This window comes from Canis lupus, chromosome 30, assembly GCF_048164855.1.
Source record: "Canis lupus baileyi chromosome 30, mCanLup2.hap1, whole genome shotgun sequence".
NCBI lineage: Eukaryota > Metazoa > Chordata > Mammalia > Carnivora > Canidae > Canis > Canis lupus.
This window is the reverse complement of record NC_132867.1, coordinates 15,807,573-15,871,542: the sequence shown is the minus strand read 5'-3', so window position 1 is coordinate 15,871,542 and position 63,970 is coordinate 15,807,573. Positions and strand designations below refer to the sequence as shown.

The window sequence follows — 63,970 nt, the reverse complement described above, 5'->3', positions numbered from 1 at the left end:
AGTTCTGTCGTTTTAGGATAATACATACACATTAACAGTAAAATAAACATCACTAAATACAAAATTCTAGTTTTTAATCCAAGTCAATTGACTGGAACTTTAACAACCAGTTATGGGAAAGATTTCATCTAACATGAAACTGTAACATAGCAGAAAACATCTTATCACTAAACAGTGTTTATTCATTTTTAAGATTTTTATCCCATTCTTCTCATTTAATCCTATCAAAAGTACCTCATCAATAGGTAGAGGAACTTCACATACCTAAGACTTCATTTATTAAGGAATAATTCATAAATTCAATGGCATGAAACAAACCCCCTGAGCCCTTTTGCTATTTTCCTGAAACTAATTTGACTGAACCTAAGTCAGCTCTCAATGGCAATCGCAATTTTTTTAGACAAAATGTGGAGAGAAGTAGAAGAACTCAAATTCATAATTTCAGGCGGAAAATACCCACCAAAAAGTAGGTGGTAGTTGTTCAGATTTGACCTAGAAACTTTGCAGAGCAACTTTGAAGATTTCTTAGCATCCAATCATCGGTCATTCTGGATCTTCAAGGTAATAATGTTAAAGTGTGTGTGTGGGGGGGGGTGTGTGGGTGTGTCCAAGTTTAATGTTGACAAATCAACTTGAGTGAGCTGTCTACAAAGTGTAAGTACCGGTGAGACATGGGTGCTTGTTGAAAAGACAATGCATATATCTAGACAGCCTTCTAGTTGTCCATTGTATTGTGTAAACTTTGGCTTTAAGAGGAAGGACAGTGATGTAATAGCACTTTTCTTATGCATATAGGATGTATTTATTGGCAACTCTCAGGCTATAATGAATTTAATAAAAACTGTAGGAGAAGCAAAGACATTTGCAAGCTCTTGAGTTAAATCTCTGAGAAGAAGGACTCATTATTAGATCTGTAGGAAGAAAAAGTTTTTTCTTGACTGTCTCAAGAGTCCCTGACTGGGTCTGAAAATTAAGCTGACAGAGACAGCTTAACAAGAAAAGCATGCGGATTTTATTAAATGTGTATATGTATATGGGAATCTTCATAGAAGAATGAAAAGCTGAAGGAGCGACTGGAGCAGAAAACTTTTATATATTTTAGATAAAGAAACACTAAATTTGTGAACAGAGAGGGGCTTGTGCTAGGAGTAGTAAATGGCAAAGAAGTAACTAGGAAGAAAAAGGTTAGATTAACAAGTTTGTACAGATTTCTTGGCCCCAATTCCCTTTTTCTGGTGATAAAAATGTCTTCCCTCTCCTGGTACAGGGACATTACCTTTCACATGGGAGTTTTATGACCTATTTTAGGCAAGAAGGGTGACAGGGGCATGTCAGAGTGATCTTCTTCCTTCTGCCATTTTCTCAAACTCCTTCAGCTTAAGATATTTGATAGAGCAATGTGCCATATTTGGGCATAGTGTGTCCTGAACCCTATCAGATCTTTCTCAGAATATGTGTAAATTATAAATTAAATACTTCTGGCTTTTCCCTAGTGTTCTCAATACAGAGTTTCTTTCTGAAACCCTTGGTTTTTATTTTTGTTTATTATGTATGTGAAATATTTTTATGTTTCCAAACATCCAACACATATTTAAAGACTACCTACTGAGTGCCAAGTCCTACATATGTGATGGTGACTAAGATGAACATGATCTCTCTTTTCAAGAAATCTGTATTCTATTTGAATGCTTGTGGAATTGATGGAAATGCCTACACAGGATGTAGTGAGCTAGACTATCAGAATTTTAGATCTGGAAGAAATCCTTACAACTTATACATGATGCAGGCGAGTCACAAAATGGTTAAAACACTTGGCATCCATCACACAGTAGCAGAACCAAGAAGATTCAGGTTTTTCAAACTTCTGTGCTCCACATGCCACCATAGACTTATAGTTGGTTGGGAACAGCAGATCATAGGGGAAGATAGGAGACATCTTTTAAATTAATTAGTTAATTTTCCAGCAGGAGAAGTACAATTTTAAGGATTAAGTCCAAGACATATATAAACATTTAAATGGATCTTGGAACTGACCCACCTTATGTTGAAGACCTGTTTTAATGGTGCAATCTAGCATAAATAATGTGGATCCCATCTGGACATATTTCTGTATTGTAAAGCTTGTGGTCTGTCCTTACTCTAAGACACAAGGTAAAAATCCACATTATGGCTGCTTTTGTGGTGCTGAACTGGCTCCCATTGTGGGAAAATACAAGTCTTCATTCTCGTCTACTGCTTAAGGACTAAATCATGGAATATGTGTTCCTCAGTCTTACTGAGAGGCTACTTAGCACAGGGAGAGATAGTAGAATATAGTGGCAAGATTACAGACTGGTTTTCTGAGTTTAAAGTTTGGCTTTCCATTTACTAGTTATATGGACTTGAATAAGTGTCTTAACCTCTCTGAGCCTTTGTTTTTTGTTTTGTTTTAAAATACTTATTTATTTATTTGAGAGAGAGAGAGAGAAAGCAGGGGAGGGGCAGAGAGAGAATCTCAAGCAGACTCCCTGCTGAGCACCAAGCAAGACTCAGGGCTCAATCTCATGATCCTGAGATCAACACCTGAGCTGAAACCAAAGGTCAGACCCTCGACAGACTGTGCCACCCAGATGCCTCTGAGCCTTAGTTTTATCGCATAAAAAATAGGGATCATAATACAGCTGTTCTAAAGACTGAGTTAATAAGATGAAATCACTTAGAATAGTATCTGGGACATAGGAAGATCTAAATAATTGCTATTTTTGGTGTAACCACCAGCATTTGTACAATATGGATTGGGGCTACCAAAGATACCAGGGAGGCAACGTCATATTGTGTGTGTCCGTGTGTGTACGTGTGTATGTGTGTGTGCACATGGCAGATCCAGTGCTTGAGACAAAGCAAACCCCTCCAAAATAAAGACTCCCAAAAATATCTGTTTTTTTCTCAATTTAAATTGCTCACTGTGCCATCAGAGAAATATTAAAAAGCAATGTTTACTGTATGCTCTTGGCCTACTTTTGCAAGTTAGTGGGCCTTACATAATTCTTCAGCTTTATTAAAAATCCAAAACCAAATCCAAACCAACACATCCCCAAGAGCCCAAAGTTACAAAGTGTTTCAAGCATTGTATGTGGTGCTATTAAATCTAGAATTTCTGTTCTTCTTCCCTGCACAGCAAGAGATCTCAAAGTTGGGTACTGTGTAAAATCTCATGCTGGCTCCTCCGGTCTCTGGCATTCTCACATGGGAAGTGAACACCCAGGTCCCACGTCACCCCATTCAATTAGTCATTACCACCTACTTATGCGCTCTTGCTCTCTGATGAAATTGTTTGTGGTTGCTGTAGTGGAGTTTGGGTTTATGAAGAAGGCCTTGGTGAAGTGTCAACTGGGTTTCTAGTCCTACCTCTTCTTTTCCAGGACTGGATTCAATATCTGAAGAAGCTTCTCTGATAAAGTGTTCTATGTGCTGTTTGACTAAGCTGAGTATGGACTCATTCTTGCAAACTCTGTATTGTCTGTTTTATTTAAGTAATTTCAGGTCCTTGTGGGACAATAGCTAGAACTAAATGCTAAGTGAATTTCATCAACATGTGTCTAGTAAATGAAACACAACTGAATCCTTAGATTTACTAGATTAGATCCACTGGGGAGCTTTTGTATTTTGCTCTTTGTGGATTTCATTAAAAATGATCCAAATTACAGAGAAACTGGGACATATAATTTTGCCACTCACAGGGTATGCATGAAGGGTATTAGCTCATTAACAGCTAAGTTTACTAAACTATCAAATAATGGTCTCATGATAACTTCAAAAGTATACATTTGTGAAATAGGAACCATCTCGGGGATCCTGGGATTGAGCCCGGAGTTGGGCTCCATGCTCACTGCAGAATCTGCTTGAGGATTTCTCTCCCTCTGCCCCTCCCCTTACTTGCTCTCTCTCTCAAATAAATATATAAATCTTAAAAAATAAAAAATAAAAAAAAAGCATTACCTTGAAGTGTGTCACTGAGCCAAAAAAGCCCCCAGGTATGATGTACTTAAATGAATAGTATCTCTGGGTACCGTTGGTTTTTCTTTCCACATTTGCCCCCACCTTCCTTGGGACCCATCGCTGGACCAAGCATGGACAGACACACTAGTTTTGTAAATAGCTGCATTTTATTATGTGAGGCTACTGAAACTCAGAGATTTTCTGTTTCTGAATTTCTTTTTCTTGTATCTAAATGAACTTGAGGGAAGACTAATTCCTATATGCCAGAATCACACGCTTCATCTATGAAAAGCATGAGATATTTTTCCAGATGGGAGTTTCTACCAGCGTGTGTTAACCAGACCTTTGCAAAATCAAGAAGACGTGCTAGAGCCCAAGCCTCCACTAATGGCTGGAATAGGAGGTTTTCTTAGACATTTCTCAAGTGCATCCAGTAGAGCCACTCATGACATGAGTCAGTTTGAAGAAAGTTGAAAACACATGGCAGGCTGTACTGGTTAGATTTGATAATCCCCGTTAGTTTCAGAGAATTGTTACTTGTCAGGGAATTCTTGGCATCATGACATGATGTAGCATATACTGTAAAATAATATACTAATAGGCAAATAGCTAGAAAACATTTCAGCAAAGGTAACACATTCTTGGCAGAAATGACTACATTTGGCATTACCCTCAAAGGTACAAGAGGAAGATTGAAAGCATATTTTCAAATTAATATTTTTTCTTTTTTTTTTTTTAAAGACTTTTATTTATTTATTCATGAGACACAGAGAGAGAGAGAGAGAGAGAGAGAGGCAGAGACACAGGCAGAGGGAGAAGCAGGCGCCATGCAGGGAGCCTGATGCAGGACTTGATTCTGGGACTCTAGGATCACGCCCTGGGCTGAAGGCAGGTGCTAAACCTCTGAGCCACCCAGGGATCCCCAAATTAGTATTTTTTCTAAGATCGACTTATTCTTACACTATGAGTTAGAAGCTATAAATCCTATTCATCCAATACTCTCTTACAATTTTAGTACATTTTTAAAGGTTACTTTTTCTATTTGCTATTTAGAATTAAAACTACCGTATCTGCTCCCTCAAAAGGATGAGAATCTTACTTAATTTTCATTTTCTTCTTCACTAACTCTAGCATCTCTCATATTCAATTGAACTGAAATGTTTACTCTAAGTGTTTATATTATGCTTTGGGTTTTGTATTGCACATCAACAGTTATTTAGGTATTACTAGGGATGTACTACTACTCTTTATATGAGTATACATATGTGGGACTACAGCCTGCCCTTTTGGGGGATTTGTTGCTTATTTGTTGCTCTGTGTCCTCAACTAATTTTTTCAGAGATTGCTTAGCTTGGTAAACACTCTGAGGTTTTGATTTTCGGAATATTTATTTATATTATTTTTTACTTTAATTCTAGCTTGGCTGAGTATAGGATTATAGTTTTGAAATAATTCTCTTTAACTTGGAAGATAGTAATATCTGTCTTCTAGTATTGAATTATGCTCATGAGAAGTTATGCTTATGTCGGGCCAATTTTTCAGTTTTGTTTTGTTTTCTTAGATTGCCTATGATTCTCTTTTTTTTTCTTTAGAAAGCCTTAGGATTTTATTAAATCTCACAATTCTGAAATTTCACAATGATACATGTGGCTTTGGCTTTTTTTAAAAATCTAACTTAGCACTTTTGTTTGAAGGTCCATCCTTTCTTCAGACCTGAGGATTTTTTGCTTTGTATTGATTTGGTCATATTCTCTACATTTTCTCTCTCTTTTTTTTTTTCTTATTCTGCAATTTCTATAATGTAGATTTGGGGATTTCTAGATGTACTCTTCATATTACAGAACTCTACACTTACATTTTCCCTCTTTTTATCCACATATTCTGCTCCATGCAAGAATGTCTCAGCTCAGTTCTTCATCCCAGTCTTTCACTATGGAGTACATATCACCACTACTGATGCTTTGATGCTTACGTCTTGAGATTTTCATTTCATTTCATTTCATTTCATTTCATTTCATTTCATTTCATTTCATTTCATTTTCGTTTTCATTCTAAGAGCTCTAGGAAATATATTTCATAGATGCAATGTTCTTTCAAACATTTCTAAGTATTTTAATATTTATTCTAAGTCTTTCTGTTAGCTTAATAACTATTTCCTGGGGGTGTATTCTTTTTGTTGTTGTTGCTTAGCTTCTATATTATTGATTTTCTTAAAATGTTTAGTGTTTCTTGGCTGCCTATAGCTTTGAATCTGAGACTCAGCCCTCATGTGCCCTTAGTATTTCTATAACCTTTCTCAGTGTATGGGGAGGAAGCATTTAGAATGGAAGCTTGTCTTTCAAATGTGAGTTTCCATCACTCCTGGAAGTCAGTAACTACCTGAGCACTGTAAAACTCCTCCAACCCCAATACCCTTCTGTAACCAGTTGTTAAAGCCAATATAGCACAAAAGAAGGAGAAAGGAAGACACTGACTAGCCTGCTGCTCCAAATTAAGTCTCTCGGATTAAGTCTCCTTTTAAATGCTCAGTGTTTTCCCTTAATTCTTATAAAGGCATAGAGACTTTGAAACCTCTTACCTCCATAGCAGTCTTCTCCTACATACGTTAGAAGCCTGTGGTTTCCTCCAGTTCTGTTTTGCTGGAGTTCTGCTTATGTATGCTTTCTAAATCTCAGAAATTCCGAAAGAATCTATGGTTCTTTGATTCTATTTTTAATACTTTAAAAAATATTTTCTATACTTTTACATTGTTATTTTGTGTATTTTGGAGTGAAGGGGGGTGGATAATAAAGGTGTGCTAAGTCTATTCTATATAAAAAAATCATTCTTACGAGAAGAACTTACAGAAGTAAAATTATTTTCCTCAAGTTCAAAGGAACTAGTTCAATTGAAGAGTTTATTTGCTCTTCAGTACAGGGCTTTACAAATATGGGCTTGGTAAATTATATACCACACGCAATCTTGGATCAAAAATATTTTCTTAGGTCTTATTGTGAGGCAATAAGGTGAAGAGAAGGTTCTTTCAATTATTTTTTTGACCTCATACCCTGCTATTTGGGGATATTTTTTCCTAGCAATGTTCTCATTACAATAAAGTTTCACCACAATAAATGTGAAATCTCCTTACAGTTTATTGTAATTGGTGGAGATATTAATTTTTAATGGAGTTCTCATGAGGACAAGGAGACATCCTTTGGGATCATGTGGTGGTTTTATCCTTAGAGAAGATGAAGTCATTTTGAATATAGAGCATCCTTTAACTTGCTTAATGGGATCATTGACCAATAACTTTCTATCAGTGACCTGACTTGACTTCAGAGCTGAGTTGTCTAAAATATATGCAAGACTGTGACATTTAATTACAACACAGTTTTCAGAAATAGTATCATTACATGTTAGACACTAGATCATGTACTTTTGGCAGTGGATATGGGCTAATTTCAACAACGCAAACTTCTTATTTTAAATTGCAGTTACAGATAGCACAGAAACTCGCTATGCTACCCTAATGTGTCTATAATCCTAGGACGATGCATGAGAAGGGATTGCAGATGGTTGATAAAATAATGCCGGATATTAACTCTAGGGTAGTCGCCCTTCCTTCTCTTTTTATTTACTTCTTTCTTGCAGCAGATCGTGAATATCCATATTGTCTTTCAGTATGTTTCTGCATTAGTATATCATATTTCCTAAAGTCTGGGAGATCACTAGAAAATTACTACAAATAAAAAAGGTTTCAGGAGTCCAGATAGGCTTTAGTTTGATTAGGTGCTCCCACCATCTCTTCTAGTAACCAAACTGACTTAATTCTTCCTTATTTGTGAGGAAATGGGGCTATAGTAGAAGAATGCGCATACTTGCTGATTTAGCAATTGATTTGAGACTACTGGATTCAAAATGTTAATGATAGAGATCAATCTAAAAAGAATATTTTTGTTTTCCTATAGCAAAATTAACTTTGACTTTCACATTCAGTTCAACTAGAACACGTTGGCCTTTTTTTATATGCATGTTAGCTCTTTAATTTAGTTAAGTCACTCCTTAATATACAGGGTAATAATGATTCTTATTCTATTTAAGCAATGAGATGGAAAAGTTCAGGAGGTTCACCCAAGTCATACAATCAGTCATGGGTAGGTCCAAGGTTAAAATTCAGGAATTCTGGCAGAAATGCAAAGAGAATTTTCTAATGACTCAAAAATCTAGTTAACAAGGCTATAAATCAAAGAAGAAATGGCCGATGGTTCAGAAAGCTGGAAGCTGGATGAAAATTACAAATATTCTCCAGAGTATCATCGGGGCTGAGATCCCCAAGCACAACTAAAGGGAAATTCCTGATCCCATTCACAAGTAATCTGAAGCCAGTGGTAAACTGAGTCCAAACATAACTAGATTATAGATTAGATTGACCCAGCACACTGAACTTACACTTTCACAGAAGGAAGGGTATGATTTTTCTGTGGGAAAATAATGTTTTACTTTAGTCTTTACTGTTCTTTTATGCACTGTGTTCAGAATACAATTAAAAAAAAAAAAAAGATGAGATGAGCAGTGAAAGGAGGCACAATCCATGTTAAAGAGAGGACACAGACAATAGTACTAAAATGTTTTGGGTATTGAAATTACCAGACAGGAACTTTAGGGAAACCATGATCAGTATGGGTAAAGGACGGATGAATGGGAGAACAGATAGGAATTTTATTTGATATGTGAACATTTTTACAAAGGCAAATGGAAATGCTAGAAGTGAAATATACAGAAAATTAAGAATTCATTCAGTGGGTTTATTGACAACTGGACTGGGCACCAAAAAGAACTGGTGAATTTAGAAATGAATTAGTAGAAATTGTCCAAAATGAAGTGGATAGAAAAGAAACCCAACAATAGAAGTAATGAGATAGAGTACCTGAGATCTGTAGTTTAATGATTTAACATAGGTGCAACTGGTGTTCCAGGAGAGGAGAAAAAGAATGAGGCAAGAAGAAATATTTGAGGGAATAATGGGAATTTTCCAAAGTTAGTGAAGGACATGAAAGAAGTACAAAAAATCATAAGTGAAGTGTGTACAAAGAAATCTCCAACTAAGTCCTGTTTTTAAATATTTTTAAAATAGAAAAATAAAAAAGACAACAACAAACGGGAATAATGATAAGAATAATGGCTGCCTTCTTATTACAAACAGTGCAAAGCTAGAAGAGAAATTAATCACATTTAATGCTAAAATATAAAAGCTATTCACCTGTAATTCATACCTTGTAAAGATAGCCTTCAAAAATGAAGATGAAATTAAGACAGTTTCAGAGAGAAAAAAGGTTGAATTCATCTGCACCAGATCTGTGCCACGACACATGTTTAAAGACGTTTGTGGAATGAAGAGAAATTATGCCATGTGAAAACTAGCATATGCAGGAAAGAAGTAAGAGCCCCAGAAAGAGAAATACGTGGATAAATATTGGAATGGCTGTCACTATTTCTATTCCACATTTTATCCAAAGTCCTACTTACTTCAATAAAGCCAGTAAAGAAAGAGAGACATAAAAATTAAAAAGGAACAGGTGAAACTGTCATATTTCACAGATGACATAATTGTATGTGTATAAACTCCATAGAACCCACACATACATAATAACTACTGAAACTAATAATTGAATTTAGCAAAGTCTCAGACATAGTTTCAATATTCAAAAATCAATTGTATTATATTATTATATTGTATCATTAAAAGTTATAAAATGAAATTTTAAAATACTATTTAAATACCTCAAAAGCCTTAAATACATAGAAATAAATCTAACAAGAGATGAGAAAATTTCAAAACATTACTAAAAAAAATTTTAATGAACCTAAATAAATATCATATTCATTAATTGGAAGGCTCAGTAGTGTTAAGCTGTCCATCTTCCCCCAAATAGTTTATGGATATGATACATTTTCAATAAAAATATCAACAGGACTTTTTGAAGATATTACAAGTTATTCTAAAAAGGCAAAGGACCTGAAGTAGCAAAACACTATTGATAAAGAAGAGCAAAGATAATGCGTTTATACAACTTTTTTCAGGACTTAGTACAATGTCACAGTAATTGAGTCAGTGTGGTATTGGAATAATAACAGAAAAATGGATTGATAAAACAGAATTTAAAAATCCCCAAATAGGCACATATACAAATATGTGATATGTACACATTATGGGACATGAATACACACATATATGATATATATGCACATAAATACTTGGTATCTGACCAAAGTGGCAAATCAAATCAATGATGAGGAAGAGAAAATTCTTAAGCATGATACAGAAACAACTGGATATCCATTTTTAAAAATTTTATTGACTCGGCCTCATTCAATACACAAAAATGTTATGTGGAGGTGTATCATAAATGAGGGGTGGCATATTATGCCACCCCAAAATATGTCATGTTGGCATAGAATTATTTTGAGTTAAAGACACTTGAAAAACAGCAGGTGCAAGAAGAACACTCTAACCTCACTTTTTCTTTCTAAAAGTAAGAGGTGAAATTTCTATGTGAAAGATGCTCTTCTACACCAGGAAGAAAGAAATATTCTTATAACCAGAGACAAGGGCTTGAGGCCAAGAGAAATATGTACAAACAGACCTTGTTAAAATAACTCTTATCTTCCTTTATTCTCCATATACATTTACTTTTCTACAATTGTCTCTCTTTGTTCAACCCTGTATATAAACACTTAGGCCTAACCACTTCTCTAGGTCTTCATTTTCCTATGGGGCTGCTTTTCTCCTGTAAATGTATCTTAAGCCAATTTAATTCTCAGAATTAGCCAGAGATCCTAAGAGGGTAGAGGTAAAGTTTTGCTTCTCCTACAAGAACTTAAACATAAAAACTATAGTAAAAAATCTTCTAGGGCAGCCTCGGTGGCTCAGCGGTTTAGTGTCGCCGTCAGTCCAGGGCATGATCCTGGAGACCCACGTCAAGTTCCCTGCATGGAGCCTGCTTCTCCCTCCGCCTGTGTCTCTGCCTCTCTCTCTCTGTGTCTCTTGTGAATAAATACAAATGTTTAAAAGATCTTCTAGAAGAAAACAAGTAATAATATCTTTGCCTTCCTGGGACGTGCAGAGATTTAATAGAGTTTAAAAGATACCACCTATAAGAGAATATTTGGGTTTCATCAAAATCAAAAATTTCTGCTTATAAAACAAAAGTAAGCAAGCAACAGACTGGGAAAAATGTTCTTATCATTTCTATTTTGTGAAATAGAATTTAATATCCAGAATATGTAAAAAGCTTTTACAAGTCAACAATAAAAAGTGAAACAGCCTAATAAAAAATGGAAAGAGAACTGAACATATACTTCATGAAAGAAATTGTAAGAATGAGCCATCTCATGTAGGAATGAGGCCAATGAGCACACGAAAAGATACGCAACATCAAGTGATCAGGAAGGTGCAACTTAAACATAATGAGACAGCATTTCATACTCATGGGAATGGCTAAAACACTGACATCACCAAATATTAGCAAGAATGTAGAGCAACTTGAATAGTCACACAATGTTGTTAGTAGCATAAAGTGTTACAACTGCTTTGGAGAATAGCTTGCCATTCTCAGTAAGGTGTATTACTTCAAGGACAGGCAAAAATGACCTATGACGATAGAAACCAGTCAACTGGGAGGTGTGCCTGGAAAGGGGCAGGAGGAAAATTTCTGGAGTAACTGAAATGTTTTGTATCTTGTTTTTGGTGGTGTCACCTTGGCATATACACCAATTATCAAAACTCACAGAAATGAACTTAAAGTACACTCATTTTTAGTTTCAAAATTATGTAATTATGTAATTCATAAAAGTGTAAAAGACAAAAGGGAAAAAAGCAACAGCAATTTCAGGCATCGTGACTTCCTAGTAACTGTCATTTTTTTAGACACTTGGTTTTCAAATAAATGTTTTAAAGCAAGACTATGATGACCAGGGCAGGATTTGCTAAGAGTATTTGCTAAGGTGGAAGGAAAAGGTTAGGTCGGCACCACCTGTTTCTGGCACTCTTCTGACGAGACAGCAGATTGCCTACTGGCTTATTCCAGCTTTTCTGAACACTGGGAGAGTCACAATAATACCAGGAAGCCTTATGCTTGCAAGATGGACACCATATGTTTTCACTATCCTCTCAGAGCCTCTCTCCTCTATCTCTTTCCTCTGCCCTTTTAGCATCAAGATCTGATGACCTCAAGAAATTTAAGAAGACACCATGAATGAAATGTAAATATTCTTTTAATCAAACACAAAGGGAAGGCTTATATGTGTTTATTCTCTTCAGTTATCCAATAGCTGTTACTTATCAAATTATCACCCAAACTTTCAAGCTGTGTCTTAAAATGAATATACATGCTTCAACCGGATAGTTGCGAAAACTTATTAAGAAACCCTGCACAGGTTATTTAAAGATACCACTTACCCAGGATAGGAATTTAACTGAAATATATTAAATGGCAGAGAAATAGCAACATGTGGCAGAATTTTCAGAAAAAGAAATTAGTACCTGAAGATAGGTAAAGATACTACATTTTTAAGGTGGGATTGTGATGGGGTATTGAGCTGGGTCTCTGTTTTTTTTTATTTATTTTTTATTTTTTTTTAAATGACCAGATTAGGATTTAGTCACAAAAAGAGTTTATTCATAACTGCGAGTTGAAAGACTGTAGCTGTTAAATATAAAGTAAACATTTCTGCCTCTCCTTTGTTCCACTTGTGTGAGTGCAGACACATTTATCCGTAAAACTTTGTGCTTCTGGCCACAGGCATCTGTTTACAGTTTCTTGTCCTGGAGATATTTGAAGTGCCTGGGGGAGGAGGGGGAAAAAGTTGTGTGTTATGGGTGCTATTGGTAAGAATGGACAGAAGGAGTGCAAAATTTGCAGACTGGTTCTGCGAGCTTAGGCATATTTTAGGATTTAATTCTACATGGAAGCCCAGAGAAACATAATCCTGTTGGCTCTATTATGATCCTAAATTTTTCACACTGCCCCTTATTTGTGGAGCTAATGTCTTCCCAGACACTGAAAATAACGACTTGCCTCTTGAGCCACATATTGTAGTAATAAAACAATGCAATTTACTTCGGAGGAAAAGATTTTGTACGTGGTCTTAATGCTATGTTTAATGCCTACAGTTTGAGAATCTCTATGGAAGAGTGAGAACAGTCTGCACAGGTTTGTCAATCTACTGTCATCTTTAGTGAGGGAAACCTGCCTCCCCCAAGGCCTTAGGAAGTAGCTTCTCTCTTCTATTTGATCCACAGAAATCACTTCCTTTCTCATTATTGTATCACTTTATCTGATCTCTTCTATCTCCCTCCTCCTCCCTCCCTCCCTCTCCAACCCCTGCATGTTTCTCAGCTTACTCTTACTTCCAACCTTTTGATGTGTAGGATTATAACTTTTATAATGATCAGTTCTGGATCAAAGTGTTACAAAATATGCTGCACCCAAAGATAATTGGTAGGAAGGAGTAATGCCACAGGAAAATGAATATTGTTCCGAAAAGAAATATAGGCCATTGAGAAAGATTTCCAGGTCTCCGTTGCAAATAAGATGTGATCGTGATTCGGATGGAAGAGAGCAAACAACCTATGTGGTGATCAAAACAGCTCAGGTTTTTCCTTGCTTCTCCAGCTCCGTGTGTGCGACCTGCCTCTCCCAGCTGAGGCTGTGGGGACAGCTGGAATGTGAAAGCAACACGTGTCACATAGCTTGCATTCACACGCACTGCGTTCCCATATTTCTGACCTCTGGTAAAGCCGTCTTCGGTGCCGCCTTCTCAGGAGCTTGGAGTTTGTCAGGGGTCACGATTCCGATGACTCTGGTCTTGGGCCAGTTTCCCCCTCCCCAGGCACTGCAAACTTTCACACAGTTCACTGTGGCCTTTATTATATATGGGAAGTGCTTCTTATTAAAACATCAAGAGTAGAATAACTGGTTTTGCACTTGCAAAGCCGGAGAGAGTTTATTTATACTTTGTCACTCAGTAGGATTATCATCATTATTATTCAGCTGTTTGTGTACATCAAGTGTGCATGTGTGTGCATTTTACTGATTGATGGATTGATATTTTCTTAGCTTTTATTACTCCATTTTATTAGTAAGACGACCTCATACATTTCTATCGTTCAAAGTTACTTTGATCTCTATATTTTTGATTTATGAAAAAACTCTCCAAGTTGTCTTCAATGTCTTTCATCAATGTTTTACAGTTTTCAGACTACAGGTCTTTCATCTCTTTGGTTAAGGTTATTCCTCGGTATTTTATTCTCTCCAGTCCAATTGTAAGTGGGATTGTTTTCTTAATTTCTCTTTCCACTAAGTCGTTGCTGAGAGTTTTTATCACAAGTGGATGTTGTACTTCCTCAAATGCTTTTTCTGCATTAATTGAGATAGTCATATGGAATCTATCCTTTCTTTTGGTTATTGTTTTTTTTTAGTTTTTATTTAAATTCCAGTTAGTTGACATACAGCGTAATCGTTTCAGGTGTAGCATACCTGCGTCTTAAAACTCATTGATGCTTTCTGCTCACTTATCTGGTTGCCAAGGAAATTGGAAGGCCACTCCGGGCTCCTTCATTCACTTGCTATCACAGTCTGCACATTATTCAAGTGCTTACTTTGCTCCTGAGTTAGTTTTATGTTCCATAAAGCCTGATCCTTCCTTGGACTGAAATTTGAAGTTCGTCCTTTTTTTGTCACTTGCCTACTAAACTCCTGGGGCTGGGTAAGAATAGACCTGAAGCTTCTGCTAGCATAACATACAGAATCAGGCTTGTTCTCAGAGTATTTGAAACCTTACCAGGTGCTCACTTGTTTAACTCAGCCCTGTGTTTCCTGCAAATGCTATCTGACTGGGGATGTTTTAACTGCCTCCAAGGGCGCCTCTTGAGTCTAATAAGCCTTGCTTGCTTTGGCCTGGACTATAATAATCCAAAGGTATTTCGGGTACTACTCCGATGGTAATTCTGACCCACTTACTCCATAGCAACTTCTGTTGCCGTGACATGCTGCAAATATTTGAGAAACATTTTATAATGCCAGTATATGCTATCTTTGGCCATATACAATTTTTTATTGTCTATAAGCTTTTCTTCTTACATGAGAACATTTGGGGTGAATGCAGGAACATAGGCTTAAATGCAGGTTCACAGGCTAAAAAGACCTTATGAACTTGGGAACATAGTTGATGAAAATTTATATTACATGGGTCAGGATGTATTTTCTTTTTTTTTTAAATATTTTATTTATATATTCATGACACACACACACACACACACACACACACACACAGAGAGAGGCAGAGACAAAGGAAGAAGAAGAAGCAGGCTCCACATAGGGAGCCCAATGTGGGACTTGATCCCAGGTCTCCAGGATCACGACCTGAGCCAAAGGCAGGTCGCTGAGCCACCCAGGCATCCCCAGGATGTATTTTCTTGACCCTAAGTTATGTGAGGCAAAACACTAAACTAACATGAATTTAAAAGGACACAATGTAAGTAAGACTTCTGTAACTTCCTATCAGAACCGTCTTCTAAATATCACAATGGTTGCTCTGAAGCAGTGGTTCTAAACTTAGAATGAAAAGGGGTGCCTGTGTCACTGAGTCGATTAAGTGCCTTTGGTTCAGGTCATGATCCCAGGATCCTGGGATTGAGCCCCACATCGGGCTCCCCTCTGTGGGGAACCTGCTTCTCCCTCTGACCCCTGCTCATGCTCTTTCACTAGCTTTCTCTCTCTCAAATAAATAAATACAAATATTTAAAATAAATAAATAAACTTAGGAGGAGTGGCAGGGAAAGAGGATTTTGTCCCCCAGGGACACTCAACTACATCTTGAATCATTTCTGGCTATCATTTTGGGGAAAGGGGATGTTAATGGTATCTAGTGGACAAAGGCTGGGGATATTGCTAAACATCTTACAATGTGCAGCACAGAATCCACTTCACCCTCGGTAAAGCATTATTCAGCCCCAAATGCTGATAGTGCTGAAGTAAAGCAACCATGCTCTCGAGACCACATCTCAGAGGCATGATATCCTTTTATGTCTTTTGGCCAAAATAACTAGATTAAATTTCATTCAATTATGAAAGAAAGGGAACTTAGCCTGCAAGTCCACCACCTTATGGTAGCCATGTCTATTTTGGGACAAGCCTTTGACCCCTTACTCTGCTGCATATTTTCACAATATTGCAGTTGTAGAATTCCTTCCACTTTTGACTTTGGTATGATTGGACTTTTGAAACATATATTCTATATTTTAGAAAACAAATTAAATAGGTAGGAAAGACATAAGATTCAAGTGTGGGCGTGGTGAAGTCGAAAGACAGTGGAGTGTACCTTCTAGGGCCTCTCTAGGCTTCAGGGATTTGTGACTCACATTCTATAACCTAATATCATATTGAATAATTATTTTAGAAGCTACAAAACACCCAACTCAGCAGTATTTGCCAATGAGCACAGTGGTAGGGAGAAACACTTTGCATAAATAAGTTTGGTTGAGTTGATAGAATTTAAAGGCTAGTAGGATGATTCTATATTGAATTCAAGTTCTGGAATTTATAGCACAACGTCATTTTACTGTATTTGGTACCAAAAATTGCCCATATCGCTCCCAGGAAAAAAATGTACAAATAATAGTTCTAACTGAGGAGCATAAGAAAAGTTATTTAAAAAATTTGCAAGACGAGAAAAATCTTTAATAAAATATGATACTATAAATTGTATTAAAATTCCTGTCAAAGCATCTTGCAGAGTAGACCTTTACATAGATAATGGAAAGAATTAGCTAAAAGTAATCTCATAAAGAAGTGTATTTTTGATTTAGTTGCAAGCATTTTGCTTAGTTATCAATGGTGGATTTAAACTATATCTGGAACATTTTTTTTTTCCTGCTAAATGTAAATGAACTCTGCATTCTTTGCTTTCACTACGTGATGAAACAAACATACACACGTGTAACCTATTCTCTTTGTCAGAAGCAGAATTTAGGATGTTACTAATTATGAAAGCAAAAGGAACAAAGTTATCTCAAAACAGATTTGAAAGTGTGAGATGTAACAAAATTAATAGCTCACAGAAGGAAAATACCCCTAGAAGGATACATCCAGAGTTTTTGCAAAGTTCACCTTACCTTTTTATGATATTGCCCAATTTAATTATCTTTCTTGTTCTTAAGATTTACTCCTGACTGACTTTTGGTTATTTATAAATCAATTTACACCCAAAAGATGAAAATACGTTACCATCAAGACTTCCAAAAAAATATGGCACAGAAAACGAAGGCCATCTTCAAAAAAAAAAAAAAAAAAAAAAAAAAAAACTGTAAAAAAAATTTAGAGTCCTAGCAGCTATATTAGAATAACTATGCACCTCCCAAATGGATACTTTTAAAAGCAACAACACACACTTGGATGTGTGAATTCTGATTTTTTTTTTTTTTTTTTAAGTTGTGCTAGTTTGTGCCTTACAATTTTGCTAGTGATACATTTCTGTCTTGGGAATGTTTATAGAGCAAAGGCTGCCTGTTACCCCACCAGTGAGCATGCTTGCACGCACACACACACACACACGTGTGGAATTTAGAAAGGATACTTTCTCTGTTGTAACTAGGCCAACATAATATTGTGATGCCTTGGAAACATCTTTAAGTATTGACTCCGAAGAGGGGATGGCACTGATTCAGACTCTATGAAAGTGACGGAACCTGATGATCCAGTTTGTTTAAGATATCAATCATTCTTTATTCAATTGAGCAGAACTTTGCATCTGAAAATAGTATGTAAGTCTCACAACTCTAGAATGATGAAAAACAGAATGGACTCGGAAGATTTTGTATTTAGAGTACAGATTTGTCTCTATTTTGGCAGTAGTGATCTAAATATTTTCTAATAACCTAGTTTAAAAACAACTTTCCTCCTTGCCTTGGTAATTGAGAATTTATAGAGCATACATATTATGGCCTAAATCAAGTTTTTCTTTCTAACAAGCAAGTCATTGTTTTTCAATACATAATCTTCCTTTTGGGCCCTTGTGACCTTTCTTCATTCGAGCATCTATATCCCTTTCTTTTCTTTTTTAGTTCCCACCTTGTAAGTCGTCTGTTGGGTCACTCCTCCTCCGTCCGGGTCAGTCCCAGGTCATCTCGATATTTGGTAGCATACCTGAATCAATTCCAGCCCTTCTGTTGGAAACAAATTTTTTCCACTTCCAAGCTGCTTGTACTGTATAAACCATGCGTGATACCGGCTGACATAAAATTATACTGGTAAAATAGATTCTATCTTGATGCAGTTATAAACCACTTCAGGCCATCTCTTCCATGTATAACACCTATTAATTCTGTCACTGGAGCTCCCAACTTGTGTTTACTCTACCGTTTCTCTCTTTTCTTTCTATCCATGCCTATTCCATCTGTTTGACACGATGCAAAAATCTTTCTGTTTGCCATTATTTCCTGTGAACAATAGCACATGTCATTTCACCTTGCCAGCACAAAGTTTTGCTGCTACTTCAGCGCATTTCCATTCAAATTTTTTGGCAAGCTACGAAGAACCATGATGTTCATCCTACTGAAAATACAAAAGACTAAGGTATAAAGGTGACTCTGCATCTCATCTTTATTAACTATTGGAGTCTGGTGTTTGAAAGGAGCAAATGTAGATGTAGATGGAGGTCTTTTCTTAGCTTAAACTGAGAACAGCTTTTTGGATTCAGCAATCCAGGCATATATTTGTATGTCTGATTTGCATTTGGAGAAGGGAGGATAGAGAGAGGAGGAAGTTTTGTGTCTGAAGCCCTGGGAAGGCTTTGGAAGATGAGAACAAAGGAAATATATAGGATAATGTGGCATCTTATTCCTGGATGGGGTGGTCATGAGTAGTTTGAGTCCTGAATTCAGGAATTAAAAATATTTTCCCCATTTCTGCCTCGCAGGGTAGACTGAAGAAAAGCCAGGGCCCCGATGGCACTACAGTGTAGCACAGCACTGAGGACACCAGACAGGCAAATACACTGATGCCCCATAGACTGTGGCAAAAAGCCAGGAGAGTCTGAACCAGCACAACCTGCTAGTTTTCAACACTCAAAACACAAAATGGCCAGAATTTCTTGGTAGGTACTCTTTGGAGCCTAAGATTCCTAATAAGCAGGGAGCAGAGAGAAGCCCATAACATGGTGTCTTCATTTTAGTTGCAGACTGAGGCCTGAAGATGTTTGAGTTTTCATAAATAAAGAGGAAGAGAATGTTGGGTAGTATTACATGGGGAGAAAAGAAACAAAGTAGAAATCTGTCAATAAGCAAATATTTAAGAGAACTTACTTTTTAAAAATCTCCTTTCTTCATTTCCTGTGATGTCTGATTTGAAATCAGAATCATTAGATACAACTGCTAGTTTCAATTTGGAATTAGATTTGAATTTTGAGATCCAGTACTTTCCTATAGTCCCAAAAGTTTTCACTTTTTCCTCTGTGACTTTTATAAATTTACTTCATTTTGGGGGGATACCTGGTCGCTCAGTGGTTGAGCATCTATCTTTGGCTCAGGTCATGATCCTAGGGTCCTGGGATTGAGTCCCACATCAGGCTCCCTGCATGGAGCCTGCTTCTTCCTCTGCCTGTGTCTCTGCCTCTCTCTCTGTGTCTCCCATGAATAAATAAATAAATAAATCTTAAAAATATTACTTCATTTTTCTGGGTCAAATATGATATGCTGTATGGAAATTAAAGACACGATTTGGGCTATTTCTATGCATATAATTGTTGACCAAGGCATTGATACTCCTTTTGACTATAGCATGGACACTTCAATCTACCTTACCTTTGGAGAGTTTTCGGTCTTATGGCTTGAGTTCCAGCAGGAAACCTTATGTTAACCTACTTATCAAGCAATTTTGCTAAATCTTAATGGAAGTATTCCAAGAACAAGACTATCAAACTTCTATCTTCTATAAGTGATGAGGTCACCCAAAGATCACTTACAATCTTCCTTCCTCTAGCATGTGCCTCTCTTAAGTGTAACTGGTTTTAAGCCACATGCTCTTAGAGGTTTTTGGCTTTTATCCGAACACCTGAGATAGAAGTCAGAACTCTAGGATCTATCTCCTTGAGCATGTATTCCGGTACCTTTTTTAAGTGAGGCCCTCCAGGTGTGAAGAACAGTAAGCCATAGGTGGCAGAGTTATGGTGGCTTCTACAACTGCTTCATTCTACTAGGTCTAGTTCTAAGTACCTCAGGGATGAAGGTTTGTGTGTTTCACAGCAAACAGTTTCAGATTACCAAGATCATCCAGATGATTGAGATGTACAAATTAAACATGGTACCCAGGGGCAAACAAGACAAAACAAAACAACACCCAACAGCTAAACACGTACCAGGAGTTAACTTTTTTTTTTTTTTTAGATTTTATTTATTTATTCATGAGAGACACACAGAGAGAGAGAGAGAGAGAGAGGCAGAGACATAGGCAGAGAGAGAAGCAGGCTCCACACAGGGAGCCTGATGTGGGACTCAATCCTAGGATTCCAGGACCATGCCCTGGGCCAAAGGCAGGCACTAAACCGCTGAGCCACCCAGGGATCCCCAGGAGTTAACTTTTAAACAGTGAACCATCGCCCGCCCCCCCCCCCCAAGCTGTTTTAGCAAAGCATTAAAAAAAAAAAAAAATCACTGGGAAGTTTTTCAACTTTGTGGAGAAAAATCCTGTTTCACCTTTTTCTTGTGTTGTGAACATGACCAGCTAAATAATTAATTCATTTTAGAACTTTTCCAGTGGTGCTTGGACTTTGTATAAATGCTACATTTGCTAAATTCCCACAAAAGCCCCATAAAACTGATGAAATATTTTGTTTCAATAAATGTTTCCAAATACTAGTCCAAGACATTCTCTTCAAAGTTATAGATGGCATCTTTGCATGCTTAGTTTGATTTACAACAATTTAAAGTGTTTGATTTTTAAAATTTGACTGGAATAGAAATTCACAGGAACAATAAATTTGTCTTTTCTCTCAGAATTGCTATAAAATTATATGAAAATATAGGAACTCTCTTGGCATAATGAAATAGTTAAAATGGCTTTAAGAACTAACTTCCAGGATGCCTGGGTGGCTCATTGGTTGAGTGTCTGCCTTTGGTTCAGCTCGTGATCCTGGGGTCCTGGGATTGAGTCCTCCATCCGGCTTCTCACAAGGAGCCTGCCTCTCCCTCTGCCTGTGTCTCTGCCTCTCGCTCTGTGTCTCTCATGAATAAATAGATAAATCTTTAAAATAAAATAAAAACTAACTTCCAAGCCAATGTTTATATTATGTAAAACTAGGTAAAGACAATATTAACAAATTACAGTGGGAAAAATAATAAAAGAATAAAAAACTTTTGCTGAAAGTTTGAATTGGGCTTTTTAGACATAAGAAGAAGAAACTAGCCCAAAGTAATTTGATTTAAGTGAGAGAAGGAGGTCTCGCTGGAATCCAGATAAAACTGAATCTTGAAGTGACAGGACTGGTTAGCCCCTTCTCTCCAAATAGTTTCTTCCTCTTTCAGGTTGTCTCTCTTTCAAGGACCATGGTTTTTTTCTGGGCTTTGCTTCTTAATTTGCTTTTATTCAAGTTTTCCCAGCTGGCTTCTTCTGCCATTTTTTTCACTGGGCTTCAGATGACTGCCCAGCCTTTGATCTTGCATGGCCCCAGGCTCAATTGCAAATAGTTAATTGGTCAATTGGCCACAACCCTCTGAGTCTCCTAGAATTAATTCCTAAGTGGGAGAATCTGCCAGGCCAGGCCAGGTGCATTAGACAATTTGTGTCTCCAAGACCACCTGATATAATTAAGAGGATGATGTGTTTTCTACCTCTCCACTTTTTCTATACAGTGTTGACACAGCTTCTATCATGTGTGTGAAGATGGAAAGGGAGGGAAAATTGAAATTTTATTCATGGGAGACACCAACCAAATGATGGCTATCATCCTCCAGGATCCTAAATGAGATTAACTTCTAAAAGCGTGCATTCATTCATCCATTCATCCATTCATTCATGCATCCATTCATCCCAGCATTCAGTTACCTATCAAATATTTATTGCATGTCTAATATGCCTTGGACATTGTGTGAGGTGGGGAATTACCTCTCATCTCTAGGCCATTTGGAATTTGTTCTATACGATTTAGAACTTAAGAGCAATAAGGAAGTGTATAATTGTTTCCTGATTGTTAGTCTTGTACCTATAACTGGACTTTTTGTTTCTCATGGGCATGGGCTATCATAATTTGTATTCTAACACAAGCTGAGTGTACATCTTTTTTTCAATACTTTATTTATTATTTGAGAGAGAGCGAGAATGAGCACAAGCAGGGGGAGGGGGAAAGGGAGAAGTGGGCAACCTGCCAAGCAGGGAGCCCAATGCAGGGCTCCATCCCAGGGACCCTGAGACCAGGACTTGAGCCGAAGGTGGATGCTTAACAGATTGAGCCACCCAGGTGCGCCAAGCTGGGTGTACATCGAATAAATAGGTAGCACTCTTGTACTGGCTCTTTATCATCTTTGCCACCTTGCTTTCAAAATTAAAACCTTGGGAAAAATAGGGTTTAAATATTGCTGAAAATAAAGTCTGACTACAGTTCCTTAAAGTAATAAGTCTCTTTACTTTCTCTTTTTTCTCTTCACTTTCTAGAATAATTGTCTAAAAAAAAATTGCCTTTCCCTTGTTTGGAAGCCTGAAATGAAGAATACTACTTTAGTAGAGATAATATACTATTCTATCTTGACTTTGACTCTAAAAATTACATTAAGTTTTCTTGGGATCCCTGGGTGGCGCAGCGGTTTGGAGCTTGCCCTGGGCCCAGGGCGCGACCCTGGAGACCGGGATCGAATCCCACATCGGGCTCCCGGTGCATGGAGCCTGCTTCTCCCTCTGCCTGTGTCTCTGCCTCTCTCTCTCTGTGTGACTATCATAAATAAATAAATAAATAATTTTTTTAAAAAAGTTTTCTTTAACTTTGGAAGAATTTATTCTGGTCTTAGGAAAAATATCATAATTTTTTGCACCATTCTATAGAAAATGATATTTGGGGAGTTTTTTGCACATAATATTCATCTAAAGCCACTACAATTCTTCATGGATATTTTTTTCTCTTCATCATGAGGAGACACCTCTGTGGATCTTATGCTGGGTATAAAGGAGGTATGGAGTGACATAGGTAGGGGGCCACCTACAGGGTGTAAAGTTCTGAGGCTGATTGTTAAATTTATAAATCACAAGTATATCCATGTTATGGTTCCATCCATGGCTGAAGTTGTTTATTCATCAAATACATATTGAGCATCTACTGTGTCCTAAGCACACTTCTGGGGTTAGAGTAGTGATTGAGATAGAAAAAAGTTCTTTTCCTTATGGAACTTATCTTCTAGAAGATGAAATTCCCAAGCTTTTCAGAATTATGATGTATTTTAATGGCTAGTCCAAAAAAACAAGACTTAGTTTTTTTAAAAACTGCATAGTTATTCTCACATGGATGTTTAACATCTGATCTGTTTTTTAAAAATTATGTCCATGATTTTTTTAATGTACAGTTCACATCAATGGGCAGCTAATATTTTATTTATGAAGTACTATGTGCTCCTTTAAGAAATGCAGCTTTAGCATGGTCCAAAGAAAATATGCATCCAATTATATTGTTAGAATTTTCTTCAAAGCTATCCGTGCTGGTTTTTAATATATGTTCACACACTTAACTAAAACTTGGGAGATGGGGATGGGGGTTCAGGAAGTTAAGTTTCTTTAAAATTAGAAACCTTATTTCCTTTAGGTATACATTTATTTACTTATTTATTTATTTATTTATTTATTTATTTATTTATTTATTTGATCTTGGATTTAGGTTTAATTCTGAAACAAATGGAATGTACTCAGAATCTATAGATGGAAAAAGTTTCAGGGCTGCTGGTACCAAATGTTCTCTGTTATCTAGATTTCTAAAAAACTTTACCAGGACACCTGGGTGGCTCAGTGGTTGAGCATCTGCCTTCTGCTCAGGGCAGGATCCCGGGATCCTGGGATGGAGTCCCGCATCAGGCTCCCCGCAGGGACCCTGCTTCTCCCTCTGCCTGTGTCTCTACCGCTCTCTGTGTGTCTCTCATGAATAAATAAATAAAATCTTAAAAAAATAATAATAATAAAATAAAAAATAAAAAACTTTACCTTTGCATCATTGGGTGATGCTAAGTTTCCTGTTCAATTCACTGTATCCAGTGACCTTTTGTGGCCTCTGTTCTTGCAAAGCTTTTGAGATGGGAACACAGAGCATGTTGTGTTCCATGGCATGTCAGTCACTCTCTTTGACTTTACTTGTGTTCTCAAGTCAATATGTTCCAGATTAATGAGGCATTTGTTCTTAATCAAGAAACGATTTAAGAATACACTTTTAATTTTAACGACTTGTTTATGATTAATTGTTTCTACATGTCCTTCTCATACTTGAGGACACTTCAAACCTGTTGCCTTTTTTGGACAGTTCCCAAATGTCTGAACAGTGGTAGTTGCTATGACCCAGTGATCTCAAGGGACTGAACAACAGGGTTACTGGTTTCCTCCAGAAAATCATTCAAATATATCTCTTAACTAAAAATTATTTTGAAAAATAATAATTTTAAAGGAGTTGTTAAGCAAACTGTGTGGTTATACATCATTTGTTTTTAATGTTTTCTTTAAACATCTATATCTGATGAAGTCCTGTTTTATGAGGAACCATGTTAGAAATAATTTGTGAAGTAAACTCATTTTCCCAACTAATCTATATTATGCCATTAGCTGATTTAAAGTGTACTATACTGATTTATGTCTTATCTTTTATTTCAATAACTAACAAGTGTGTGTGCACATGCTTTATTTGATGCTACAAAAACCAAGTGTTCATGTCCTTTTAATAATAACAACTAACATCTATTGAGTATTTATTATCTGCCAGATTTTGTTCCCAGTGTGTTGAATCCATTAACACATTTACTATTCTCTACTGCCAATTTTGGAATCCTGTTTTATTCCTGTGTTACAGATCAAGAGATTGAGGTCCCAAGATGATAGTAATTTGCCCAAGGTCACATAGAAGTTACATGGTAGTTTAGAGATTAGAACCTAGGAGTCTGGCCTCTAAGACTCAAGTTCCTAAACATAAGGCTATACCACTCTATAGACAAAAATGCTCCTGGTATTGCCAATCCCTTCTTCGGAAACTTATTATTGTGGCCATTGTGCCAGCTACTTCGTCCTTTGGTCCTTCTCTTACAGGTGCTGAAAACGAGACAGATGAATTACACCCTTTCAAAATTTATATATTTGTTTCTTTACTATATTTATGCCTCTTTTAAACAGTTATACTGACATTTATAGAGATTATAGAAAAATCAGATGAGAAATGGAAACTTGGATTGGCAGGATTCCTCTGTATCCCTATGATGCCTTTGAGCATGAGAAAGAATAGTACTAGTTGTTTTGTGATAATACAAATCATGTTTTGCTTGCTTAAGTAACTTTCTTTTGGGTTGCACGATGAGCTCATTCCATTTCAAAGAGTTGTAGGAGAAATATGGCTCACTTAGCTTTTAAAATGAGGATTCAATATAATTATGTCCCACCTTGTTCCACTCAGGATTCTATATTTTAGAATTATTTAAGATTCATTGTCGTTCCCAATGTAAAGCCTAATGGGAATGATGGGTTGAAACTTTCCTACTACTGAAGACAATATCATAGAAACAGAAAATTAGTCAGATTCATTGTTAAGAAATGAATAAGCATGGCTTGAATTTTTCTTTTATAAGAAACTTTCTACATGTTCCTGACAAGTCCAATGATCTCTTTGAGGCTCAGCTTTCCATTTGGTAAGTTCAGATGGTGGGAATTTTATTTATCAGGACTCTTTGGCTTCCATGTTACAGAATCCAACTAAAACCGATTTGAGCAAAAGGGAGAATTTAGAAGACCCAACAGTAGAAATCCTGCTGGACTTGAGGTAGAACTGGAAATGGAGACCTGAGCACCATTAGGACTCTGTGTACTTCTTGCCTCTTTGACTTTTTGGGGTATGAGCTTTCTTTCTTTCTTTCTTTCTTTCTTTCTTTCTTTCTTTCTTTCTTTCTTTCTTTTTCTTTCTTTCTTTCTTTCTTTCTTTCTTTCTTTCTTTCTTTCTTTCTTTCTTTCTTCTTTCTTTCTTATTTCTTTCTTTCTTATTTCTTCTTTCTTATTTTCTCCCTTATTTTGTTCCACATGACTGGAAATATAGTTACCAATAGTTGACCTAGTTTTACATAGCATACTTCTGGTACCCAAAGAATGATAGTTCTGGATAAAATATTCTCAGGGATGGATTCCAATATTTTCCATTTGTGTCAGGTGCCTGACTAAAACTTAAAAGCTTTGGCTAAGACTATGAGGTCTATGACAGGGAGTATGATAAAGTCATTTCAAGTCTAATTTTTACTCCAGGGCCAATAAACTGTTGCCCTATAACAGCGTCTATGATATACTCACGAACAGGATGAGGAAAACAGGCATTTCCCAAATGAGGGAGCTGGACATATAACCCATGTGTGTCTGCTGTAGTTAACACGTGCTTATATATAATAATAGGCCTTTTCTCCCTTTGATCACAAATAAATGATACGAGAAGTCTACTTTGATGGAATAAAATATTTATCCCCACACCCATTGTACATATATAGATTCTTATATAAAGCATCTTTGTCTATGATTTCCCTGTAAATGAGTATGTGTGTATTTATTAACTGGTTAAAACTGAACTTTGAGATTCATGGATAGTAATTGTTTAATTGATTAAAACTGAGTTTGGGGGTTCAGGGAGAACTTGGAATACAAGATAGAGATTGTAGAGAGAACGTTAAATTCTGGATTATTGCAAGCATAACAAAATAATACATAAGACTTGGGACCAGGAAAAATAATAGTATTGAAGAAAAAAATGGAAGATTAGTTGAATATGGTAATTAGCAGGTCAGAAGTGAGATTAAAGAGAATCTTTTATGAAAGCTGGAAACCAGTCTGAATTTGGAGTTTGAGTCTTAGAAGAACCAGGCTCTGATGGATATTTTCTGTTTGACAGACATACTAGGAAGGAACCAGACTTGGGTGATGAAAAAGACACACTGTATAATTTATACATACGATGCAACATGCAGAAAGCTGCTTTTTCAAGTAAGTATCTGTCCAGGTGTGATGTGGACATGGTAGTTTCATACTTTCCCCAGTGAGGCCTTGTAGTACTCAAGACTGTGGGTAGTGCTTTGCCTGGGAGGAAGTCTCACATGAAAGTTTAATTCCCACAAGTTCCTGGTTGCAGGAGGAGTGATGGGGAAGGTGGACACCATGCACTTGACACTTCATTGTATCCTGTTCTCAATATGCTTAAAATTTTGTGAAGGAGACCAATCATAGTTCACAAAGGATCAGACAGCAAGGCTGTGTGTGTATACTACTATTTCTGTTTAGTGCATTTTTCTCTCATGGGTCTTGTGTCACCTGGCATCTGTCCAAGGTTGTTTTATTTTTTTGCTCTTTCTTGCCATAGAGGTCATGTGTTGTAATTTGGACTCTGGTCTGCAGTTCATGTTACTGCATGCACTGTAAATTCAGTCAGCAAGCCTTTACTGAACAGAAAGTACTTGAAGCACTGTGTGGAGAACCCTGAAGAAAGTATTTTAATTCGGAAGGGTCACTGACTAACAGAATAGTTCTAATCATTATGGGCTCCAGATCGTTCTGTCTGTTAGCACTGGTTTGGGTAGCAGGCGGTTGTGGACCAAAGGCTGGGAGAATTTCAGACAAAGCTTGAGGGAAGTTTAAACCTACATGGGTCTGAGATCCCAGGCAGGCAACACAGATGAAAGCCATGGGAAAAGCGATGAAGCCAGAGGAATCAGGAAACAAACACAAAACAGTTATAAATAGCAAGGGACAGAAGTTAGGTAAGGAAATGAGTTTAAGGACCAGGAAATTAAAACAAAACAAAACAAAACAAAACAAAAAAAAAACCCCAAAAAACACATACACAAACAAAGAAACAGTAAGAACTTGCTAGTCTCAGGGCACCTGGGTGGCTCAGTGGTTGAGCATCTACCTTTGGCTCAGATCATGATCCCGGGGTCCTGGGATAGGGTTCTGCATTGGGCTCCCTGCAGGGAGCCTGCTTCTCCCTGTGCCTGTGTCTCTGCCTCTCTCTCTCTCTCTCTCTCTCTCTGTCTCTCATGAATATAAAATAAAATAAATAAAATAAAATAAAATAAAATAAAATAGAACTTGTTAGTCTCGGGGCTGGCCATTCAGGTGGAATCTGGAACCAATGTCAGCCTGACTCTCTGGAGATTCAGAAGATACGAGCAACTGGCCCATAGACTGAAGGGCAGAAAACAGATTCCATCTTTGACTTCCTTTCCAACCTTGTGGGCCTCATTCAGTTTTAAATGAAGACCATGTTTTATCCAGAATAGTTTAGATGAGCTTTGTTTGGAACTCTTCTGAACTTTGACTGCGGATGATACTGTCCTACCCCTTAGGACATTTTTCTTTCTGAAATAGCAGATGTTTCTGCATAGGTTATACTGTCGCTCACAGATGGAGAATAATTGACATAATGGATGTCAGACACTAAGCCATGTGCTTGCCACGTAGTAAACACTCAATAAATGTTAGTGATGATGATCATATGATCATGTGATTGCCATTTCTTTTCTTACTGCTTACCCTCGTAAATGGTGCCACACACAGTGTAAGTCATGTGGGAGTCAGTTGCCTGTGGTTCACACAGGCCTCATAATTATTTTGAAAATGCATCTGAAATTTCAATTCATCCCAACAAGAGATTCCAGGCACATTGTATCATATCTCTCTTCTTTGACCTAAGCATACACTATAAATGGTTCTAGTTTCTTTAGCTAGTTTTAGATACAAAAACAAACAACAACAAAGAAAAAACCCTGTTTCTTCGTCTCAAACCTTTTGAAAAGCGAAGTGCATCATGTGGCTCTAGAGTAATCACTATCAATGTTAAGATTGGAAAGTGAACATTCCCGTTACTGCAGAGACAATGGGAGGTTTCAATCCCCAGATTTCATTTGGTACTGTCCTCAGATGTTTTTTGTTTTTTTTTCCCCAAACATTTATCCTAGCACCAAAACAAAGTTCACTTGTCTGAATTCCTGGTATTTCTTTCAGTTTCCCTTTTTTTTAAAAAATGGATACTGTGTTAGAAACTGGACAATCTTCAACAACAGTTGCTATTTTTAGGAACATGGTATCTGTCCTCATCAATCTCTGCTGTTTCACACCTTATTTGCTTCAGAACACTCAGATAAATGCCATCTGGCCTGAGTGCTTTATTGAACTTTGCTTTCTTCGATTGCAGCATCTCTTCATTGGAAACTCTAATCTCAGCCTTTCTTGTGAAAAGCGTTCTCAGAAATTAGAATTTCCCCATCATTTCCTAGTTTCAAATATTGCCAAAGAACCAAACAAAAACCCTCTCTGGGCTTGTGTTCCCCTAACCTTATTCTTCCCTTCTGACTACCTACGACATCATCCGGTGGTTTAAATGCCAGTGAGTCTATTATCTAGCCAAGCTAGATTTCTACTTTAGAAGATTGCCTTTCATTCACAAATGTTTTACCTTTTTCTTCTTTTAGAAGTGATTCTGTTCAGTCTTCTGCTTGTCTTTTTTGACTATCTTCTCTGATGTATTCAGGTCTCTTTTCTCCTTGGTGTCAGCTTTTGATGGACAACCAGTTAATTTCCTGGACTGATATTTTGGGCAAGAAGACCTAGCAGACATTTGAGCTCCCTTTGACCCCAGATTCTATAGTTTTGTAACTTTTCAATTCACAAACTTTCATAACTTCTGCCCACATAGTCTTTGTTAAATGGGAATAACACCCCTGGTAAATTTTGTATCATGGTGCCAGATCATCTGAGTTTGGATTTTGTCCCTGATACTTTTTAGTGGTATGCTGCTGGCTGAATTGTTTAACTTAAGTTTTCTTATTTATAAAATGGGAATAATAAAACTATCCAGTCTTCATGGTTGTTATGATAATTAATGTATCGTGTACATTAGGAGTTAATAAACATAACATGCCTAGAAGGTGCCTGACACATTATAAATGTGTAACAACTGTTAGTAGTCTGTTATTCCCCTTGATTCAGTGGATGTTAGATTAGCCACAATATCAAATACCACCTGTCACAAAGCTGACGCCTTAAGTGGAGGATAGAACAATGTCATAGTGAGAAAGGAAAGTCATTTTATACGAATGTGAAAAGGAAATCAGATATACCTCACAATATTAGTGAACACAGGACATGATCAAGAAAATTTGGCAGAAGTTTTTAAACTTAGAAGACATGAAAACAAAAGTAATGCATGGGAAGGCATAATTTACAGTATTAATAGGTAGTAAGTTTTTCTAAGACAGCTTACTTATCTCATATAACATCTTGATTTCATTACTAAAATCACGAGTGAGAAGATAGGCTTAAATTATTATTTGGGTGATATGAGGACAGTTCTCCTTTGCCCCATGCTGACCATGTATTCCTGGACAAGTCATTTGACTTAGTATTTCTTTCTGATAAGGCAAATATATCATTTTGGCATCAAATCAGGACTTTTGCCCTTTGGAGGCCCTAGTAGCTCATAGAAAGGAACTACCTGTGTCTATTTTTAACCTACTCTTTGTAGGCATGGAATCTTGGTTACATGGAGTCTAGTGTCCTTGGTCTTGAGGGATGGTCTTAGTCCAGCATGATTAGCATGATAGAACAGGGTTTTGAGAATCTGTGGCTGTTCACATGGATGTATTTGAGTTCTAAAACTCATTCTCTGGAAAGTTCCATAATCCATGGACTCTGATTTATAAATTATATACATCAGTCAAATAGATAAATTGAATGTATATAATATAAAAATATATAATATGGAAATATTAAAAAATCAAGGCTGTCAGTCCGGGCTACTGGCCTGGGCTAATCCCACACATGGTTTAAATGTTTGAATAAGCTAAGGCTGCTAGTCTTGCTCCAAAACTGATCAAGTGAACTCTCTTCCCTGTGGTTGCGACTATGAGACCAATATCTCATGGGGTGATCTCCTTAATGGTTTCTGTATAGAGCTTCCCTGAGTGATAATCAAAGGACTCCTAATTTGCTTAAAGGGTGAAACACACTGTATCTATTTGTAATTAAAAAGTAACTTGGATGGTTGTTCATGAAAGTTGTCTCTATAAAGAACATCATTTCCCTGCCTTGACTTTGTTTTTTCTACTTTAGTTAATAATAAGAAGGTGACCACACATGTTTAATGCTTGGCTGGGTAGGCGATCTTGAAACCTTTGGCAATACCAACTTTTAAGCTCCTATACCAGGATTGGGAAGATGTTTGTTCCCCCAACCCCTTTGTGAGCATATAACCAATATTAATATTTTAACAAAACATTATTTTTGGGGCTGCCTTAATGTCTGAACATCATGGTAGTAGACTTTCTTTTTTTTAATATTTTATTTATTTATTCATGAGAGACACAGAGAGAAAGAGAGAGAGGCAGAGACACAGGCAGAGGGAGAAGCAGGCTCCATGCACAAAGCCCAACATGGGACTCCATCCCAGGACCCCGGGATCACACCTCGAGACAAAGGCAGACACTCAACCACTGAGTCACCCAGGCGTCCTAGTAGACTTTCTTTTTGCAATGCTTAGAAACAATACTACTTGGTATGTCATGCTATAAGGAAAGCAGAACTGTCTCAATATAGTGGATCATCCAGGCATCTCAGGGTTACTGGATGGGTAAACACAGAGTTACTCAAGGCCTCCATCTTCCTGCTCTGCTCACTTTCAGGATGTTCTTCTCATCTGCATGGTTGAATGTGTGAAATATTATCTCCAGGCAACCATGTGTCTAGCTAGAGCTTTATTACTATAGAGGAGAATGCTGCTCTGGGGAAAATCTGGCACCAAAACATGTACATTTTTTTTTCCTCTAGTGAAAACTGGCAACTGCAACTTCCATTATTTTAGAAGTGCAGATTGGCTTTGCTAGTGAAACCACTAAGATGTCCTAGCTGATGCTCTAATAAGATTAAAATTTGGTTTTGTGAGGAACTGTTTGTACCAATTGGGAACCAAACTGTCTGAGGTAGGGAAAATGAGAAAAAAGAAGTTTTGTGTACAGGTGCCAAGAAGAGGGTAAAGAGGGGAATGAAGAAGCTGGGGAGACTTTGCATCCTCCCAGCTGGCCTCAGTGCCTGCCATTATGGAAAGAGAGATTAAGAGGGGCTCCTGGCTACCTCAGTCAGTGGAGTGTGTGACTCTCGATCTCAGGGTCGTGATTTCAAGTCCTAAATTGGGTTTGGAGACTACTTTAAAAAAAAAAAGATTTAGAAAGAGGCGTTAGGAGCAGAAGCAGAAGAAGCTATTTCAATGAAAAACTACAGAAGCAGGTAGTGATAGAATGACAAAGATAAAAATAGTGATATCTATACCATTTGTTCAGTGCTTACCAACTTCTGGCACTATGCTAAGCACCTAATATATTAATATATATATAAAGTATTCCGTTTAATACTCAAAAAATTATGTGAGGAAAGAATTATTATTCGTACCATATTAAGAAGGAAAAAGTAGTTCTGAAAGTTTTCATATCTTGCTGAAGGACACAGACATAATAGGCAGCAGGGACAGGTTTGGAATCCAGATGTGATTTTAGAACCAAATTCCAGAGCACCAGGTTAGTGTTCCAGTCCAGCTATAGCAAAGTATGGCTCAGAAGCTGAGGGAGAGTTCACTCTTATGATTTTCAACACCTTCCCCCACTCCCATCCCTTCCTCTCATTCCTTTCATTCCCTAAATCCTCTACCTACCCATCCACCCCCCAAAAAAAGTCTCTTGCACAGCAGCCTTGGAGTTCTTCTACAGAAAATGGAAGTATACCAGAAGGATCTTCTTAGGGAGGGGCCCAAAGCAGGGACCTGGTGAGAAGGAGCTTGGAAGAAGGGGCCCCAGGACAAAGAACATTAACTGACTTGTTTCTGAGCATACATAGGCTCCCCACAGGACTTTTTGGAAATAGAGGAGAACTTGCAAGGGAACTTAAGCTCCTAGATAATTTGAGTGTTAAGGTTGCAGCTTCCTCATTGGTCCTCCTGTGCTAATGAGGCTCAGAACCATCTAGTTATAAGAGTACTGCCAAAGACTCTCCATTCCCCAAACTTTTCCCAAATGCTTCTCGGTCTGCCAAAATGGAGGTATTGGATGAGATGATCCCTGAAATTCTTTTTGGCTCTAACAAACTATGAATTCAATTAACTTCCAGCTGGAACCCAAATTGGGAGAGGAGGAGCAAATGCTTTTTTACTGATTATGATTCAATGAAGAAGAACCCAAGGCCAGTGAGAAGAAAAAATGGAAAGTGATGTAGCTAAGGGCTAAGGAATCATCTAGAAAGTTAGGATTTTTGAAACACAACATGACTAGAATGTTTTGTTTCTATTTCTTTAACAAGAAAATTCTAGTATAACCAAGGAAATCATGGTTGTAATCCTTCCTCCTGGGGCCATCTGCCCTGGTGTGGAGTCTCTAATGTCACCACTGGTTCAGGCTACTGGGCCTCCCACTTCTGGAGATGAATATGAAATAAATATTATGGGAAGTTATTATTCCCTTTCCTCAATGATGAGTACCTTAAGAGTCCTCCTAGATTAAATAGATGGAGGAATTAATTTATATAATCATCTCTGTTTGTCCATCTCCATATGTATCCTTGCATTCCATTTATTCGATAACTATTCAGTGAGCACCCTCCATATGTCAAACACTGTGCTGGATGTTGGGAAAAGTGGGTCCAGAAAAAAAGACACAGTTGCTGCCATTGGGAATCTAAAACAATTCAGTGTAAGTCACAGTCAGAGAGGGAGTTTCAGCCAAAGTGTTCATTGCTACAAATGAGTGGCGAACCAAGTTGTGCACATTATAAGAGAGAAGCACTTTATAAAATGAATGGGACTGGGAAAGGCATTTAAAGAAGGATCAGCCTGAGTTGGGTCTTGAAGTATGAGCATGAATTACCTGTAGGAATAAGAAGAAAGGCATTCGTGGAAGCAGATACATAAGAAGATATGGGAAGAGTTTTATATGGCACATTTAAGCAATAGCAAGCAGTTTAGTATGACAGTTTTACATGACTTTGCACACATGATATTAATATGGAAGAAGAAAAAGATGGGATTATTTCATGAAAGGCTGGAGTAACATGCTGGCTGGCCAAGGTGTTTGATTTTATCATGAGGATAATAGAAAGTTGCCAAAGCAGTTCAGATGGGAGAGTAACTTATTCCTCAAAAGAATGAAAAATAAGGTATCCTTAAACTGAGAGCCCATTTGTGACTCCCACTGCTGACAGTGACTTCTAGAAGTGATTCCCATTTAACACCATCTTACTGGCAGTTGTCCTCATCCTTAAGTTCTCATCGTCACAGTCATCACTTGAGAGTATTTCAAAACCCTAATGGCCTAGCTCTACCCTAGTCCAATTAAATCAAAATTTCTAGGGCTGTGACCTAGGCATCAAGGATATATTAAAGCTCCCAGGTGATATCAAAGCACAGCCAAAGTTGAAAACTGCTGTGCTAGTAGTATTCCAGAAATCTGTCAGGACTGTTTGAGTTCACTCTGTTGTATACTCTGTTGAGTTTCAGCTCACTTTTGCCATCCATTAAGGATCTACTGAATTCTGTTCCTGTCAAGTTTTCATTCTATATTTCTGAAGAAGGGCTTTCCAGGGAATTACATGGGACTTTTCTCCCTCAATTTGATCATAATTTATTGTCAGAGGCGGAAAAATTAACCAAACATTATAATGTGGTCAGATAGTTACTCTGATGTTACTCCTTGCACAGGTGGCTGTGGAAGGGACACTAACGTCCAGAAAGGGAAAGGGAGGTGAGGTGTGAAGGAAGAGCAGTACTGAGGTGGAGTAGAAGTTTTCAGGGATCAAGGATGAGAGGATTATTCCAGGAAGAGAGATCAGAATGTGTAAGGCAAGGAGGCATTAAAAAAAAAAAAAAAAAAAAAAAACAAAACATGGCAAAGACCCAGGGTTCTCATGGCACTTGTTCATACTTACTGTGTGTACACTCCTCATATTGTTGTGTGTGGTTGATTTTATATGGATCTAGTCTTATTTCTATCCTATGAGGACATTCAGGGTAGGTATGCCCAGAATACAGTCTTATTATATCATATAATAGCCTCTTAAAACCTGAAGGGGTTTCCAGAAAAAGAAAAAAAGCTAATCAAGAATTTAATCAGACAGCAGGTTGAAAACAGCTAACTCAAATACAATGAGGCAACTTAAAAATAAAAAAGAAGAAACAGATATTCATGGGAATCTATTCATAAGATGAACTGAAACCAGAAGTTATTCTCATGAACGTAATACCAGACTAAGTGTCTCAGTAGTGTCCAAATGCTCTTCACCTCCTAATCTGACTTAATACCTGATTTTTCCCTGTACACTCTCCTAAATGAAGTGACTTCCTTTGGTCAACATCCTAATCAATAGGATCACGTCTCTCAAATTTTATCCCTCACTTTGAAGTCACACTTTGACTCATAAGGAATTTCCACCCTTCCTTACAGCTGTTGAGAGGAGAGTCCTAACAAGAGGAAGTTGCCTCGTTATGCTCTCCCCACTTCCTTCCTGTGGCTGTGTCATTCCTGAGTCTGGGTCATCCAGCTGCATCCAGGAGTCTCAAAGGATGCCGTGGAAGTGAGTCGAGGTCATGACCTCTTCAAAGCCATAGCTTTTAGTTTTGATTTGTATTTAAATTAATCAGAAAGTCTAAGAACTGACATTATCAAAGCTGACATCTCAGGGAAAAGTATTTATGATGAATGTATTTATTGTATAACTTTATTTCAAAGTTCTCACCATTTTGTGTTGTTTTCTCACTAAGTTTTACAAAAATTATTTTTTTAAAGATTTATTTATTTATTTATTTATTTATTTATTTATTTATGATAGACATAATGAGAGAGAGAGGCAGAGACACTGGAGGAGGGAGAAGCAGGCTCCATGCCGGGAGCCCAATGCGGGACTTGATCCTCGGACTCCAGGATCGCGCCCTGGGCCAAAGGCAGGCGCCAAACCGCCAAGCCACCCAGGGATCCCCTACAAAAATTATTAAGGGAGAAAAAAGCAGGTGGTATTACCTTCATTTGGACTGGTAAATTGTGACAAAGTTGCTTTCTTAAAAATTGTTTGGAACAAATGTTGGTAGGACTTTTTTTTTTTTTTTTTTAAGCAAGTAGAAGTATTCCCAATAGGTATGTGTTGAAAAAAAAAAAAAAAGGACACATATATTGTTTATTTTATTAGAAAAGGACACTTGGGGGTTGCATGCAATAAAAGCTTCATTTGCTGGTGGTTCAGGGAGTTGTTCTAAGTAAGAGGATTGGATTGAGTTAATATTTAGTTAATATTCTTACTTCTTAAATTTGCACTATCATTTCAAGAAAACTAGTCTTGCCTTTATTAAATACGTACATAGAGCTCTATAGCCATCCTCTTGGCTTTATGTTTGAGCTTTATCATTTTGAATATCTTAAATATATTCCATTTCTTATTTCTGTGAGGTTCATTGGGTTCATTCATCTATTTCTTTATTCTCTCCACAGCCCCCGCCCTGTTTAGCAAATATCTCTTAATTCCACAGTTCTTTAAATTGCTCTGATTTAAGCCACATTTTGTGGTTCTTGAACTCCTGTTTGAGCAAAACAAATAAATAAACATAAATGGTGCAGAATTAGTTGCAGAAAATTCCTTAGGATAAGGCTGTAAACACAGCTATTTAAAAATGTCTTAGGTTTATCTTTTCCAGATATGCCAATCTCAGGGCAGAGGTAGGTAAGGAAGGAGCTTTTGTGACTGCTCTCTCCGAGTTTCAAAACATAAGAAAATATATTCTGATGTTCAATTCCAAGGCAAGTGATAAAGATCAAACACTCATTTCATTACAGTATTTTCATTTTTATTGAACAGATTCACTTTGGATCTTGCTTGCATTTGGAATGTTTACTTTTTAATAAGTGATCTGTTTAAATGTGGATCAGAGAACAAGAGTTTCTGTTTTACAGTTCAACTTTTGACCTTGGGGGATGAATGGGTGGAGGCTAAGACGAAAAGTCCACTGTGTTTCTACTGAACTTTTTACCCTTAAAAAAAAAAAGAGAGAGAGAGAGCAAGTTTAAAGTTCACGCAGTGCACAAGAGGTCTCCACTGGGGATTTCTGGTATTATTAACTTCCTGACCTCAGATAATTAAAAAGAAAGAGCAGAGCCACCTCAGACTATGACTCAACTTTGAACTTTTAACCTTCCAAGTAAAGTATTTAAATTGTAAATGGTAGACCCTGGAAGCTTTCTTATTGCTATTAACTTCCTTCATCTCTGGTCACAAAGTTATAATTTAGGCCAAAAGCATAGCCCGAACTTTCCTTTTTATTTATTTAACCTCTTTTAGCAGAAAGAATTGAGAACTCTATTTACCTAGAAATGACAGGTATTCGGGAGAAATGAGTGAAGCCTGAAGGGTCATCGAGTCTTGGAGTGAGAAGCAACCCAAGACAATCTTTCTGGCCTGCTCATTTGTGAAGGAGAATACTGAGAACTAGGGAGGTGAGTGATTTCCTTAAGGTCCAATGAGTAATAGGAGAACAAAAGAGCATCCCTGATTCATTAGCTGTACTTGTTTCAGTAGTGGAGGGATTCAAACATGACTGGGGGTAAGGAATATTTCTGGATGTAACATAGGGGTTGAGATTTTTACATTAAAATTAATAAAAGGGAAAAAAAATCACTGGATAGGGAGTCAAGAGGCCTGGGTCCTAGTGACCCCTTTACCCCATTGATGGTACAATCTTAGGAAATTGTTTAACTTTTCCAAGCCATAATTTGCGTGGTTGTAAAATGGAACATAGTTGAGAGGAGGTGATAAGCATCTAAGACTGTTCTAACATTTTTGATTCAAGAATACTTGCTACCATGCATGTTTAAACACTGTATACATATACAATTCTCAGCAACAGCTGGGTTTTCTCAACACGGAGGATAGGGCTAGATGGCATGATTTTAGGGTAATTGGCTATATCACAATGGGCTTGACACTGCTGATGAGGCTCTCCTTTCTGTAAGAAAAGACAAAAATCCCAAAGGAAAAGGGGGAATATCATGTAAAGAAGTATAAGAGACAGGGAAGAAAAAAGCAGAAGACCTGGGACAAAAAAAGGACAGGGAGGGGTGGGGGGAAGGCATTAGACACCAGGGTGACAAAGAGCCAGTAGTCCCTTCAGTTGGATAGGACCCAGCCAATGCTTTGTGATACTGAGAAAGTCAATGAGTACCATGTGAATCTGCCGAAGCCACATGCTGTTAATACCCAAGCTTAGAGAGGCAGCTCTCACTGGCACTTGTACAACACGCAGCATGCTGAAGAGACAGTCTTCGGCGGGCCCACTCTTCCCTCCTGCTGTTTGCTAACACCTTTATTGCCTCCAGTTAGTTACTCACACCACTCTCATTCCCATCTGTCAAGGAGAGTTCCCTTCCAACATTCTGTCCTCTTTTCTTATACAAGAGACCCTCCCAGTGTGGCTGCCCAGCACGGGAGCTGGTACTGAGCTGGATGTCGCAAATCTGGAGTGGGGTGAGCAATGATTTTCTTGTTTCCTGGTCCCAAAAAGCAAGGGAGATGGGACTATCTGATCCTGCGTGAGACCCTCCTGCAGAGCCAGCTGGAGGGGAGGGAGAGCATGGTGGTTGTCCAGCTGGAGGCTGTCTGCTTGGCCTGGAAGCAGAGGGTCCAGGGTCACTGCCTGGTCAAAGTGCTAACAGCTGTATTTGACTCCCATCTCATCACAGATGTTTACCCACCCAACTCCGCTCTCAGCTGCTTTAAACGAATTTACTTCTCCTTTATAACCTCCTCTGTTCCTTCTAGCCTCTACCCGCCCCAGGCCAGCCAGGGCAGGTAATTAATATTTGAGCAAGGGACTGTACTGATGTATGTCTGAATAAGTGATTAAAGGTGCAGACCTATGGGCTACAAATAGCTATTAATCCCAGTTTTGGGTGGGTAAAATTACCCAGTTTTTCCTCTGTTCAGTAAGCCCTATTTATTCACTAAATTTCTCCCACATTTTCTAGTCTTGAATGCATTCCTTCCTGTGTAGATGTCCAGAGTACAGTCATATGAACCTCAAAATCCCCAGAGGAAGGAGGTCACAGGTCACCATACAAAGCATGACTGTCATCATGAAATAAGTAATATTGCCTCATTGACACGTACCTTCATCAACATCTAGAAAGGAAATAAATAAAGGACTAGGTCTTGTCTGCCAGCTACCCCTGCAATGGAAAACATCACAATGAAAATAAGATATATTGTGCTTGTGAAACTTAAAAAAAAAAAGGTTTATGCCATTATTCTCAGTGATGGGCTATTGCAAATTCTAGGTAGCTGGATTCAGGCAGTGATAATAATTCTATTTTTAAAAATTAATCTTTCTTTCTTTCTTTCTTTCTTTCTTTCTTTCTTTCTTTCTTTCTTTCTTTCTTTCTTTCTTTCTTCTTTTCTTACCTTAAGGTGATGGGAGAAGAACAGAAAGTTAAGCACAACCCAGAGAGCCAATGATAAATAATTCGGTATGTGAATTATCTGCAGTGAAGACTCTCCTAAGCCAGGCCAAATCAACTCCCCTACAGGTAGGAGAGTCTGAGTGCTTCCAAGGGTAGCCAAGCCCCTCACCGCAATTCCCAGCTGTCCTGGCCCCACCGTAGGTATGTGCAAGTGCAGTGTGCGATAAGTAGCTTTTGCTGATTCGAACTACACCCCCACAATCCCAACTCAGCTGAGAAGCTAAGACCTTGCCTCTGGAAGCAGCCAAAGGCTGATGGATTCTCTGCAGTTTTCTATTGTCCCTGGCAATACTGCCTCTTTTGGCGTAAATATTTGAATTGGCGATGAAACTGAAAAAAAGATTGGAAAATCACACCAGCAGAAAGGCGCTCTTGTTTGCTTCCTCCATGCATTTAGATAAAATAGATCCCCGTATATTTCTCTGATATTATTTCTTTGGTTTGATGTACCCAGCTGGCCAGAATAAGTCATCTTTTGGTGATTAAATTTAGTAGAGTATCCATACAAGTGCCAGGAGCTCCAGAACCCTTAATGGAATTTTGGCAGGCAAGACAGCAATAATTGTACAGCAGGTACAATGAAAGTGGGAAGCTGGGAATACAAGGAGCCACAATCTTCTCCCTTCTTTTTGCCAGCAGCTCCGAAAGTGAACTAGTATCTAAATTAGGTGTTATTTTAGATTACACTATGTCATACCTAATGGAAGTAACACCTCAAGCAGACAGATGCCAGGTGGAAATTGGTTGGTATCTAGGGATGGCAATTATTGGCTCATTTCTTTATTCAATTCGTCAGTCTAATAACATGTATCATGGCCATCAAAAAGATATGTCAGTTGCTGGACACTGGATTCTTCCAGTGATCTCTGAAATATAAAAGAGCAAGTTAGGGATTATAGCTGCTCCATGCCTATTTATCTAGGACTGTAAGGCAGGGGGCATGCCCCCACGTGAGCTCCCACATTTTGTGGAGTATAAAAAAACTAGACTTGAGTCTTCTTGTAGAGGGCCAGAGAGACCAATCCACTTATTCCTGAGAGGAAAATTAAGAGGCTCCCTCTAACTTTACGATAGCCATATGAATAGGCCTCCCTTCTATATCCTACCACCTTGAATTGAAGGAGATACAGTTGGGCCAAAATTTTACTAATTGTTGTACTGAATGTCTACTAAATGTAAGACATTATATTGGATAAAGGCTAAATTAAACATGGGCCATGCTTGATCTCAAAGGAGAAAAACCTTTTCACACATAATTGTACTTAAGGATGATTCTGATAAAGGCTATATATAAGAAAACTTACCAGTCTGTGGTAAGTTGCTTATGAGAATACCAGAGAGAAAAGTTATTCCTTGGATATAAAAAAATAGATATAAATGCAATTAAAAATAATAATAATATAGTATTTTTAAAATCAGAGGCATTGCTTTATAAATACTGGTAACCAATTAGGGCAAGAATGTTAAGATGAATTAAGCTCATGTAGTAAATAATTCTTTAGATTCTTGAAAATGGTAGTGTTTGAATTTTTTTTTTTTTTTTTAATGAAAGATTCCAGGAAGCCAGAGACTTCTGGGTAATGTTTAAATCATTGGGAATTGATCTGACATTTAATGGCAAAATGTTGACTCTCTAATGCCGTAACAAGGTCAATGGGTCAAGGGACCTCCATTACCTAAACTTAGCTGTTCTCTTTACATGACATATCAGAGTATTGATCAGGGCTGTTATGCAGGATTGGGCATAGAGTTCTATATCCTTATTATAATGCTCTTAAAAACTGGGTCTAGCCAATATATTATATTCTGCTATGATCTGCATTTTTTGTGTGGCCCCAGTGAACGGGACTTGCTCCGTTTCCTGTTTATCCTCCTACTTTGATTGGTCTGTACTCCTTGGACAAAACTTAAGTCTTCTCTGAATGTTCTGCGTCCAGGGTTCATTCACTGATGGTCTTAACATTCTCAAAGATTCCACATTATATTTTGCGTTCAAACTTCATTGATCTTCCAAACTCAATGATGTTACCAAAATGGTAGTCAGTTTTGATGTTCTTAGAGCTATGACATTGGATGACTGAAGTCGCATTCATACTGGCTAGTCATTATATTTCAATTATAGAAATGTTGGGCACTGACTGGTTTCATAGGCTCAAACTAACTCCTTAGATTTGAACAATGAAGGAATAATTTGATTTAATTTAGTACACTGTAGAACTATAATACTTAGCTTTTCCAAACAGGTTTTATATATTCTCTCATTTTATTCTCATACCACTTATGTATATAATAATTCATGATAGGACCCTAACATTCCATCAAGAAAATACATTTCCATCACAGATGACTAACGTAAGCCATAGGAATCATTTGTTCTACAAAGGATTCAGGACAATTGATCCTTAAACCTTTATTGTATCCTCATGATTCTTAAAACCATAAAAAGATTTAGAGGGTATGGTGGAGATTGCAAGTTGTCCACCAAATTCTGTGTTCCACTGCTTCCAAGGTAACACAGAGTTGTAACTGAGACAAAGCTACCCAGGCATGAACTATATTTTCCCACCCCCCTGGCAGCTAGTTGTGGCCATAAGACTAAGGTCTCTCCAGTGAAGTATGAGCAAAAGTGATGGATGTCATTCAAGCCCTGCCTTGAAAATTTGTGTGCTCACTCCTATAGCTCATTCTTCTTTCTCAGAGCTGAAATAGTGATGACAAGACAAACCTTAGAAGTCGTGTGTTAACTGTGGAAGGACCACCTTCATTTTGGGTTGATTCCTAAATGACTCAGTGGAGCAGAACCCGTCTTCACTGGCCCTCTCTCCCATCTCCTGCACAGATTATTACTTGAGAGACAAATCCACTTCTATTTTATTTCAGCCATTATATTTTCAGGATACTTAGATTAGGTTAGCCTGCCTAATTGATATGGATGGTTACTTGCTTTTACTAGGAAAAACTTCAAGAGTGTTCAAGCCTGGGTTGGTGATGAGACTGAAAATTACCAAGCCCTGACTTTATTCCTTCTCTCCGTCAGATATTTGATTGGGGGGGGGGGGGTGGAGGTTAGGAGAATAGGAGAGAAAAATAAAACAGAGGTAGGTCAAGGCTGGAGGAGGCAGTTGTGGAGGTAAAGTTCTACTACAGAGATGTCTACACCTGCTCAGAAATGAGAATGGAATAAAAACATTAAGAAAATAGAACCAGAAAAATCCCCCTTCCCATTTTTTCTTTTTTAATTAAATAAGCCTTTACTGAGTATGCAGAACTCATTGGATATCAACAGCTACTGAATTCTCAGTTCTTTGTGTTTGATTTGGTAATCATTACAGTGAATTAAACACTAAGAATTCAGCAAGGGTTCTAAAAGAAGCACTGCTGAACAGTCATCATGGACACATATTGCAGAAAGTAACCTCTGTGTTTTCTTCTTAAGTCTTTTCCAATCAAATTGTGTCTTTTCTCTTTAACACTTGTCACTTAGATCTTTATCTTAGTAGGTCATCTCAAAAGTCTTGCATGCTAGAATCCAGAGAAATAGATAAGCATCGCCAACATTTATCGATGATACAACTACTTAATATCCTCCAGAGGTGTTCCCACACACACATTCACATGAAAATAGAACCCGATAGAAACTTTAAAGGGATCTCAAAGGAGAAGCCATGGTGGTAATGTGTGCAATAACCCACAGTCATCACTGCCCTAATAGTATCTGATCTGAACCTGGCAGAGCTTCAGAAAAAGCCATGTGTTCAGGCTAAAACAAGAATGAGAAAAAAGGAGAACGTTGCTTTCTTCTAATGTGGTAAATAGGGCATGAAGTTTTTATAGTTTGCTGGTAGAACCAGTTTTACAAGTTTTCTACTTACCCATAGGGCTTAGCCTTAAGGGAGAAAAAAATACTTTTATTCAGGAAATGTCTTAAGACTTTTGGTAGAGGGTTTAAAGTTGGTATACAAAATAAAGATCTGTATTAACCTTGTTGTGTCTACATTTATTGGGACGAAGCTTGAAATTGAAACTATTACAGATTAAAATTTTTTCATGGGTGCCATACTTTCCACTTCTGTTTTTGGCATGAGGAAGTGCTAAAAGAAAGCTTCCTACTTTTGCATCCTCCTTATGTGACCCCTTATTACTAAGTTTTGGTAGATTCCTCATATTCGTTTAAACTGCTCTCCCAGATTGTTTATTCTAAATGTGAGGAAATGATCATTTAATGGGTCCAGTTCTTCATTCTTCTCAGTTTGGAGAAGAAATGGCTTTAAGAAAGAAATCCCCACAAGGAATCAACATGTGTGCCCCTTTGAGTGGGCATGTGTGAGAGAGAGCCAGGCCTATGGCTAGTGGCAGAGAATGTGACACAGGGAAAGGAGACAAAGAAAGCTTAAGGCGATAAAATGAAATCTTAAGGCAATACAATGTTGAACATGTTATATTTGCACATTTCAAATTTCCTTTCCTTTCAAGTTTCAGTATCTGTTGATAGACTTAAGGTGCTTTCTCAGTATGGCTGCTTCTGCAGATGGTACTGGGGGAGAGCAGAGCAAGGAATAGATGAGGAGAAAAGGAAAACGTGTGTGTTTGTATGTCAAGTTCATCTCATTCATTCTTCTCTCCTAGTTCAGTTAGTGGAAAGTATTCCTATACTGATTCTTTCATTTAACAACTTGTCTGCTTTGACGAAGACAGATCAACTTCAGCATTTGGTGACCCCGAGGGAAATATTCTATATCTAGTGGTGAAACTGATTGATTTTATTAAAGCCACTGTGAAATCTCTGCTTCCTCAGGAAGAAAATTATATTTTTCTTCACTGGAGATTGAATAAGAGAAAATAATCTGAATAAATATTATATGTCATATTCAATTTACAAAGTTATAAATAGAGAAGGTGCAGAGATTGCCTTCAGACTTCAAGTTTGGAACTGAAAGATATGTATGTATGCACATAGCTTACATATTCTTAGTGGAGAATACTTACAAAATTAGAGAGGCTTAATAACTGAGTGTTTTATCCACTCACAAATTAGTTTTTATTAAACAACCTTTTCTGAATAAGGAGCAAAGTGCTTTTGTTCCTTTTTTCATTTGAGGAGTTAAAATTTAATCTTGAAAGTTTGGCTATGCAGCTGATAGCTGGCTTAACAAAATATCCCTCACTTCCTCTTCCACAAGGACCTCTTGGATACTTAAATTCAATCCTGCACAGCAGTTTTGAAATTCTAAAACAATTACAAAATTTTCTTGTCTTTAATGATTCTTGGAGACTGTGAGAACTCAGGTATGCCAGAAAGGTATTTGAAAGGAACAAGAAGTACAAGTATTGGCTTTGTTCCATTCAAATTAGGGTAGCTGCATTACTGCTGATTTTTTTTTTTTTTTTCCAGTAAAAGCTTTCTCTACATTTTTCCTATTCTCTAAACTTTACTATTCTGGATTACAAAAAAAAAAAAAAAAATGTGACAACCTTATCAATGAGCAACCCATATTTTTGTTAAGTAAATGGAGGAAACTAGAACTGATGTCATGTTATCGAAAAGAAGCTGTTGCTGAAATAAGTGATGTGAACAAGAAGGGGAAATCCAACCTGTTGCTACCATCACTAAGGCCAGGGTTGTACTCAAAACTAAAGGTTGCCCAGCTGAAAATGAAAACTCTTTACATACTTCATTTTACTTAACTCTTTTTAAACTCTTTTTTATTCTCTCTTTGGAAGGAGAATGTGTTTTGTTTTGTTTTGTTTTTCTAAGCAAGGAGCATCAGGGGTTATCTTTTCTTGGACAAGCTAAAAGCTGTCACCTTGTCAGAGGAGACAGATGAGGTTGGAGAGGACGCCACCTCCTGAACCAGAGTGCAGAGCTGTGATTCTAGTTCAAGACAAGAACAACAGGTACTTGGGGGAGCAGTCAAGCAAGTTGCCATATCTCTTACTCAACCAGAAATTAAAGCATTGATTTAAAAATTATACATATGGCTTTTTGACCCATGCCAAGGACCCTTTTCTCATTTCACTGTCATTAGTAGTTAGTTTGCTTGTTATGTGACATCATTTTTAAGAGTCATGAAACTATGCAAAGAATGAAAAGTCCATAATATGGTCCTGTGGGAATACCACTGCTTGAAAAGCAAAAATATGTGTTAAACATGTGTCAGCTGGGATTAGAAGGAGTAAACTATTCAAAGCAGAGGGCATGTGATTGGAAGTTTTTTTATATGTCTTTTCCCTCCAACTTCTTACTTTGAAAACTTAAAAACGTACAGAAAATTGCAAGTATAGTACAGTAAACATGCATTGGTCTTTTATGTTGATCTGAGCTAATAGGGTAGCCACTTTCCATATATGGCTATTGGCTACTTCAAAATTTGGCCAGCCCAAATTGCGGTGTGTTGTTCCACATGCCTTTCCAAAAATAAATACTTCCTAATGTTTTTTGAAAAGTAAATAGATATTTGGGCCCTAAACCAAGCAAACAAAAACCACACACACGCACACACACACACAATTTATATTACATGTACACACATGCACATATATGTAATATAAATCCATACTAATATTACAATAACACGTATATGTGTATCTCTGTGTGCATATGTTTAACTATGGATCTAGACTTCATTTCCAATAAATCACTGAAAAAAAAGTGACTGGAGAGGTGAGATGAGGGTTCCACCTTTGGTGAGAGAGGTGAGAGAGGCATCCACCTTTTGAAAAGTGCTTGATGTTTCTCCTAAGAAGTGAATAGGCTCAATAAGTTTATTTATTCTCACATGAAATAGAATATATGAGAAATAATAGAGTCTCTCTTTTTTTTGTAAAATAAAATAAAAATATAAGTTAAAAACAGAAATCCTAAACATTAAGATGTTTCTTCTTGGGCTTATGATTTTACAAGACAGCTTAAATCCAACACTTGCAGGGCTCAGTGGTTGAGGGTCTGCCTTTGGCTCAGGTTGTGATCCCGGGGTCCTGGGATCGAGTCCCACTGCCTCTGCCTCTGCCTATGTTTTTATCTCTCTCTGTATCTATCATGAATAGATAAATAAAATCTTAAAAAAAAAACAAAAAACTAACACTTGCCTGGTTGAAATCATCTTCATTTCTCTACCTACTCCAGTGCAAGCTAAAACACAGGATTGTTAACATGTATTTGAGATCAATTCTAAATTTAATAATCAATATCCAAAGATTCATCACTGGCGAATCAGTGAAGCCATTAAAGAAAGGTTTAAAAACCAGCAGTCAGTGACTTTGAACCTCTTTTAATCTGTTCCCATATAAAATGGAACCAGACTGTTTAATAAGTAAATAGAACATATCCAAATGATGGATGGTGTTCCCTTCTGAGTAGTCTCTTCCTTTGTAAGATGATTCTCTCAAGAAAGTGGTCTTTCTTTCTTCTTTCTTTTTTAAATTTGTTTTGTTCCCTTAAGTAGGGTTCGCGCCCAGTTCAAAGCCCAATGCAGGGCTTGAATTCATGACCCTGAGATCAAGACCTGGACTGAAATCAAGAGTCAGCTACTTGACTGGCTGAGTCACCCAGGTGCCCCTGTAAGTCCTTTTTTTCAAAAAGCATATTTCTCTTATTATCCATCAAAGTGCTATACCATGCTCCTTGTTAAGTAGATTTGAATCTTACAAACTGACAGATGCGTTGAAAACCAAGTAGGATGATAAGATTGATAAAACTTCTTGTGTTAGCTCAGGCTGCCACAATAAAATAGCACAGGCTGGGTAGCTTAAACTACAGAGGCTTATTTCTCACTGATCTGAAAGCTGGGAAATCTAAGATCAAAGTGCTGGCAACACAGGTTTCATCCCAGGGTCCTGGGATCGAGTTCCACATTGGGCTCCCTGTAGGGAGCATGCTTCTTCTTCTGCCTGTGCCTCTGCCTTTTTCTGTGTGTCTCTCATGAATAAATAAATAAAATCTTAAAAAAAACAAAAACAAAAACAAAAAAAAACAAAAAACAAGTTTCATTCGAAGGCCTCTTCTTCAGCTTGTAGGAGACCACCTGGTTACCATGTTCACATGGTCCCTTGGTATGTAAACAGAGAAAGAGGACTCTCCCTCTTTTGACTCTCCCACGAGTCCTAGTGAATCAAGTCCCCTCTCTTATGACCCCAGTTAACTTTAATTTCCTCCTACAGGACTTATCTCCAAATACAGTTATATTGGGGGTTAGGATTTCAATATATTGATTTTTTTAGTTCAGTCCATAACACAATCTGAATTTTACTCCCCCAAAGGCAGTAATTATTTTTTCAGAAAGGCTATTTTTATGCATGTGTGTGCTTATGGCTTAAACAGTCCAGAATATACTTCTAAATGAAAGCTTAAAAATTTTTTTATGGCATGCTGGCATTGTTTGAAGAAATAGGTAAGCTACTTCTTTCTTGTTTTTTTTTTTTTGTTTCGTTTTGTTTGTTTGTTTTAGTCAACAAAATAATATATTTCCTTTGCAGAAAACTGGGAAAATGAAGAAAAGAATTAATAAAATGGAAACAATTGTATGCTATTAAAATTCCCTGAGAGTCACATTTTTCCTAATACCTTTTCATTTCTTTTTTAAAGATTTATTTGTTTATTTTTTAGGATTTATTTATTTGAAAGAGAGAGAGAGAAAGAGAAAGAGAGAGAGAACGCCAGCTGGAGGAGGGGAAGAGTGCAAGGGAAAGAGAATTCTCAAGCAGATTCCTGAGTGCAGAGCCTGATATTGGACTTGATCCCAAGGCCCTGAGATCATAACCTGAGCTGAAATAAAGAGTCACCCAACTGACTGAGCCACCCAGCCACCTTTTCAAAAAATATATATATATACAAACTTGGAATCGGGGCACCTGGGTGGCTTAGTGGTTGAGTGTTGGATTCTTAATCTCAGCTTGGGTCTTGATCTCAGGGTCATGAGTTCAAGCCTTGTGTTGGGCTCCACACTGGGCATGGAGCCTACTTAAAAAAAAAAAAATTAAAAACAAACAAAAACAAACCAAAAAACACCTGGAATCATATAGCTGAGAAATATCATGTACCCTGACATTTTCCATCTAAAATTATATCATGAACATATCCAAATTAAATAATTTATGAAAAACTTCTCTTTGAGAGATTTTTGTTGTTTCATTTCTCATTGTTGTACATAAGAGTTCATTAAGCCTTGCTTTTATTTGTTCATCCTTGTACATAAATATTTGTTGCAGGTCTGTTTATTTCTTCAGGATAATTTTCAAAGAGAGAAATTACTAGGTCAGAAGATATTAATAATTGTTAGACACTTGATTCATTTTGCTGAATAGCTCTCCAGCAAAAAGGAATCACATGAAACTCTCACATGATATTTGAGAGGGACAAGTTCATTTGCCAACACTAGCCATTACACTTAAAAACATCTTTCTCAATTTGTAAAGGAATCTGCATCTGGTTTTATTTTGCAAGTGAGAATTGACTATTTTTTTTGTATCTGCATATTTATTCTTTTCTTCTATTTGTGAATTCCCTATTCCCATTCTTTACCCACTTTTCCTTTGAGAAAGTCTGTTTTTTTTCACTAATTTGTTTTTCTTTTGTTAATTTATTATTTTTCAACTCTTTGTTATGTATGTAAAACTGTAATTTGTTTTTGTTTTTGTTTTGTTTTGTTTTGTTTTGCCAGGTTTTCTTTTGACTCTTGATTTTATGTATTTTATAGAAATATATCTGTGAAAATATATAGAAATATATATATCTGTGTAGTAAATCTTTCTATACATCTTATTCTGCCTGGAAGTGGTTCTTGAATTTAAATGCATCAGAATGTCCCAGTGTGTTCATTAAAACACAGATTCCTGGGCCCTATGGGTCAGGGTATATTATTCATTAATTCTCTGGGGTAACCCTAGCAACTGTTTTTGCAAGTAACCCAGCTGATTCTAAATGAAGTGGTTAATAACCCCCACTGTGAAGCAGTGCTTTGCAGGTTCTTGCTTTGGATTAATACTTAGTTTCTTTAATCATGTTACATAAATAGCTGGGCATATTTTCTTCTATTTTCCCATGTTTTCATTTTTCTATATTGATCCATTTGATTCAGCTGGAATGTATATTACTATAAGTTTTACCACAAAATATTGAACCATTTTCATAGCACAATTTATTTAATAATAACCCAACATTTCCCCAATAATTTGCATTCCAAGTTTATACTATTTACTATAATTTTATAAATATTTGAATTTTTGTTGAGCTTTTTCCCTATATTGATTTGTCTATCCACTCCAGCACACTATTTTAATTATTCTATCCTTTAAGTATTTCTGAACAATGTCCTCTCCCCATTACTCTTATTTAAAAATATTTTGGCAATTCTCACCTGTATAATTAAAAAAATTAGCTTGTCAAATTAAAATAATTAGAACATTTTTGCTGGAGTTGTATTTAATCTATAAAATAATTTGAGAAAAAAATTACATTTGTTTAACACTGTGGCTTCACTACAACATATATTTCTATCTATTTATAGCTTCTTTTATGATAGCTATGCTCTGAATATTTGTGTGTCCCCCTACCCCTCCAAAGTCATAGGTTGAAATCCTAACCCCCAAAGGTGATAGTATTAGGAAATGAGTCTTTGAGAGATGCTTAGGTCATGAGTGAGATTAGTGCCTTGTGAAGAAGCTCTAGACAGATCCCTAGCCCTTTTCATCATATGAGTACACATAGCCAGCTCTGAATCAGGAAGGGGGCCCACACCAGAAGGAATGGCATACTATACAATACTCAGATACATATCAAATGGGTAAAGATAGGTCTCATAACTTTAATGCAGTACAATTTTGGTATTCTAGTGATGATGAGAAGTATCAGTAACTAAAAATGTTTCAATAGTAGTTTAATAATCTGTTCTTTTCCTTTGTAAAATTCATATTTAGACCCTGGAGTTATCAATTATCCTGATGTGCATGACTAAAAAAGAACATTTCTGTTCTCACATAAAATGGTATTTTCTGGATACTACAATATAGAATTTTTTTTTTAATTTTAGCTGTTTTGGGAAGTTCTCATAATAGAGAGTTGGATTATATCCCAATATTCTAGTTTTTAAAAATTGTCATGATTGGCACTACCCAAATTGAAAATTGGTCATTGATTTCCCTCTATCCATTTGTGGAAAAAAGAGTTCACTTGAAAAATCAAAAATAAATAAATAAATACAATAAGATTTTTTTCTTGAAAGCTCAGAACTTTATTACATTGTTAAAGTTGTTCTAAGCAAGATAAAATTTAGCTTAAAACTGCAAAAGAAAGGAATTTGCGATGTTGAACAGAAGTGGATCCCTTCCTAGTGGGCTCCACAACAGATACTTCCTGCTTTGTTCTTGTTTCCTCATGGTAGTCTGATCTGTAGCCTTCCCATGGGCATCTTCGTCTAAGTGGTTTCCTGCCCTTCACCTGGGGCCAAAGAGAGAGGAAGAAAGGCTCATTCTCATACTGAGATCACTTAGGAAGTAATCCTGGGGTGGAAGAGATGTCATACTTGACTGCCAGGCAATGACAACAATGGAAGAAGGGAAGGGAAATCATGCCAAAATGAAGTATTCAAGACTTTTCCAACTTATCTTTAGGACAAGGATTTACTAAGATGTATTTCTTATTTTTAAGGATATTATAAAAACAAGAGTGGTACAAACCTCATTGCAGACGTCCCAGGGAATATTAATCTTAGGAACATGGATGAAAGAATGGTTAACTCTGAAAGGATAGATGGGTAACTCTGAAAGGGTAGATAAAGCTTCTGAATATTATTGAGTTCGGTGTACTTCAGGGAAAGATGGCCATTAGGTTGGCCCATGGAGCTTTAGAGAGGTTCAAGTTGTATATATGAGCCAGAGAGACTCTAACAAGGAACATGAGAATGTGAGAAACAGTGAGATAGTCCTGGAAATTGTGTGTAGGGTCTCCTGAAATAATATGGTATGTTGAAAAGCTATGGGCAAGAGCATTTTAAGAAAATATGCTGAGCGAAAACTAAAGGTTTTCTCAACAGCATCTGTATTAGTTTCCTATGGCCAGCAAAACAAAGTGCCATAAACTGAGTGACTTCAAACAACAAAAATGTATTATCTCAGGGGTCTGGAGGCTAGAAGTCTGAAAACAAGGTGTGGACAGGGCCATGCTCCTTCGGTGAACTGTAGTGGAATCCTTCCTTGCAGCTTCCTAGTTCCTGGTGGTTCACTGGCAATCTTTGGTGTTCCTTGGTATAATTTTAATCTCTGCCTTACTTATCACATGGTATTCTCTTTACTTATGTGTATGTGATATGTGTATGTATATAAGTTTTGCATTTATACCTATATGTAGATACAGATTTAGTAAACCAATATTGTTTTCTATTAATATACACTCTTGAGCTATTATAATCAGTATTAAAACACTGATATTGACACAAGTTTATTAGAGTCTCTATAGATTTACATATATATGTATATATGGAAATATAAAATTTTTCCCATGTTTTATGCCATTTCCTTTTAATATTACACAGTTACTAAGGCAGGCAATATTGTCATAAGATGAAGGTCTGAAATGAAGAAGGTATTTGCAGTTTATAGTTTACCTGTTTTTCCTTCAGAGTTTAAAAAATCATCTTATTTGCCCTTTTATGATTAAGTAAAGCTGTTTTATTAAAATCCTATTTCTCCCCCCAAACTTTCTAGCATAATAAAGACCTCTGAGAAGTTTACAATTTTCTCTGCCAAATATAATGCCTGTATTTAAATATTTGTAAGTATATACCGTCTACATACCCCCTCAAACACACATGGAATGTGTTTTACTATTTATTAAGGAATATTTCGATTAATTAAATAGATATTCAAATTGTGCATCACTTTAAGGTTGTTTGATTTAGAATAGTACTTGGTTTCAGTGATAACATGCATCATGAAAACACTTAAAAATGTGATCTTATTTCCTTCTCGTAATCTCTCCTCAGGAAAGTAAACAGGAACTTTAAAGACGTACCCAGTATGTCTCAGGGGCTACTTTACTGGCTCAGTTCAACTCTCAACTGTGCTGGCATTTTTCCTTTTAAGGACAGTGAAGTCATATCCATGAAGGCCATGGTGTCATGCACGGGGAAGCCACCGCCAGGAGGAAGAAAGCCATTCCCTGACCAGGTTCAATATTGCCCCCATCAGGAGCATCTCTGCAATGGAAGGTTGCACTTACCATCCAGCAGTTTAAAGAGCAGGGGTGCAGTCAGCCCAGAGACAGAACTTCTGTTTTCACAAACAAATGAACAAAACAACAGAAAGGATAGAAAAATCATTATTCTTTATCTAAACTGCAAACCCAAACAAATCCTCTCTGATTTGGCTTGCAGATTCTAGCTTGACTTTCACATTCTTCCTTGATGTCCTTTTCACACGTCCATGAGGCACTTTCTATAACAGTGTGAGCCAGCTGCAGGGACTTTTCTACCTGTCTCATGGCTCCTAGAGAACCTTACCTTTTCATTTTGCTTTAAGCTGGGCAGGCTATGGTTTCTTAGGTTTAGCTTTGGGAAGGTGCCCCCTACTGGGCTTTGGTTTTGGAGGGGAGAACTTGAGGACCCAGGAAGGGGAGCTGCAGAAAGTTGCCTGTGAATGTAATCTGGACTTTGGAACCTCCTGGATGACACAGTGGCTTATCATCTTGTTATCAACCTGGAAATCTAGTCAAGTGATACATTTCCAAACCCCTGACTGTCTCATGACTGACTTGTAGGTATTAGGCAAAGTTTCGTTTGGAAGGACTGCCATAAAGTTGTTGACTGGACCTTGTCTCAGGAAAAGTTTAGTGTGTCCTGGCAACCTGGGAGGTCAGGGGTATTATGTAGAATAGTAACGTTCCTAAAATTGACTCATGAACCTGCCTGTGAGTAACCGAATTGTCCCTGGTCTAACAGAGAGAGGATGTCAAATGGCCCAATATACACTTCCTAAGAGTCAGTGACAGCAGGGATAGGAAGGGGTCAGTCATGTAAGAGAAAGTCTGGACAAAGGCCAAGTCAATACCAAAGAAACCATCGGTCTTTCTGCACTTTTCATACTTGCTCAAATGTTCTACTCAGCAGATACTGGAGCAAAATGCAGATAAATGTTCTGTGTAGTTTATTCTAAAATCACTGACTGTCACTGTCACAGGGCACAAAGCTCTCTATGAGAATACTTCTGTTTCATTAATCATGCTTCCTTTGGAAAATATAACTAAATGTAAGTGATGTCATTTCTATTGCTGCTCTGAAAAATGGGCTTTGACTATTTAATTGTATATGATAGATGTTAATATTTTGGTGTTGGATGTAAGAGAGGTCATTATAGTATGCAATGTGGTAAAATATTTGTTTTATGTTAAGAGAGAAATACTCAATCATTTTTATTTACATTCTTTTGCTACTTGGGTCAGGCTGCCCTAAGTAGTTCTATTTTCTAAAGAATAAGACTATGGAATGATTTCATCATGGATTCCAGTTACAGAGTGAAACAAATATAGCCTTAGGACTTTTGCTATGCATACTATCCTTAATATTCTAGAAGACCAAAAAGAGCTATTATAAATAATTTTGAATAAAACTCTGATTTTTTCTTTTATTTGTAAAGATCTCCATGAGTTTGAAATAAACAACAAAAACCTTTTGCTCTGATAAGATACAAATAACAAAAATAAATCTACTAGTGACATCATTTTAAATGCAACTTTAAAATGAGATATACATTTTTTAAAAGACTAATTTTTTTCTTACAATTAGAGAAAGATAAGTTATCAATTTGCCTTTAGGAATTTATTTTTGGTATGTGTGCATTTAATCCAATTAAAGGGAGATAAAATACATCAAAAATAATGATAGAAAGCTAAATTAAGTCTTAAATATAGGTAAGTAGAGAGATTTTTCTCCCTTTATTCTTTTTTTTTTTTTTTTTAAGAGGCAAAAAGGGTAGAGAGCTAACAGGCTTTCAGATATGAAATGAATAAGTCACAGGAATGAAAGGCACAGCATAAGGAATATAGTCAACGGTACTATAATAGTGTTGCATGCTGACAGATGGTAGCCACACTTGTGATGAGCATGGCATAATGTGTATAGTTGTTGAATCACTGTGTTGTACACCTGAAACTAATGTCACATTGCATGTCAACTACTCTTCCATAAATTAAAACAAGAACAAAAAACAAATCCAAATAGGGTAGAAATTAGAGTGGCCAGCAGGGGGCTTCTTTTAGGTTTCTTCTTTCCTTTAAATTAAGAGCTAAGCTGAAAATACATTTTACTCTTTAATTTTATAAATAAGGTATAAAGTCTAAACAAAAAAATTTTTTCTTCTCTTTAGTTTACTCCTCTCTTTTATTTCCTTTCCCACCACCAAGATCTGTAACATGTGATCCCTGCTGCCTGGCCACTGCTGCCTCTGACCCCACCAATTAACATTCAATCTTTGAAAACTGCACAGGGGAGGATTTGGATGATGGACTTCCCACCAGACATAAATTAAAATTAAATTAGGAGCAAAGAAGCATATTCTGGTTTGATGGCTTAAACGATAGTTATAGAAACCTGGTATCAGCCTGAACTATTTGGGAAGAACTTTCTGAAATGATGGGCTTATATAATAGTATAAAAGGTAATAAATGTCTATGTAACATGACATTTTAATAGTATTGTGTTGTCCCAGGGATTTGAGAGTGTGTGAAAGACCTCCAGAACTAATAGGCAAATTCTGAATATAGCTGCAAATCATCTTCCCATTTTTTTTTGATTTGTGTGAAAAGTTACCTGCTTTTTTACCTCCTTTTTTGGTCCTATTTCATAAATGTAGGCTCAATGAGTTTAACAATAGTGCAAAACAATTCACCGGATAGTGAATTGGAACGTAAAATTGTGTCACTTGTGCTATTCAGGTGAAATCTCAAGAGGAATTGAAACTAACCTCATGTAATTTTTCAAATAAGAATATTTTTTAAAAGATTTTATTTATTTATTTGGGGCGGGAGGGCAGAAGCAGACTCCCTGCTAAGTGGGAAGCCAATGCAGAACTCATCTCCAGGACCCTGAGATCATAGCCTGTGCAGAAGTCAGATGTTTAACCAACTGAGCCACCCAGGTGCCCAAGGACTGAGTTCTAACAGAGGAGGTAAGCAAGATAGTTATAATAACTTTGAAGTCAGTAATTCCTGGTTCATATGAAATTATGTTAGGATTTTATTTTAACTCAAAGAAAATGAAACTTTGACTGTAAAGATAACATAGAACGGAATGATTTAGTCATGTTTCCCAAACTGGGATACAAAGCAGTGGGACATGGGTTACTGAAACCACAGGAACAGCCTGCAGCTTCACATTAGGCCAATTTACATGCGATTTGGAATGAAAGAAGGTGAGTAATTTAGCTGGCAAAACAATTTCAAATACTTTTATGCTACCTTAATAGGGCCATGTTATGAAAGAGAACATAAAATTCAAATGATTCATGTAAGATAAAATATAAATCTTCAAGAAATTTTAAACATGCAAAGGTCCACATTAGTATGAACCCCCACTCCCAACCCCTACCCTAGATATATTAATTAACTAAATGTTTTGGAAGTCAAACTACCAGATTTCCTTTTTTTTCCCCCAGATTTCTCATCTTGGCATAGTCATTGATTGATGTCAGTTAACTTTTCATGCATCAGTACAATTGGTCCCAGCTATTAACACAATTGAAGAATTCTTAGAAAATTAGAATTATAAAGTTGAATATTGCCTTAAACCATTCATGTAGGTAAAGGTATAAACACCATTCTCAGTGTGTTTGTTCAAAGTCCTGGGATCTACTTGAGAGGAAAAGAGGGAGGGTTTGGAATCAGAGGTATTACACCTGTTATTAAAACATAACTGTGATTTATATGTGCTTGCATAGCTTTGTCTTCCACCGTACTTAGTTCTCAGGGTTATCCTTCAAAAAAGGAAGAAATATATTTTTATTACTGGATGATTTAACCAGTGCCCAAGATTATGACTTATAACCTTGAATTTTAAGACTGTCCATGAGCATAATAAAGCCTAACTTTAAGAATTCCTTCTCTGGTCCTAAAAGAAGATATCAATAAGAAAAAAATTCTGTTACCTAGTTATGGTTTATAGAACAATTCCTGAGAATTATATCACAATACAACTTACTTGATCCAAATTACTCCTTGTATTCATCAGTACAACTATCTATAGGAAAAGATGCTTTGATATTATAAGGAGACTCTGATGAGCATTGAAGGAAATGTACAAAAATAAAGCCCCTTTTCTTTAAAAAATAGTAGATTGCTCTCCCCTTCTTTTTATTTTTTTTCTTTGCTCTTTTTCTTCTGTGAATGGGAATAAAGAGTGCAAGTTAATGTATGTAATCATGCATTCAATGAACATGGCTATCTCTTTAATTTTTCTTACCTTGTTATTATATTGTTTTGGAAAACTTTGACAGAAAATATTAAGAGGCAACTGAATGAAAGATCAATTAGTTGCATGGCACCAACTTTGCATTAAAATACAGGTAATCTTTTTTTTCAGGTGTAGGCTATTCGTATCCAATTACACAGAGCCTTATTATCAATGAAGACATAGCTGGTTTTCTTCCTTCCATATTCCCTCTTCACCTTGGTATATTTCCCAGTAGTCTGTCCTGGAGGCCTCTTAAAAAGAAAAACAACTCTACACTGAACAAATTACATGCTGAAAAAGAGCCATAGGGATTATGATAAATTGATTGTATTAGTGGCTCCAATTTTCTATGGAAAATTATTTAATGACTTTTGGAAGCAACCTCCCACCCTGATCCTAACTTGGCTGGGTAACTTATTTTGGCCAATGGACTTATAGCTGACTTGATGAAAGCAGAGGCTTGAAACACACTTCTGCATTTCTGCCTCCATTTGTGGACCCCTGACACTGCCATTGGAATATGCCCTGGCTATCCTGCAGAAGTGATGTAAGAGGAATCAAACAAAGGAGAGCCATGTCATCAAGATCAGCTAAACACACTGACTGGTCAGGTGATAATAGATGCATGAATGGGGCTAGCTGATATCAGCCAACCCACTAGTTTAAAGAAAGGAATAGGTGTTTTTTGTCTTCAGCCATTAAGTTTAGAGCAGTTTGTATGCAGCATCAGCAGATTCATACAGGATGTTTTGTTTCAGACTTCTATTTTAGATGTGAGAAAACTGAGGCTAGGGTTTATATTTTTTCCAACTTTATAGAGCTACTAAACCCCCTATGTGTTAGAGTTGATGTGAACTCTATTCCCACATTATGTAAAAGCCCAAATACCTAATTATTGATAAACTATTCAATCCTTATCAGATAACTTCATATAATAGCATAGTAAACAATGTTGCCTAGAATTGTTTTGTTCAGTATTATATGTATGGTTAAAGATTTTGTCAAGACTAAGCTATTGAATTGCAAAAATTGTGATTTATGTGGAGTTATTCTCTTATGCAATGGAAAAGCTTGTTAGTGTGCTGAATTTGTAGTTGCATTTGATGCTTGAGATGAAAAAGAAAAACCTTGGAATAATAGCTATCTAATAAATACAATGTTACAATATGCACAAAATGTACAACAAATTACCCAAAACTTAATGGCTTTAAGCAACACATATTTAGTATTTTAGTTTCTGTGGGTCAGAAATCAGGAAAAACTTAACTAGGTCTTCTGCTCAGCATACCCCATAAGCTACTATTATGGTATCATCTGGAGACTGTGGTCTAATCTTGAGGCTCAACTGAGGAAGGATCAACTTCCAAGCATATTCATATGGTTGATAGCAGAGTTTAATTGCTTGCAAGGTCTTGGGAAGATGGCTTCATTTCCTCACTGACTGTTGGCCAGAGGTCAGCCTCAATTCCTCGACACATGGGCCTCTTCAACATGGGAGCTTAGTTTGTCAAAGAGATAATCTGCAACTTAATCACTTAGGTGACATCTGACCACCTTTGCTATATTCTATTCATTAGAGCAGATGACTAGGTCCAGCCCATACTCAAAGAATTCACACAAGAGCATAAATTATATAAGAGGCAGGGATCATTGGGGAACTTCTTAGAAGTCTGCCTGGCACAGCTGGAGTAGTTCAATTGTCTTAATGTTGTCTCCCTTTCATATATACATCTTTAACCTTAATTTTTCTTACCTACAACATTTAATTACATATACAATAACATATGTAACAAATGAGATCATTGTAACATACACAAAAAAATTACATAAACTTTGCATAAAATGGTTAAGCATTTAGTTCTAGAGTACTCTAGCAGCATTAGTGAAAATGTAGGGTATTCAATAGTGTATTGGGGCTCTGACTTCAGGTTTCATTTTACCTGTGAGCTGTTCTTCTCTAGTAAAAGAAAAAGTAGATTATATCTTTTGTTCTGCTCCAGTGTGGGTTGAATAAAGTACAGATAACAATGCTGAAAAATAGAGAGATGCTAAACCAGCATGATTTGCACTTGCAGCTGCTATTTCACACAATATTGGAGAGATAATTTCTTAAATTCTGAATTTCGCATAGCTTTGCAAAAGCTAGAACTACAGAAAGAGTTAATATAGAGTTTTTTTTTTTATATGACATTTAGGTGTGAACAGTTTCAGATATTGAGAATTATCTGTAATTAACTGTATAGGTTCTGATAATATTAGGAGCTGGTCATCCCAACAAAAACTGTCACAGAAGAATGGAGCAAACTCTACATTATGAAAGAATAGAATCTAGACCAGGCCAGGTCAGAAATATTTCTCTTCACCTTACCTGATCAAGGTTTTTTTCATCAACCCCCTAATATAAGGTGGAGGCAGACATTACTAATCCTCATCAATATCTATCAATATCCAGTTATTTCCCTCTAAGCTCATGGAAGGGTAGGATTTATAGAAATTTTTCCATTTGCAAGATCATGTGACTCTCTGGCTGAAGGATCATTAATCTGAAGTGATATGTGTCATATTCTAAGTCAAAGTACAGAAGAGGGCAGCCCTGGTGGCTCAGCAGTTTAGCGCCACCTTCAGCCCAGGGCGGGATCCTGGAGACCCAGGATCGAGTCCCACATCAGGCTCCCTGCATGAAGCCTGCTTCTCCCTCTCCCTGTGTCTCTGCCTCTCTCTCTCCCTCTGTCTCCCATGAATAAATAAATAAAATATTTTTTTAAAAAAAAAGTATAGAAGAGTGGGTCTGAAATCTTCATGTACCCTTTTCCTTCTGCTGCAGCAACCAGTGATTTTCAAATGGTGGAGTCTCTGTCAACTTGAGTCCTTGACTGACTATATAAAGGAAAGCCCTGGCATAGTGCAGTGATGGACATACACTATGTCTAAACGGATAACTTTTTTTTTTCCATGTTAAAACCCTTTATCTTAATTTTCTATTGCTGTTGTAGCAGATTACTCATATTAAGGGGCTTAAAGCAATGCAATTTATTATCTTATACTTCTAGAGGTCAGAAGTCCTACAAATCAATGTTTTGTTAAGGTTGCATCCTTACTAGCTGATTTTGGGAAGGATCCATATCCTTCCCTTTTCCAGGATCTAGAGGATACTACACTCTTGGCTTTGTGGTCCCTTCCTCCATCTTCAAAGCTGTCAGCATAGCATCTTCAATCTCTGTCTCTGTCTCTTTTTTATTTTTCTCTTCCTTTGTTCTCTGCTTCCAGCCTCACATTTCCTTCTTTGACTCTGACCCTCCTACCTTCATTTTTTTAAAGATTTTATTTATTTATTCATGAGAGACAGAGAGAGAGACAGAGACAGAGACATAGGCCGAGGGAGAAGCAGGCTCCATACAGGGAGCCTGATGTGGGACTTGACCCTGGGACTCCAGGACCATGCGCTGAGCCAAAGGCAGGTTCTCAACCACTGAGCCACCCAGGCGTCCCTTTCCTACTTTCATATTATAAGAACTCTTATGATTACACTGGCGCATCCAGATAGTCCTGTGTCATTTTCCCATCACAAAATTCTTAATCTGCCAAGTCTATTTTGCATGTAAGGCAACATATGCATGGGTTCTGGGGATTAGGATATAGATATCATTGGAAACATTTAGCCTACCATATCTTTGAATTGAGGGGTTTATGTGTTACTGCAGCATAGCTTAGTATATGTTGAGTAATACAGAAGCCAGTGGAAGTTAATAACAGAACTTCGTGCATTAACTTTAGTATGAATATGCTTAAATTAGCTATTTAGTGGATTCAATTCGTCTCAATTTTTCTTTATCTTATGAGGTTACAAATTATAGAACTTGCTTGTAAAGATAAGTACAAAATACACAACACTGATAATTATGTATCATTTTCAGGTTTCTGGCTGAAACCTTTCAGGTTTCTGGCTGAAACTCAGGTTTCTAGAGTTAGTAGAAAAGATAACCACCAAATAACAACGAAACAAACTTTATTCCTACATGTTATTTACTATATAACTATAACCAAAACTCCATCCTTCACCATCTTGCTTTTTAAAGATTCAAGTGTAGCATCACCTGTCTATGAATCTTTTCCTAATATATGTGGCTCAGAAGAGTAACCTATTCTTTCTCTCATGCTCCTGCTGTAACGAATAGATACCCCAAACACATAGTCTCTACCACTTTTTAAAACTTCTGTTTGTCTCTCCTCTCTACTAGATTGTAAATTTCACAATTTCATTGACTATGCTTTATTCATCATTATATTTTAAAGAATCAAAAAATTAAAAAAGAATAAATATTAAGTAATTATAATATTACTTGAATGAATGAATGAATAAATTAATAGTGAGGCAATGGTAGGAGCTTAGAAGAAGCCTGAATTAGTTTACTAAGTTAAGAATTGTAGATTTTTCCTGATGAGTAACAGAGAGGCAAGCCAGGGAGGAGGATAAATTGAGGAGTGAAAGAATGACTTTTAAGGCATCATAATTGTTCAAGATAAAAGTTATGGGAAAATGTTGGAAATCGGGGGAAAGAGACATATTCAAGACATATTTATAACTTGCAATGACAAATCTTTGGAGTTGTTTGGTAATAGACATAATGTAAATTTCTGGCAGAGGAGAATATTTAGATAAATATTCCGTATGAAACATCTTGAGTTTGAAGTTTCTATGGAGCTCCTGTCAAGAAGTTGTAAATATTTTATAGTAGGTAGTTAAGAGAATGGTTAGTACTGGAGAGAAACATTGGGGAACATAGATGAAATCAAACTGTAAAGATGGTTGAGATCATCAAGGAAAGTACAAGGACTGAAAAGAGAAAGTAGTCAACCAAAGAACTATAAAGAACATCAAAGTATAGGTGGTTAAAGGAGAAAACAGAGCAAGAAGAGCAGACTGAGAAAGAAACATCAGAAAGAGAAGAAAACTTATAGGTTTTGTGTTACTGAAACTATGTGAGTTTCAGGAAAGTGGTCGTCTTTAAATAAAAATTTAAAAAAAGAACATAATATTTTGAACAGCATCTAGGTAAAATTAATAACTAAGAAGTTAGTGGTGGTCTTTGTTGCCACATTTTCTTTTTTTATAGTTGTAAAGGTGAAGCCAAATTAAAATGTTTGAATAGAGTCTTTTTCAGAGAAGGATTCTGCATGCAGACTGTTCTTTAAAGAATACAATGATCTGGACTATAAAGATAGGATAGTTATTAAAAAGATGAGACAGGGCCAAATGTGGACCAGTTGAGTACGTGACAGACTTGACCATAATTTATGGCCTGAAAGAAAAAGCCAGTATAGAACAACAGATTAAAATACAAGATAAATATAGGATTATTGATGGATTAAGTTTTATGAGTCAATGAGGCAGGATAAGTGGAGTGAGAACACTCTGGACTTCTCTGTATGCCTAAAGGAGTGGAGAAGAGATTATACAGTCAACATTGGTTATGAAGCTGTCATAAAATGGTGACTCTGAAATACTGTTTTGGGCATTTATTTGGACATATGGGTCATTTTTTAATGACATTTCTTGAGGATGTACTATATGACTAACATTGAGATAGAGGTTTTCACATTTATACCATCATTTAATCTGAGGATAGATCTTTGATCCAAGAGAGTTTAAGAGAAAATTTGGAAAGCAAATGAGGGGATCAACTTTTGGAGGAAAAGTTCTTAGAATTTCTTCATATTGAACCATCCAGAGTTCCTTTTTGGCCTGCGCATAGACTGGCCTATCTTCCAGGTTGATAATTTTCCCCAAGAGGTCATATTCATCTTCATATGAAATTTAGTTTGAATATAAAATCAGAAAGTTTTAATTTGTATGGAGGATCATGTAAGAACGATAGGAATGCTGATGAATTTTCTCATTCTACTCTTTTGAAAGGAATTAAATACAAATTAATTAAATGATCTATTTAATAGATGAGAATTCTATTTCCTCAATAGTGTTTGGGCTAAAATAAATTCTCATTCCAATGTTCTATGTAAGATAAATAATTTATTTTAGTTTACTGAGTCTTATCCTGCTGTATTTATTTATGTAATGGTTAATCTATAATCTTGTTTTGATATCAACCAGAATGCTCTGTTTCTATCAGCCTTTTGCCTTTTCTTCATTTCTTCTCTGTTCCTTTGTCCCTGTGTCCCTTTCAGCTGACAGCCTCATTTATTTGCTATCTTTAAATCTGCTGGCCCTGAACTAAAGGCACTGTAGTTGTGGGGGGTGTGGAGGTGGCAAGGTTTCCCTTTCTTCACTTTGGTAAATGGTTAAAGTTGAGGACTCATATACCTAACTTAAACAGGGAAAAGAGGGAGAAAATACTTCTATGGGAGGAACAAATTAATTTCTTTAGGAAACATAAATGGATTCTTAGAGAAAGAAATGGGAGATAAAAGTTTGTTGTAATAATGTTTGTTTATATAGGTGTGAGTGGTCTTTTTCTGTCTTCTTCATGGCCACAAAACTCCCTTAGGGAAGGGATTTATAACAGCTTAATTCTTTTGAGAGGCTCTGTCTATAAGCAGATAAGGGGAATTCAGGGAAAGATTCTTCACATTGCCATATTCTGGATCCCTTAATTTGTAACGTCTGAAATTTTTCTATAAGTTTCACAAATAAAAAGCTGTGTTGTTTGTCCCATATCCCACTGAACCAATCTCCCAGTCCTAAGTATAGTGCACTCTAGTTTAACGGTTTTGTTTCATTTCTGGAGGCAGTGGTGCAAGTGGTGATGGGATACTGCCAAAGCTGAGCCCTTATAAGGGG

General features: G+C 36.9%; 3 long non-coding RNA genes across 3 annotated transcripts; 1 reads left to right on the top strand and 2 right to left on the bottom strand.

The window, feature by feature from the left end:
- Positions 1 to 12,613: 12,613 nt before the first annotated feature.
- Positions 12,614 to 24,324, bottom strand: LOC140621479 (uncharacterized). Its single transcript, XR_012021194.1, has 2 exons — positions 24,189 to 24,324; positions 12,614 to 12,800 (listed from the first exon to the last, which is right to left on the bottom strand). It is a non-coding gene; the product is annotated as an uncharacterized lncRNA (long non-coding RNA).
- A 13,166-nt stretch (positions 24,325 to 37,490) lies between these two features.
- On the top strand, positions 37,491 to 39,874 carry LOC140621370 (uncharacterized). The gene is made up of 3 exons (XR_012021082.1): positions 37,491 to 37,723; positions 38,682 to 38,750; positions 39,690 to 39,874. It is a non-coding gene; the product is annotated as an uncharacterized lncRNA (long non-coding RNA).
- Positions 39,875 to 50,943: 11,069 nt separating this feature from the next.
- On the bottom strand, positions 50,944 to 54,210 carry LOC140621475 (uncharacterized). The gene is made up of 3 exons (XR_012021186.1): positions 53,233 to 54,210; positions 52,953 to 53,002; positions 50,944 to 51,173 (listed from the first exon to the last, which is right to left on the bottom strand). It is a non-coding gene; the product is annotated as an uncharacterized lncRNA (long non-coding RNA).
- Between the last annotated feature and the right edge of the window lie 9,760 nt (positions 54,211 to 63,970).